Source organism: Leucopleurus acutus (assembly GCF_964270905.1).
Source record: "Leucopleurus acutus genome assembly, chromosome: 7".
In the NCBI taxonomy this organism is placed as follows: Eukaryota; Metazoa; Chordata; class Mammalia; order Artiodactyla; family Delphinidae; genus Leucopleurus; species Leucopleurus acutus.
The window spans coordinates 3,326,079-3,396,098 of record NC_139150.1 but is presented as its reverse complement, the minus strand read 5'-3'; the positions used below and the strand labels follow the sequence as shown (position 1 = coordinate 3,396,098).

The 70,020-nt window shown below is 57.3% G+C and overlaps 1 protein-coding gene across 2 annotated transcripts; it reads right to left on the bottom strand.

The window, feature by feature from the left end:
- Window positions 1-22,743: 22,743 nt before the first annotated feature.
- Window positions 22,744-57,220, bottom strand: OLFM1 (olfactomedin 1; the record flags this gene model as incomplete). 2 transcript variants are annotated; one of them, XM_082842428.1, is made up of 6 exons in its annotated part: window positions 22,744-23,526; window positions 29,897-30,003; window positions 37,505-37,724; window positions 40,230-40,385; window positions 45,074-45,223; window positions 57,134-57,220. In XM_082842428.1, the coding sequence occupies 6 exons, from the start codon at window positions 57,197-57,199 to the stop codon at window positions 22,852-22,854; spliced, it is 1,374 nt and encodes a 457-aa protein (XP_082698554.1). In that variant the 3' UTR covers window positions 22,744-22,851. The 2 variants fall into 2 exon arrangements, with proteins under 2 accessions (XP_082698554.1, XP_082698553.1); XM_082842427.1 differs by lacking the exon at window positions 57,134-57,220 and adding an exon at window positions 47,116-47,265.
- Window positions 57,221-70,020: the final 12,800 nt, after the last annotated feature.

The window sequence follows — 70,020 nt, the reverse complement described above, 5'->3', positions numbered from 1 at the left end:
GTCTGAGAGCTGGGCAGGGCATTCCAGGGGGAGGAGCTTCCCACTGGGGAAGGAGCTTTGAAGGACAAGGCCTGCAGGCAGGAGGGCGCCAGGAGGGGCGCAGGTGCACCAGGTGTTCTAAGAAAGGTGCGGGGACGCCGTGGGAGCAGCAGGTGCAGCCCTGGTGGCTGGGGACAGACGGCAGGGAGCGGAGGAGGTGGTGGGGGACCTCTGGTGGCACTGGCTCGGGCCCAGGAGGTGAAGGTGAGTCCAGTGAAGGTGGGATTAGACAGGATTTGGAAGGTACTTTGGGAGTTGAGTGGACATCACTTGATGTTGTCTGGAGAGAGGAATCTACGAACAGCACCTCCCGGGATTCTGGTCTGAGCATCGGGAGGAATGTGGTGGCCTAGGGGCTTTGGGGACGGAGACCCTGTTAAGTGCAGGCATCAGCGGGCAGCTGAGGTGTAAGTTTGCGGCGAGGAGGAAAGGCCGGGTCGGACCGGGTACGTGGGGCTGCACGCCTGGAAGGGTCTGGCTCACGGTGTGGGCCCAGCGGACGCTGGCCAGTCTGCTGCCAGACTCTCCCCAGCTAGAGAGGATGGGGAAGGATGGGAGGTGGCAGGCGGCAACCCTCAGGAGGAAGCGCAGGGCCTTCTCCAGGGGAGGCTCCAGAGAGGACAGAGGCCTCTGGCCCAGCCCGTGGCTTGGGGAATGTGCCGCTGGGTCCCGGGAGGCCCAGCAGGAGAGCCAGAGGCCGTGCCTGCAGCCTCCACTGAGCATCTCCGGTACCGGCCTCTGGGCCCTGGTCGGAGCCGGGGGACCTGATGTGGATGGGCTACACTGCCAACCCTCCGGGCCCTGGCAGCCCTCCCTCCCCCAGAGACAGAAAATTGCATCAGCCTGGGGCCCGGCCCACACCTGCCGCTGCGACCTGAGGCCCCAGCGCCCTGTCTCCTGCAGGCGTAATTTTGGTGCTGACTGCCTGCCTCCTCGGTAGCAGGAAGGTCGGACTTCCCATGAATGACCTCGGGGAAGCCAAGGGGGAGGTGACGTGATGTGGGCTGGAGAGCCTTCTGGAAACACAAGAGACTTCCTGTCCAAAGAAACAGCCAGCACACCTCATCTGGGAGCTCCCGGGCTGGGCGGGGCTTCTGAGGGACACGGTCCAGGGCGAACTGTCCGCTGTCATCATGCCCTCTGGGCTGGCTCACCCGGGCCCACCTGGCAGTGGGAGGGGTGGGCGATCCTTCTCCTCCCGGGACTCCTGTGGATTCCTTCCTGATCACCAGACAGGATCCTCCCCTCAGCCGGACTAAAGAGGCTTTCACAGGGGCTCTGGCTGGAGTTGGTGGAGTAGAAGATGCCCACGGCACGTCCCAGTCCATTCATAAGCTTCATGTGATGCCCTATGGGTGCCCGAGTCTGTGCCAGACGCGGAGGGCCAAGTGCTGGGGGGGCGAGACAGACCCTGAGCACTTTCGTGGGAGGCAAAGGAGGGTGACTTGGGATGGATTGGAGCAGGGGAATAAGTATGATGTGGGCTGCCATCTTGTAACGGGTTGAATCGTGTCCCCCAACTCCCTCTGTTGACGTCCTCACCCCCAGGACCCCAGAATGTGACCTGATTTGGAAATAGGGTCTTTGCAGCTGTACCCACTAGGTTAAGATGAGGTGACAGTGGAACACGATGGGCCCTTAATCCAGCTGAGGAGGCAGGGGCCCAGGAGGAGCACAGCAAGGGTGCGGTCGGCGAGGGCTAGTCCATGAGCGCGGCGCCCAGGCGGGACGACTCGGTGCGGGGCACGCAGGGAGAGACACGGCCCCGCCCGGGACACCAGAGTGCCTGGGGTCCCCCAGGACGGCCCAACAGGCTGCTCCTCCCAGAGACCGGAGGAGGGAGGGAGGAATCACGGAATAGTAGAAGGGAAGGTTCTCTGACCGCCTGGAGCACCCCCCGCCTCGCGCGTCACTCGGCTTCTGCAAAGTATCACCCGTTGTCATTGCCTGTCCCACCTATTCTTGAGATGAGCGACTTCCGGGGAGGGGACGGGTATTCCAAGGGCCGCCTTCTGTCCCCGGCCTGCGCTGGGCATGCGGGCCATGTGGGAGAGGGGAGGGCGCAGCCGGCGGGCTGACGGGGTGCTGTGGTCCTGCTCCCAAGCTCAAGGCCGCTCAGCTCTTCCAACACTTTCCCCACCTCTCACAGAGCTGAACCCTACAGGTGGGATTGCCGCCAGGCTTCGGAAGCTCTTCCTGAGATGAAAGGATAATTTACTGAAAGATCCAGAAGCTGGGGGGGGCGGTGAGTGTGTGTCTCTTGCCTGTGACATCTTCCTCCGACCCCTTCCCAATTCTGGGCTCTGTTTGCCCACGTGCCCACGTGGACGCCAGCCCCAGCTGAGCTCAGCTTTACAGACTCAGAAACGGTGTCTGCAGGCCAGTACGGCCCTCAGAGCTCCCAGTGATGAAACGCCCTGCTCCAGGCATGGAGACCTGCATTCTAAACTTGACGTCACCAGTGACCAGCCAAGTGACCACAAGCAAGACACCTCGCTCTCCGGTCCTCCGTTTTCTCATCTGCAAAAGGCTCCCTTTCCTCTAGGAGAGGCTGGAGTCTAACCACCAATGAGAGTGAAAACGCTGTCGGCGGCAGTAGGCGGTGCTGTGTTTAAATATAAAATACACAGTACGGCCATTATTAGGAGAGTCTAGGAAGACACACACAAGCACACACACACCCTGCGTTTCGTCCTTACTGTCCCCACCCTTCAGTCCCCTCATTGCCTCAGAGCCGGAGGGGCCCTTGGCAGTGACCCCAAGCTGCACTTGTCAGGCTGGGGCCTGAGCCCACAGAGCTGGGCAGCCCGTGTGAACAGGTAAACACTATGCATTGTCCCACAAAGTCCATTTCACTCAGAGATCTACAGGGAAGAAGGCGGAAACACTGCTTTACTACAAAACAGATACAGAGCCGTTGTGCAATAGAATTTAGAGTACCCTGCCATCTTGAGAAAACGAGATTTCAAAGCACTACGGGTCCAAGTCTGACCACTTTAGGCTACGTCCCTACCTAAAAGCCAGCAGGAGCTGTGGGGGGAAAGCCTGGGAGGCCAAGCCCTCCAGTTTTCAGTGGAGGAAACATTTCCCAACCTCCCTCACGTGACAGATAGTCATGTGACTAAGTACTGACCAGTGGGATAAGCGAATGTGTCCTATGACAGCTCTAAGGACAGTTTGGTGAGTACACTGTGACTCCTTTCTTCTTTGTTCCTGCTCCATCCTGCTGCCTGGAACAGAGATGTGATGGCTTGAGTTCAGGCTGCCATTTTGGGCCATGAAGACAAAGGCTACAGCCTAGGGAAGGCAGAGTGGAGGCTGGAAAGGTCTGGGTCCTGGTAGTTGGGCTGCCAAACCATTCCTGGGCTGCCCAAGTCTAGTCCTAATGGAGAGAGTATCTCTGTAGATGTGACGTTTGGATGATGAGGGAGTTGGCTTGCCTAGAGTGGGGAAAGCATTCCCAGCAGAGGGAACAGCCTGAGCAAAGGTGTGGCAGTCAGAGTAAGGTGTCATGGCTGAGAACGGCTGGAGCGTGGGGAGGAGAGTCTGAGGGCCTGAGGCTGGGAGGCTGCCAGGGGCAGACAGCAGGGGCTGGGGGTCTGTGCACCCAGCATCCTGCTGGTCCCACCCGCCTCCTCCCTGCAAACCCACCTGTCCTCAGGAAAGGATTCCATACCGGTCGCCTGCACCTGCCTGTGAAGTCAGCAGGAGTCTGGGGATGATCTGCCCCCAGACTGAATGCAAGGCTCTGTCCACTGGGGAGGGGCTCCAAAAACCACCGAGGGGAAGTCTTTGATCTGGGGATGTCTTCCTGCCTGAACCCCATCACTGGCAGGACCAGGGGAGCCCCAGGCACAAGAGTCCTGGCGCAGCCCCTCAGGGACTTACACGAGGTCAGCCCCCCGGCGCCCCTCCCTGCCGATGCGGGGAAGCCCCCATGGCTGAAAATCGGCCTTTGTGACCTGCTTCCGGTGAGCTCGGCTGTGCAGGGACTACTTTCCAGGCACAGAGAGGCTGTCAGGTCCCACGATGCTGCAGCTTTCCAGGCCCTCCCCCTGGCAGGTAGACGTGGGGGTCTCCTCCCAGAGGAAGCCTGGTAGACAGGACCTGTGGGATGCGGGCTTGGAGGTGAGGGTCTGGGTGGACTCACTCCGTCTCTGAGCCCCAGTGTGCTGTGCTGATAAGACTGGGGTGGGAGGTGAGCCCCGGAAGACAGGGCAGGTCCAGGGAGCAGAAGACCCAGCTTCACAGTCTCATCCCGTCTGTTACGTGTCTGTTCCAGGTCCCCTTGGACTGGGGCTCCTGAGGGAGGGGCTTGGTGAAACCTGTGCTCAGCTCCACAACAGTTAGTCCCAGATGAGTGTCTGCAAGGGTTTGTTCGGCGAGCCATTCAAAGTCAACGCCATCTCCTTTGCTTGGAGCCGGGCTCCAGCCACCCCCGCCTGCCTCCTGCAATCCGGCCTGGCCCGTGAGCTCACTCCCTTCACGTGACACCTGCAACAGCACCTCCAATACACCCATCGCTGTGTCGCTCGGCTGGCTGCCCCCAGGCCTCGCCCCGGCCAGACTGCAAGCTCCGAAGGGTCAGACTTGCTCAAGGGTGTACCCAGCACCGAGCAGATGCCTGGCTCAGACATGCTCCCCAGACAGGCGCGGGGGCTGGAGGAAGGCGGGGTGGCCTTCAGAGGAGGGACGGTGCTGGAAATCCCAATTCTTCCCCCTCCCCGCACCGCAGGGCCCCCGGGACTCACCAGGCAGACCCCTGAGTCTTCTTCTCATTCTTCCTCTTCCCCCGGGGGAGAGGGGGCCTCGGCTTCTCCCCCCCAGAGGCCTCGCTGCCTATAACGTGAGGGGCTGCCCTGTGCTCCCGGCCCCCTTTGGCGAGCTCTGCCAGGCCTGGGGTCGCCTTGGGGGTCACACTGCCCCGTGGCGACTCGAGTTACAGCGGGTTTTTTCCACTGCTTCCTCTGCTGTGGCCTCCTCTCTGGCAGTAACTTCATTAGCTCTCGCTGTTTTCCAAACAGGCAAGCGTGACTCAGCACTTTTGCATGCGGTCTAAATTTGTCGCTCACGCCCGAGGTGGCTTTTCGCCCAATCCTGCGAGGAATTAGAGCGTGGGGTTAGAAGAGGGATTAGAGGGTGATTTCCAGCAGCTTCTGACTCCCTGGTCTGACAAGGTTGGGTCCCTGTCTGGCAGCCTTTTCTCCTGGCCGGCCCCCTGCTGGGGTGTGGTCACAGGTGCCTGAGCTACTTCCTGGGTTTTCCTTCCCTCTCTGGGGGCAGGGGGGGGCTCAATCCCCCGCAGTTGCTGGAAGTTAAAAAACAAGGTCATCACCCTCTATTGATCCATCATCGAAGGCTCAGGACTGAAAAGCCCTCGGAGCTTTTCTGGGGCTCTTTGGGGGTCAAAGAGCTCTTTCTGCTGTGTCTGCAGCCAGCTGGGGTCGGAGGTCAGGAGCACCCTCCCTCCTGGCCCCCCCCCCCCTCCACCTCTTTCTCCTCTGCCTTCAATCCTGGCCCTCATCCCCGTGCCCCCGCTTCTCCCTCTGTGCCCGGCCTGGGCTGGGGTCTGGGGGATGCTGAGGTGGGGGCTGTGGACGTGGCCCCAGCCCTCGTGGACCTTAGCAGGGGCCCAAGGAGTAAACCAGCTGCCTGCTGGTGTGCTGTGACCCTGGGGTGGAGGGGCTCTGGGGCCCGAGGGGAGGAGCTGGGTCCACCACCCCCAGCGCTGACCGCTGGCCAGAGCCGTGAACACCCTGCACCAGGGGCCCTCACGTTGGCTGTCAAGGGTGATGTAGCCCAGGGTCTGTTGGGATCATGGGCGTCCCCAACCCGCCGGGGCCCCTCCTTGCCCACCTCTCTTCCCCTCCCCAATGCACACCCCCTTTCTCTCTATCTAAAAGCTCCCGCTCCCCCTCCCAGGTGTGGGGGCAGGTGTGGCTCTAACAGGAGAAGCCCAGGCTTCCTTTCTCAGGGAGCAGCCAGAGGCAGGTGTCTGAGCCGGGGGCGTTTTTGTGTCTCTGGACAGAGACCCCCTTCCCTCCACCACCCCTGTAGTCCATCTCTCTCTGCAGTGTCCCCCGGACCTGAGTGGGCAGCAGAGAGGCACTGGGTACACTGAGGGGACCTGTATAAGCTTCCTGGGGCTGCTGTAACAAATTGCACCAACTCAGTGCCTTAAGTAACACAAAGGTGTATAAGCCCTAAAATCAAGGTGTCACGGTTTCTTGTGGAGGCTCCAGGGGAAAGTCCACTGCCCGGCCTGTCCCTGCTCTGGAGCTGCCCGCGTTCCTCAGCTCCCGGCCCTTCCTCCGGCTTCGGGGCCGGCAGCGTCTTCCCTCCTCGACCTCGGCCTCCGTCCTCCCGCCTTCTCTCTGCTCTGACCTCCTCCCCGCTCCAGTAGGGACCCTCGTCCCTACTGGGGATGAGGCACTGGGCCCACCCACTTCTTCCAGGGTAACCTCCCACCTCCAAACCCTTAACTTGGCCGCGTCTGCAGAGTTCCTTTTGACGTGACAGACACCTGTTCACAGGTTCTGGGCATCAGGATGTGGGCCTCTTTGGAAGGCTGTTATTCTGTCTACTGTCGAGTCACAGCCTGACCCCTGTCACCCCAGTTCTGCTCAGCCTGAGAATAGCCCCCGTGGGCCTTGAATAACCCAACGGGCTGAGGCTCCGATCCCCGTTAAGGCCCAAGGCCAACCACCACCGTCCGCTAAGCTGGGGGCACAGTGCTCTGTCATCACTGGCTGCAAAACATAATCACAGAGGTGGAATCAATTACATGTTAACACGCGTGATGAGTCCCTGTTTCTCCCGCCATCGTTAAGCAACTGGACAATATGGCCAGATGCTCGGAAACAGGCTGCCGACGGCGGTGTCAGCAGCGCCAAAGCCGAGCTGGAGGGCCCGGCGGACAGTGAGGGATGCAGAGGGCTCTTTACTGCCCTTGACCGGGGTCCCTGGGCCCCCTCGCCCCATCAGGCCTCTCCTGTTCGACTCTCCGGGTCTTCCCAGGGATGCCAGCAGGAGCGACCGCCTCCCACCAGGGCCTTCTGCCGGGGCCCCGACTTGTCGCCATCCAGGCCTGGGCTCTGGCCCCTCCCCACCTGGTTCCTCCTTTGCCCCGGGTTGGTTTCCTGGAGAAGCGGAGTGGAAGTCTGCTCACTTGTGCTGCTGCTACAGAGGTCCCGGGGTGGGCTCCTGCCTCAGCATGGCCCCTCCAGGCCCGGAGGGGAGCCCCTAGCCCTGGCTCTGGTTTGACTTCCTCTTGTCGGAATTTCAGGAGCCACTGAATTTCCATTTTCTGTGGTGGAAATCGGAGTGGTGATCTCAGGCTGCCTGCTTCACAGCCTCGCCCCACGCCCCCTGGACCCATCTCCTTAAGAACCCGGGTGTGGCCTGTTCCCTGCTCGGCGCCCCGGGGCTGCCCGCTGCCCATGGAGGTCCAGCCCCTTTGCAGGGAGCACCCTTGGAGGCGGGCCGGGAGCTTGTCAGCGTGCTTGCCTGCGCCTGTGGGGAAGTGGAAACACCCAGCTCACGGGGGCGAGGACTGACTGCAGGGGGCACGTAGCCAGGGTCCGGGGACATCACGCTCTGCCTGCCGACAGTGCCCACCGCGGGCCTGGCCCCAGCAAGCTGGCGTGTGTCCTTAGGAAGGCCCTCTTCCTCTCTGGAGGGGGCCACCTTTGGCCATTCATCCACCGTGTGGGTGCTGGGTTGGAGCCGGTCACCCTGGCCCCTCCTTTAGGGATGAAGGGTAAAGGGAAGGTGGTCTGCTAAGGCCACTCATGGGGGCTTGTGCCGCACGTGAAGATGAAATGCAGCAGCGACACACACACACACGTGCACACGGTGGCCAAGCTTGGTGTCTGGTCCTCACAGCCCTGCCAGCCCGGGTGAGCCTCTCCACTGGGGTAATGCAGACATGAGCTCAGAGAGGCTGAGTGACCTCCAAAGATCACCCGGCACTGCACCCCGACCTCTCTGAAGCCAGCACAGTCTTTTCCGAGCGTGGCCCCAGATACAGTTTGATTTCGATAACCGTGGCAAGGACTGGTGCCCGTCAGCAGCCCTGGTGTCCTGCTTCCCCAGAATCCGGGAAACTACAACTCCCAGCCTCCCTTGCACTCGAGCTGGGGCCACAGACTGACTCTGGCCGGTGACAGCCACATGGCATGTGCTCTGGAGGCTCAGGGATGAGAAGACCCTGGAGGCTTAGGGATGGAGGGACGGAGATCCTGGATCCCTGTGGCCCCGCCTGGAAGGGAGAGTGGGGGAGGAAACCCGGGCCCATAGTCCACTGCCCTTCCTCGTAAAGTATCAGAAAGATTAATACAGCCATAGGGCTGTGGGTCGGAGACAACGGTTGCTTCACGTGAGAGGGGTCTCTTCCTTGGAAGTGAGAAGTGTCCAGAGGGTGGGTGGCTTTGACCGAGCTTGGAAGGTCAATGCCAGGCCCCGCTGATTCCCCAAGCCAAGCAAGAATGCTTCCCGATCCCCGAGGCTCGGCTGGCATGGGGCTGTCATCTTCTGCCTTTAAAAGACCCCCGTGTTGGCAGGTGCCTTTTGGAAAACCCCGCCTCCCCTCCCGAGCTCCGTCCTGTGCCCTCTGGCAACCTCGGGGACATCTGGGCCGACCTCCCTCCCAATTTGGAACTCAACCATTTCACATCCAGAAAGGGAGACCAAGGCTGCAGTGCAGCTCACTTCCCTGATTTATAAAGTCAGCGATTCCGCGAAGCTAGGCTGGCCAGTGTTTTATGTCGCCCTTTCATATGCGCTGTCCATTTTACGACTTCAGGAAGAGACAGGAAAGTGTGAACTTCTCCCCACGTTGGAAATCGACCAGCCCAGCATCTCAATCAATACAATCATATTCTGCTGACTTTGAGACCAGGCTGAAATGTCATCTTGGGGTGGGGGAGGGGCGGGGGGGGGCTCTGGCTGCGGGGAGCCTGGTGGGCTTGTCTGGAGCCAGAGAGATTTCTCAGCCGTGATGCTGATGTTATCGAAAAATGATCTGGCGCTGTGCGCAAACAGATGGTCCCAGCGTAGGGCCATGCCTCTTGGAGGAGCAGTGCCGGGGAGGTTACCCCCACCCAGCCAGGCCCTGCAGCCTGCAGGTTCCCCCTTAATCAACTCGGTGGGCGAGGCTGCTGGAGACCCAGATTTACACACCATGGGGGCTGGGAAGGAAATGGAGGTCACCTCCCTTCGCACAGAGGGCACATCTCCCCGACACCCCACCTCTGCTTGCATACCCCCAGTGCCAGGAAGCTCACCACTGGGCTTCCTGAACCCGCTCCCTGAACCTGCCAGGCCCCTTGCTGGCTCCATCTCTTAAGGCTGAAGTGGTCCAATCCTTCCTCATCCAGCAGTGGGGAGGCTCCCGAGACCGGAGGTGGCCAGCCCAGCTCCTGCCCAAGTCACGGGGCTTGTCAGGCCATGGCTCTCTGCTGCTCCCTTTGATTCCACGCCCCCTCCTCCCCCCACCTCTCCCCGTCCTAGCTCTGGGCCTTGGTTCCCTTCGCCACACCTGACGTGGACCCTTTCCCCCCATCTGAACTCACCCCGGCCTCCCTGATCCCGCGGTGAAGCCTTGAACTAGGGCCTGCCGTCCGAAGACGCCTCACTCCACCCTCCTGCTTGGACACCTGCCCGTCCCCGGGGCTGGGGCCTTGCTCCCTGCAGCCTGCTGAGGGGAGGCTGTGTTTCCTGCCCTGCCCCACACCCCCCCCATGGGTGGGCCCTCCTGTCTCCACATTGTCAAACCCTCTCTCCTCCTCTCTGCAAAGACCCTGCCTCTTCCTGCATGGACCATGCTGGGCCGCGCCCTCCCTCGTGGCCCCATTTGGGCTCCACGCACGGTCCCATCCCAGTGGCCCCTCGGCTCCTGACTCCGTGGGCGTGCTCATCCCCCAGCCTGGCCACCCTGGTGCTGGGTCACGCCCTTGACAGCCCGGGGCAGCCCCTCCTCCTGAATCCGGGTTCCAAGCCTCCATCTCAGGCCTCAGGTCCTCGGACGTGGCCACGTTCTCACTCTGAAACACGGCTACTCCCCTGCTCAGCCCGCTGGGTTCTCCGGACTCTGCCATGGCCAGTGCCATCGGGCTGCTCTCCTCACTCTCCCACTCCCTGGCCCCGCCCCCCAGCAAGCCGTGTCTTCGTGGACCAGCTGGGAGTACCTGGAGGAATGGTACCATGGGGCACGGTGCTGTGGCTCTCCTTTGAATTCTGACCGCAGATTCCAAACGGGCACCCAGCACGGCCAGTGCACCAGGTGTCGCCCTGCCTTTCAAGCCAATGTACTTCTGCCTCCTCTTCCGGAGTCAGACCCCATCCTCGTCCGTCTCCTTCCACTGACATTGACCTTGACTCAGTTCATTGAGAAACAGGAACAGACAGGAAGGAACTCCTGTTATCCCCCCAGAAGCCCCTATCTGCCTATAGCCCCTGCTGTTCCCGGCCCCCATCTCGGGCCGGTTTTCCTGTGTCCTCCCCTCTCGACATCCTAAGGGTCCTTCTCCTGACTGCCCTGCCCCCCCCCAACTTCCTGCACCACCGGCTTCTCCGGCTCCCTGATGGTGCCGTGAACATGCCCCACTTCAACAGATCTGCGCTGGGCCCACGCCTTCTCAGCAAAGCCCCTTGGAGGGGTCACCCACGTGGGTCTCTGCCTCTGCTTCTTCACCTGCATCTTCTCACCCTCCCTCCGGGCTCCAGCCACCTGCTGGCTTCCTCTGGCTTTACACTCTCGAGGTCTGTGTCCATCTTGGGGACTTGGATCCAGCTGGGCCGTTGCAGCCTCCTTATCGCCCATCCCGATTCGTCCGGGCCCCTCGACGGCATCTCCCCGTTGCTCCTTCCGCCCCCACCACCATGCCTGGTGTTTGTGGCTGAGTCTATCCCCCCCACCCTGCGGTAGGCCCACGGAGGGGGCTCCTTGCAGTTGCCTTCACCACGGTGTGCCCGGTGCCTGACGCAGCATCAGGCATATAGCAGATGCTCAGGAAACGGTGAAGGGTGGACGGTGTTTGGATAACTGGGCTCAGAAGCAGATACTCACGGCCCTGATCAACCGACACGTCAGAGCAGCCACAGAACAGCCATCGCCCAGGCCCCGAGCTCAAGCCTCTCTGCTCGGACACCTGGGCTGGTGGTTCTTTGTGTTCTCCGTGGCTCTGGGCGGGGCTTCCACGCAGCAGGTGCCCGTGGATGGAGCCCCTGGACGTCAGAGCAGAAGGGCCTTCGATCTTGGAGCTTAGAAAGGGAGTGAGGTTGAGAGAGCCACGGCCTTGCCTGGGCCCAGCAAGCCTGCCTGGACTGGGGAGACACTGACCCACCCCTCCAGGTCCTGGGCACGTCCGTCTCTCCCCTCTCACGCTTGTGTGTCGACCAGGAGTCGTGGAGAGGTTGTCCCAGGTTCGAGGGCATGTGCCACCTTGCCAACTGTGTCCTTGTCTCCTTCCCCAGGGCGGCCAGACCCAGTGTCCCCAGTTCTGGGCCCCTGAGGGCTTTGCCTGGCATATTTGTTAACCGATGGTTTTAACACCTGCACCCTCGCTCTGCTCCCGCTTTCCCACAGGGGATGCCCCCATCTTGGGGCAAATAAGAGCTTTGCAGCTGAGCTAAAATGACCTGTGGGTGGGGCTGGCCCCAAGCATGCTGCAGACCCCGAGCCGGCAGCACCCAGGTTGGGGTGGCTGTGTAATAATAGGGGACTTGCATTCCAGCAAGGCCTCTGTCCCCCTGCTTGAGCGATTTGCCTCAAGGCACGTTGGTGAGATCCCTGGCTAGGCCCCATCAGGCTGGTGGGGGTCACGGCGTGGGCTTTTCTGGGATCAGGGACATAGTCTGGGGTCAGAGTGGGGACGTATGTGAGGGGCTCACAAGAATGGAATGGAAATCTGACTTAATCCATTCCAAGGAGATCTGCGGGGCACCTGTCATGTGCCGGCCTCGGTGTGAGGCCTGGGGACCGGGCGGTGAGTGCGTCGGAAGGGCCTCTGTCCTCCAGGAGCGCATGTGATAAAAATGGGGACCTGGGAGGTGGGTGTCAGCCTGCAGAGCGGAGCTGGCTGAACCTGGTTAGAGGAAAACAATTTACAAATATTCTTCTCGAGACAGCCGGTGGCATCTAATCAAATAACATTTCCCTAACTCACCGCTAATTTGTTCTTAAGATCAACCTTAGGAATCCTTCCGACTCGGGATCTATTTTCTGATTCTGTGCACAGCCCAGGTGGGTCGTTTCACTTGGCTGTTCTGAATAATTCACACCCTCCGAGTTGCTCTGGCTCCTACTGCCGGGCGCCGAGGGAGAGGCTGCATGGGGAGGCGGGGCAGGGTGGAGAGCGGGATGGAGTCCCACCCAACCTCCTCTAGCGGCCCCTGGGGTTCTGGGCGATTTCCAACTAAGCAGGACTGGAAGGGACGTGACTGGCCTCCGCTTCCCCTGGAGGAACTCGGGGCTTTCTGGGTCCTTCTCTTCCTTTTTGTGTCGTGGCCCAACTTGGAGATTTGAGAAGCAGGAAGCTGTGCACAGACCCCACTCTGAGGGTCATGAAGAATCATCTCCGGACGGACGCCCCCAGGTCCCTGAGGCCCCCTGCTCAACCGGACGGGCGCGCCCGAGGCGGGGGAAAACTGCTCATTCCCAGGGACTCAGTACTCAATGTGCATCTCTCTGGAGGTCTGTTCCATTGGAATGGGGAACTGACTCCGGCCAGATTCTGATCTGCATTTGGAAAGCCCGTTCCCGACTGGACCGCCATTGTCCCCTCCTCAATGTTAGCATGTGCTAGGAGCACACCTGTCATTCATGCGTCAGCAAGCGTTCACTGCACACTTACTAGGTGCGGGCCCAGGGCTGGGCCCGGGGGATGCACGCAGGTGGACCTCTCCCACACTGTCATCTATGGGGGACTGGACACACAGACACCACAGCTGGTGTTTGATGGACGCACTCCTGTAGGCAAACTGACCTGCAGGCAGAGAAGCACTTGGCCGTGTGAGCATCGGGGCCAACGTGCCAGGTGGAGGTGACAGCCAGCGAGAGGGCGGGAAGCTTCAGCTGCGTGCCCTGGAGGTGGTCACCTGCAGTCCGACATAGGCAGTGTCCCCTTGAACACGTGGCCTCGTGGCTCTGAGACGGGCTGTGGCTCTGACCATCGCTCTGTGGTCCGGGAGGCTGGTCTGTGAGCACAAGGTGGTCAGCACGCCAACCTGCCTGCAGGAGGTGCCCTGACTCTTCCCACCTGAGCCTCCCAACCTGGGACACAAGGACCGCCGTGATGCTCAGATGAAGTCGTGACCTCAAGGGCCCAGCCTGGAGCCCAGCACCCTGGGCTCCGAGGAACAGGCAGCTAGGCCAGCCAGCCCCAGCGCCCACGTCCAGGGCCCTGCCTAGGTGCTACCTGAGGGCTGGCGGCTCAGATGTCCCTTGTGGTGACCTGAGGGTGGGTCCTATGGGGATCCCGCCCCTCCGGGGTCAGTGGTGTGGCCACCGTCACACCGCTGCCAGCAGTAGAGCAGGGATTTGACCAGGTCACGCTGACCTCCAGCACCTACTACCTTTTTCACTGTCCATAGAATCTCCCTTGGTGTTAAGTTTCCACGTCCCCTTTGGATTCCTTTGTAAAGATGGCTGCCCCGAAAGCCCGTGCTGGGGAGGCGAGCGGGAGAACGTGGGCGCCTAAGAACAGGATGGTTCTTACCCAGAAGATCACCTTTCGGGTGACTTTAAGCCTGTATTTATAGAACCACGGAGGGCTGGAAGAGTCTACCTGAATTTTTCTGTTATTTTATTGCACTGCCATGGGTGAAACCAGCTGCTGGTTTTGTATCCGAGAACTGGGGCCTCGTGACACCTCTGGAACCGTCTTTGTCTCCTCTGCTGGACCGAGAATGCCTTGAGGGCTGGGTGTCAGCATGGAGCTCGGTGCAGTAACTGAACTGCAGGGCTCACCGCCCAGGGCGGCCTTCACGCCAGCCTTCCCAGAACTGGTGCAGACGGACAGCCTCCTGGGAGGAAGGACCTGAGACAATTCTCCTTCTGGGCACATCATGTCTGAAGCTCCGGGATGCACAGGCCAGGCCTGGAGCCGCTGAGCTGCAGGAAAGCTCTAACGGAATGTCTCCTTTCCCGGCCCTTCCTGCGTGAACATCAGCTCCTCTGAAGGACCCGTTGCAGCCGCTGTTTTTCGTCTTTATTACGGCCTGCCACCGCCAATATAACCGGGACGCCGGCGCCCGCGTAAGTGAGATGAGCAGCTGCTAGGAGAGCCTGTCCCGCTCATTGAAGGAGATGATGGCGGGAGCCAGGAGCTGGGTGGAGGCACAGGGTGGGCGATGTCGCGGGAAGGTGGGCACCCACGCGGTCTCTGGCCCCGTGGACAGCCCGGGGGTCTGTGCTCGTGTTGCTGGCAAAGACCATGCTGTTCAGGAGATCCGTGGGCACCACTGACGGGAGAAGCTCTGGGGGCGGGGCAGAGGGGTGGGCAGGCAGCGGGAGGGCCTCCAGGAATAACCCGAGATTCAATAAGCAGAAATGAAACAATGAAGAATGCGCCCAGCAACATCATTCTCGGCGACCTTATTTTCAATCTCATGGTGGGAAGGAAAAGATCAATAAGGAAATTGCTGTTTCTTTTCAGAGTCAGCTGCTGGAGCCACCTGTGTTGTCACAGCCCTCTCTCCAGGGCCCGACAGGGGAAACAAGAAATGGCCTGGGGTGGGGGGCAGCCCGTGTCCCTCCCCTCAATTGTGGGGACTCGGGCCAATTAGCAGACAGTGTATGACATCCCACCGATTTCTCCAAACATGGCTCTTCACTTGGCACGAGCCGAAGGCTGGGTGTCCGGGATGCCTGTCCCAGGTCTGCCACTCACTAGCCATGCTAACTCGTCAAGGTGTTAACTAGTCTCTGTGGGTTAGGTGCCTTTGAAGGGGAGCAAATGGCTGAGGGATCATCTGATGGAAGACACAGGTTTCCCCAGGCAGGAGCAGGAGGTTTGAGAGGCCAAAGGGCTCCTCGTCTCGAGGCTGGAAGCCCTGAAGTCTTCCGGTGTGATGCCCAGTCCTCCCACCAGCCCAGGCGGAGGGTCACAGAAAAGCGGTCGCCGGCCCGGGAGTTAAGTGATGCTCCGTCCACACCCCTCCTCCAAGGCCCCTGACTGCAGCCCATGCCCTGTGATGTCACTCTTCAGCTGTGCCCTCCCTCCATCGACGGCACAGGGCTCGGACCAGGTTCGGAGGCCTGGACCAGAGCAGGCAGGATGCTGTCTCCCGTGGAAGCAGGCAGTAGCCCCGCCCCTTTGCCAAAGTAGAAATTAAACCTTAAAGGGGCAGCCAAGGAGGCTTCCAAGGCCCGCTTGCTGACCTGCAGCTGCTCCGAGGCTGATCAGGTGCTTGGAATTAGCCAGTGTGTGCACACGTGTGCCGGTATGTGCACGTGTGTACAGGTGTGGGCACGTGGGTGCAGGTGTGTGCAGGTGTGTGCACATGGGTGCAGGTATGAGCACGTGTGTGCACTGTGTACAGGTGTGGGCACGTGGGTGCAGGTGTGTGCAGGTGTGTGCACACGTGTGTGCCGGTGTGAGCACATGGGATGCAGTGGGATCTAGGGCACAGAGAGGAGAGGCCCCGTCCCCCACCTGCCGGCCTCCCCCAGCGAGGGAGAAGCAGAGTTGGATGCCAGTCCTCCGCCTCCCTCTGCTGCCCTGCTCAGCGCCCACAGCAGTGACTCACCAGCACCTGGGGCTGGACTGCGGGGTGAGCCCGGATCCTTACGGGCACACCTTTCTGGCACCTTCTGCTGCCTGCTGTGTGATGAGTAAGCATCTCGTGACTCACCAGCTGGAGGACAGGCCACGTGTGCCAACCGCCAGCCGAGGGCAGGGTGAGTGGAACGCAGGGCCCAGTGCAGCCCCAGGCTGACAGCCGAGCTAAGGCGCCCCACGGGGCAGGGGATTTCCCCAGAGATCCTCCAGAGGACGGGACCTCAGCTCGCGTTAGAGTCCTGGCCAAGCCTCTGGATTTAGACATTCTGCTTGGAACAACAAAGAACGGCCTCACAGAGACACAGCATCCCAAAACTACTTTAATCTTTGCTGATCTGACGAAATTGGTGAAGGCAAAAAAAATCCCCCTCAGATTGAATAATTACCCCTGGGGTGAGACTCCACAGTCACAGGGATTAGGCATCCTTGTACACAAACCTTTTAAAGAGAACTTTAAAAAGCAACGGAGGGCTTCCCTGGTGGCGCAGCGGTTGAGAGTCCGCCTGCCAATGCAGGGGACACGGGTTCGTGCCCCTGTCCAGGAAGATTCCACATGCCGCGGAGCAGCTGGGCCCGTGAGCCACGGCCGCTGAGCCTGCGTGTCCGGAGCCTGTGCTCCACAACGGGAGAGGCCACAACGGTGAGAGGCCCGCGTACCGCAAAAAAAAAAAAAAAAAAAAAGGAATGGAATGGGGACTTCCCCTGTGGTCCAGTGGTACAGAATCTGCCTTATAATGCAGGGGACGCAGGTTCCACCCCTGGTCAGGGAACTAAGATCCCACATACCGCGGGGAAGCTAAGCCCGAGCACCACAACTACTGAGTCCTCGCGCCTCAGCTAGAGCCTGCGGGCCGCAAACTACACAGCCCACGTGCTCTGGAACCCGCACGCCACAACTACTGAACCCGCGTGCCCTGGAGCCTGCACGCCACAACTAGAGAAGAGAAGAACCCGCACGCCACACTTAGAGAGAAACCTGCACACCGCAACGAAGAGCCCGACACAGCCAAAGATAAATAAATAATAAAAATAAATCTTAAAAAAAAAACAGTGGAGTAAGTGCCTGTCATGGAGGCCATGAATATTCACCTCTAGGCAAATTTATGGAAATTTATGGAAATGGTAGAATTTCCAGTGACAGAATCGAACACAGACTCAGAAAGAGAAGAGCCCGGAAGTGGAGCCTAAGTACGTGGGACCCTCAGCCTAGGATTCGGGGTGGGGAGCTGGGCCACGTAATCACTCATGTTGGGACAGCTGGGCAGCCTTTTGGAAAAAGGTCAAAGTGGACCCACATGTCACTTTCCATAAACCCCAAAGGCACTGCCAGTCTTAACGGAAGAAGCAAGCCCACGTCAGCACCAGAGAAAAATGAGTCCGTTCATCATGCCGGCCCTTACTGGGTCTCGAGAGCCAAAAGCATTAGAAGGGTGATTGATAATCCTGACTACATTTTAAAAAACCCACCATAACCAGAATCAAGATTGACAAACCACAGGATATTTGCAACTCCCAGAAACACAAAAGCTGACTTCCCGCCTATACAAGGAACGCCTAACATTTATATGGGAGAAAATTCTCGGCAGCCGAGTAGGGAAAAATGGGCAAAAGGTAGGAACTGAGAGTTCCCAGATAAATCTTGTCAATGGCTTTGCAACATACAAGAGATGCTTCCCTAACTCTTCATAAGAGAAGTGAAAATTCAAAGTGCTGGGAGGTACCACGTCTTACCTCCCAGACTGCAAAACTCCCGAAGATTTTCCAAGCACTCCATGGGGAAATCTGCACTCTCGTACACTGCTAGAAGGAAGGTAAAGTGGTGCAACCCTTGTGGAAGGGAATTCAACAATACTGGGCAGAAGAACAGAAGCGTTTACCCTCAGACCGTTTATTCCGAAGACACATACCGTGTGCAATACGTGATGTGATTTTCCACGAGGTTATTCACCGCGGAATGGTTTTTAAGAGCAGGCTATTAGAAACAACCCAAATACCCACCGTGGGGGTGCTGGTGACACACACCATGCCACATCTACACAATGGGATACACACATCAATGAAAAGGATGAGTTCCACGTCCCTAATGTCACCTTCAGGGAAAATTATGTGACAACAGCAAGATGCAGCGTAATTTACAAGCAGGGTTTAGGCACAAATTGATGCCTCTCTTTGCTATTGGGTTCAAAGGACTCTATATCTCATTCTTATAGCCTGTGAAAATAATCTCTAACAATAGATTTATTAAGGCAAAATCCTGCTCCAGGAAACCTTTTCAGAAACCATTCACCCAAAGGAAATCAAATGCAGACGGTTCTCATGAGAGCTGCCTCTCAATACCGAAGATATGGGCCACCAAGAAAGGGATGTCTTACCTGATGGTGAGCAGACCAGCCCATCCACACCTAGAAGGTTCTGCTCTGCCTGGGCCTGATGACGCAGGGCATCAGATGGTTGGTCCGGCTTCGAGCTCCTGAGCCCTGGGGACCCAGCCTCACTCTTCACGGACCAACAGTCCCCGGACCATGCTCCTTTCAGTGAAATGTGTCCCGTCTTCCTGGGCCACGCCTACACAGGTGTCTGGACAAGGATTGGACCCAAGTCCCCCTCCCTCCCAAATGCCCGCTCCAGCTTCTAGGAGCTACCTCTGGGGGTTCATTTCCCTGTGTGCCCCGAGGAAGTACCTGCCACCCACAGTCCCGGCCCAGCTGCTTCCTTCCCCAGGGACCCTCAACGGCCTGAAGGTTTCCGACGTGTCCCCGTGTTGGCCTGGGCTGTCCTGTGGACGTGGACGCTCTTTTGTGGGTTGGAAGCTCAGATGTCCTGAGACAGTTTCCATCTGAGGACGGGGAGCCTGGTGCCTCTTCTACGGGTGGCGTGAGGTCAAAGGGATGCGGGGGAAGCAGGTGTCAACATCGGCTTCTAAGCGGTGACTGTGCCTGACCTCTGCCAATGGGATTACATTAAGTGCTCCGATTAAAGACAACGTTCTACCCCCTACCCTGGCCCGTTCAGCTACCTGAAATCACCATCGCCTTCCTTTCCCTTCTCACGGGTGGAGCCTGGCCCCTGTCTGGAGACCCTGCACTGCCCAAGAACCCAAGAGATGCCTCCTTCCCGGTCACTTGCGAGAGCTCGGCCACCCTCACCGCACGCCTTCCCTAAACGACAAGGGCATCGCGACTCCAGGAGCTAGAGGTGAATTCCACGGGCAGCTGTGTGGGGTCACCCATCACAGGCCTCCTTCAAGAAGAAACCTGCGGAAACTAGAAAAAGTTCCAGGCCTACCCAGCTGCACCCAGGACTGGGCATCTCATGCTCTGGCCTCCGGTACCCACCAAAGAACTGCTGGGTTTTGATTCCAGGCCAAACTTTTAATAAAGAAAATTCATCTACAGATGTTCTGCCATCAGCCAATATATTCAGTTATTGGAATCTGGGAGATTCAGTGGCAAGCCAGTTGTTTTATTTGCTCGCTGGATGGAACCATTTTTCTTGCGTATTTAATATCCTGGAGGATTATTTTCCCCAGCAAATACTCAGTCGGAGACAGCAAATCCATTCTGAACCTATCAGGTCGTTCGTTATCTTGTCTTCTGGTGACTAAGAGCAGGTATTTGTACATTTGCTGTCTCCTAGGCCGTTAAGGGGAAATTATGAAGAGTTTGGCCCGTAATTGCAGCTGTAATTACTTAACAATCCCTGCCTGATCCTGCCTGGACAGACTCCCATCATGGCTTCACACCGGGAATGAAGTCGGTGGCGTCTTAGACTGTCTTATTGAAGCTAGGGCTGTTCTATGAAAAACCAGCTCCTGTCTCTCCCGGGGAGGATTCTGCGTGTGCCGGCTCCCTCCAAGGTAATTTGCAAACGTGAAAGTAGGAAAATGCCTCCCACTTCTAAAAGTTTTAATTGCAGCCTGTCCTGCCGTGGCTGTGGCAGCGGCCTGTGCGAGTCCTCTCGTTCGGGGAGGACTTGCAGCTAATGAGGCTCTAATTGGGGGTCAGGCGTTTCCTACCATCTCCCACCCCGCTTCCTCGTCACAGTTCAGGGTATCTGGCGAAGGAAACCCAGCAGCAACAAGAAAGCAAGAAAGGATTTTTTTGGATTATTTTTGTCTTGGGCTTGGTGAATTAAAAAAAAACCCCAAATCTTAAAGAATGTGTTGGGTCTAAGAGAATCACGGATGCTGGGAAGATGGGGCAGTCCAGAGCATGGGTGATGGAGGAAGGATTTAAAGGAACAGGAAAGAAGCAGTGATTCCTCCTTGGAGATGGGGAAGGGGGAGCTTACAGAAGGTGGGAGCTCTGAGCTGGGAGGGGAGGAAGGACGTGGGGAGAGCACAGTTGAAGGGCCAAGGGGCTCTGGAGCGCCTTGTGCCCGGAGGTGGAGACCTGCTCGGTGAGCCCCACTGCAGCGTGTGGGCAGAGGCGAGAGGCTGAGGGGCGCTGGGGTCAGAGGTGGCCTGGGCCAGGCCCGAGGCGGCACTGTCCCCTCGCCCCTCGCAGTGCAGTGTCTAGGTGGCCCCCAGCGTGCAGTAGAGACGTGGCCCCTGGTGCGGGGGAGGGGGGTGGGGAAGGGTCCCAGGAGTGGCCCTTGACTATGCAAGGCCACCGCCCCTCCCCCAGGCTGCCCTGCTGGCCCACACCCCCAGCATTTTTCCAGGGTCCTCTGGCATCTCCCTCCCTCCCCACCCAGTGGTCCAGGGCCCACCCAATTTCTCATGGGCGAGCTGACTGCGATCCAGGGCTCCCAACAGTGGGCAAGCCCCAGCCAGTGGTCATTCTTTTCTGCTTCCGTGTGTTACTCCACCGGAGGGGTTGGAGAGGACAAGCAGGGCCTCCACCCTACTTCTCATCCCATATCTTCCCAGCAATTGGCCGGATCCCAAGGGCACCCACTGTGACTAGCAGACACGGTCCGCATGCCCCCGTCGCCTCCTTGCCGGACCAGCTTGCTGTCTCAGTGGTTCCAGCCTCCGAGGGGCCCCGGGGACAGAGTCAGATGTTCTCAGATGTTCTCAGACTGACTCCGAGAGTACCAGCGCCATGAATGCCAGCTACACCCCCTCTAAGTGCCACCTACACCCCTGCCTGGGGAACCCCCCAGGTTCTTTCCAGGACAAGTGATGGCAACGGAAGAAGGCTGTTTTGGAAACACATCAGCCCCTCTGCTCTCTGGTTTGGGTGCACTGCCAGCTGGGCTGAGCTCAGGGGGGCTGCTGGCTTCTCCCCAGGCCCACATCACAGCCCTGCTGTCCACCCTGCCAAGGAGGCCAGCCGCCCCAGAGCAGGGGGAAGGGCAGGGGAGGGAGTGGACGGTCACCACATGCCACACCCTGCCTTGGCATCTAGCGCCAAGGCCAGTCCTGAACTGTCCTGTGAAAGGAGAGTTACTTTGAACTGTGCCTTCTCTGGCCATGTGAACCCCCAGGGCACTCCAGAATGGCTCCGTCCTGCAGAGACCTCAGGGCCCACTTAGAGACGGAGCCTGGCTTGGTATCTGCGGGTCTGGCCGTGGTGGCCTGGGCTCCCCCGGTGCACGAGGTTCTCTGTCTCCAAGGCTCAGGGACCCAGACCCCAGACAGGGCTGGCCACTCACCCCCTGGGTCCCCAGTGCTCCCAGTGAGCGGACTGGCCAGAGAGGGCCTGGGTTTACCTTTGCCCACTTTTCGGCAGGGTCTCTGCGGATGCCCCCTGCCACGTCAGAAGCGGGTGCTTGTCCCAGGCTCCTTCCAGCTGTATCTTGGAGGAGCCTGGCGGGGTGTGGTAGGGTGGGACTCCCAGTGGTGTAGCCCTCGGATTCAGATTCACCCAAGGAGTGGGGACCTCCAAGCTGATTCTCGGGCTCCGACCCTTGCGGGGGATGAGTGCCTAGGGACCCAATGGGGCTTGTGTCCAGCCCATGCCCTGTCCTCTTCTGAGAGGGGCACTCGCTCTGGAATACGTCTGCAAGGATCTGGAAGTCTCGGTCATTTTTAAAACCTTCTGAAATGACAAACGAAGCAAAAACATCTCCTAATATTTTTATTGTTCCTTAGATAACCGGAGAGTACAAAGTTTCCCTCTTTTTTACTTAAAAAATGTACTTTCCGCACACTGTTGCCCTCAAGAGCATTTCTTTCCCGTTGGAAACCGAAGTTTCCCTAGATGAGCCCTTCTCATCTGTGGTTACACTTATTTAGATAATTTAACAAGAAGAGGCTATTTCCTTTCATGATTAGCAACATGAACTTGGTCATCTCTCTATAAGGGCGAATATTGATGTGTTTTTTTTTTTATTTCTCTTTAGAAACAAAAACCATCCACTTACTAATCCAAACTACGGCATTGCATTTACGACATTCATGGCATCAACTAAACAGACAAGTCACCACCTCGAGGAAACAACAGACGGACATGGCACGATGTATCTACGGGGTACGCGGATTCAAACGGTGCGGCACTGAGCCTGTCCACGCCACACACGCCGGCCACCGCTCTTGGGGACTAACTCGGGTCCACGGGCTACTTGGGGTCTCAGCACAGTGTATCTAAGACACAACACGTGGTCAAGGACGGCAGCGGCGATGAGATGCGAGTTACACTAGCCTACGTGGCCCCCTCGGCCGCCGAGCAAGGCCCGGGGGAGGGGGGCTTCAATGAGACACGACACTCAGGTCCATCGAGCTGACCATGATCTACGGACAAGTCCATGCGATCCTAACAATGGGTTGTTCTCAGTAAGAACTGGCCAACAGTCAGTGCCTTACTTCTTGAGTATATTGACCAGAAAGGGGACCAGGGCGGGGGAGCCAGGGAGCCCTGGGCTGCAGTTCCAGCCGTGTATACGGGGGCTTCTTCCCACACTGGCCGCCCTCTGGCTGGAGCTGGAGAAACGCGGGGGGCAACGCCATCCCGTGATGCCGGAGTCCATGCTGCTGCTTTTTCCAAATCAGCCTTGTTCGTCTCACTGATATTCACTTGGCAGCCGTCCCACAGGAATTTCCAGGTGGGTGGAGGACGCGGACCCTCGGCTTCCAGGCCGAGGGGACCTACAGCTCATCAGACCGGATGACGTGGAAGAGGGTGACGTTGTAGAGGATCTGGTGGCCGTTGTTCCAGGCGTACAGGGCGCGGTCCTTGGGGTTGTAATCCAGCATGGAGATGTGCGAGTACTTGTTCTGGAAGGGGATGTCGATGTACTCGTAGGTAGAGGCGTTGGTTTGGTAGGCGTAGTGGACCTTGGTGCCCCCCGAGTAGCCGTTGGTGACGTAGAGGGTCCCGCAGATGATGAAGGCCTCGCCGGCGCTGCGCTTGGGGTAGCTGGTGTTCCAGGTCTGCAGCACCTGCAGGGACACGGGGTCCAGCTTGCTGACGACGATGTTGCCGGCGTTCTGGTTGGTGGCGTAGACAGCCCACAGCCCGTTCTCGTCCACCATGAGGTCGATGTCCGAGTGGCCGCCCCACGCGTAGTGGTACATGTTGTTATAGCCGGCATAGTCCAGGCTGCGTGTTTTGAGGATCGTCTCTGTCTTTAGGTCGAACCTGATGACGATGTGACTCTGGAACTTGTTGAAGTAGATGGAGCCGTTGTAGACCACCTGCCCCGTGCCGGACCAGGGGTGCGGGAGGCGGTGGGACGTGAAATTGTCCGTGGTCATGAAGGCCAGCATCGATCTGTACTCGCGGACAAAGCGGTTGTTGTGGTAGCCGTCCATGTACCAGACCTGCGGACACAGCGGACCTGTCAGTGGTGCTGAAGCGGGGGGGGGACCCCTCCCGGGTAGGCATCCCCTCCTGGACTTGGCATTTAGTGATTCAGCACCCAGAGAAGGAGCCGGAAGGACTGGGAGAGAACAGACTAAATAGGGTCACGTCCTTCCTCCAAACCCACGGGGTGCCTTTCACGAGGGGCCAGGGCTGTCTCCCCACCAGGGGAGGAAGCGTCCAGCCTGGAGAAAGGACACCACGCACAGGGGTGTGGGGACCGACAGCCTGGGACCCCGCAGCCGTGCTGTGGGCGTGGCTGGCAGCCACCCTCTGCTGTTCCCGCCAAGCGGGTGTGGGTCATCTGGGAAGGCTGGCCCTCCAGCAGCATGGGGCACCGCCCTCCAGCAGGACGCTGTGGCAGAGGGCACAGCCGCCTGGGCCCGCAGGAGGACAAGTGCCCACAACACCGGGCAGTCTGCAGGGATGGCCGTTATCAAGGTCGCCAGGAAGGGCGATGCCCGATATCCCAGGGGGCGCGTGCGTCAGGCCTCTCTTTTCGTCCAGGCCCTCACAGCAGGCCGGACTGAACCACCAGCCCGGCGGGGGGACGTCACTAATTTGGCACTTGGGATGCTCTGAGCGTAATCACTCTATCACGCCCGGTCCTGGGAAGGTGCCTCTCCCTGAGGAATCCGGGCTTCCAGAAGGCTCTGACTGCTCAAATCAACCAAGATAACAAACCCAGTAGAGGCCCAAGTTTGGGGTCACAAGAAGAAGAGCTTTCCAATGACTGCTTAAATGCCAGTTGACTTGAAAGCTGTCTAGACTTTGCACAAAACGCTTTAGTCATTTTCAACCAACATGGGAGCAAATTAGAAAGCAATGCAGTTAGTCAGAGGAAAGTCTGCCGGGCTAATGCCGTTCCCAGTGCATCTGTCTGGCAAGAAGGCAGCTGCTTTATCCGTCGAGGGCTCTGCCGGCTGCAGGAGGGATTAAGGATGTGGGAGTTTTCAGACACGGTATTGCGCATGCGTTAAAAATTAAAAAAAAAAAACCCAAACCTGTAACCTTGTTCCTGAGACATCCATTCAGATGCTTAGAGGCAGATGTGCTTTTTGTTTTTAACAACATTTTTTTTAAAGGCTGGGTCTCATCTGAGGCTTTTCATTACCCTTAGCCTCCGTCAGAGCAGCCCTCGGCGATGCGGGCCATGTATTAGAACGGGGCAAGCGCAGGGCTGGGCGGAAGGTGTCAGAGGTCCGCAGGGTGGTGTGCGGACGCCCTGACATCTCGCCTCCTCTTGGCTACCTCCCAGACAGGGAGCTCACTGCTTCTCTCAAGACTTAGCTCAAGCGACAGCCCCCCTCTGCACCCTCTCCTGACCGCCCCCATCTCAGCTCGCTCTGCCTCCGCCACGAGTGGGTCTTTGATGGTGGGGACCCGGTTGGGTTGACGCATCCCTGGACCCCCAGGGATCAACGCCTCCTTCCTGTGGGCAGAGCTGCGTGAAGTCAGCATCCAATTTCTAAGGATTTTTAAACTGCCTTTTCCTCCGATAAACTGGCAAATTGGTCACAGTGGGCAACACTTGGAAAAGGCAATTTAGGGTGGGAGAGAAAATCAGCACAGGTGCTAAATGTGTAACAACCAGCTCTCGGCCCGGAGGGTTTAGGCCACCAGGGAGCCCCTCTGTGCAGAAGAGGAGTGCATCATGGGACCCCCAGGGCCTGCGATGAGGGCCCACCTCTGGCAGCGCCTCCCACCCCCACGAGTTCACTCTGATCTCACCTCAAATGCCTTGTCCTGCCCTGCCTGCTCCACGTTCCAAGGCTCAGATGGAATCCCGTCCCCTCCAGGATGCCGCCCAGAACCGCTGCATCTGAACCACGGGGGCCTGGGACCAGGGTCCTCAACCTGGCTGGGTCTCCTGGGAGCTTTCACACCCCAGAACAATGGCACAGACCTTGGGGGTAGAGCCGGGCATCAGTTGGTTAAAGCTTCCAGGGGATTCTAACGTTCGGCAGGGTCCCCGAGACCACCTGCTCCAAGTCCTCAATTCAGAGAGGCCCAGGGGTGAGGGTCTCGCCCAAGGCCACATGGTCTGTTCACCAGAAAGCAGACTGCATCTCGCACAGGACACACCCACTGCCTGTCTTCGCTGGGCCACTTCCTCCCAGACTCCCGAGGCTGTCCTCTGAAATGCCCAACCGACCCCATAAAGCAGGTTCTGTTCACGGGCACAGACAGAAGGGGACGGCGACCTTCCACTCGCTCGCTCCTGGGCTTGACCACAATGCCCGCTTCACCCACCACCGCCTGGCAGGATGCCTCGGGTGGCCCAGGTGGCCATGCGCCTCCTGTTCTCCAAGTGATGGGAACTCGTTCCCTGCCCTCCGGGCGCTGGTGACCTCAGGGCCACGCTCCATGCGGGCTGCAGCTCCCTGTGGCCGTTGTCCTGCGGGAAGGACCGTGGGGCCCCAGGCTGAGGAGGGGGGAGAGCTGAGAACACACCGGGGAACAGAAGCCAGGGAAGCCCAAGGGAGAAAGGGGCCCTTGGGGCATCAGGGCTCAGAGCCCCCGCTGCGGGTGCTTCTGTCAGCAGAAGGAAGGCCCCCCGGGGCGAGTGGCGAGAAGAGTCCCCGCGGCAGGTCTGAGGCCAGTGCGCAAGCTCCCCCACCCACGAGGGTCCCTTTGCCAGAAGAGATAAAACAAAGCCACCTCCAGACTCTTTCTTCGTAAATGCCACGCCTTGAGTGGATGTGGCCTGCCAGCTCACTGGAATCAAAACGCCTCCCCTGTAAGAAAACCTGGGTATTCCCACATCCTGACTGCATTTTGGTTCCACACGGTGGAGTTTACGGAGAACGTGGGGTTTACCTAATTGTCCCTAGTATTTTCATGTGGTTTTTAGTGAAGAAGGCCATCTCGGGGCAGGGCAGGGCAGGGCGATGCTGTCGAGTCTGGCCCCATCTTACGTGATGCAGGGATGTACCCGGGAGGGGCGGAGCGGGGGAGGGAAGCCGCCCAAAGGGCCTCGCTTAGTAACGTGACCATGTCCTCTCCTCCCTTTGGCGGGGCAGGCATCTGTCACATGTCCTCCTGGCAGGACCTGACCTCAAGGAGCCGGCACGGGTGGGAAAGATGCTCTAAAGGGAGCCCTTAGCTGAACAGGTGAGTAGGGAGGTGGGAGGCTTCACTGGGGAGTGAGGCTTGAAAGGGGGGCGAGGTCAGCAGCCCCAAGACCGTCCCCGACCACACGAAACAGTGTGACCGTGCAGTTCGGATAATACGACCTTCAGGAAGACGGATTCTGTAGGAATAAAATACCTGGATGGCTGTGACACTGTTTAGATGACAGGGAAGGACTTTTAAACACTAAACTGAGCTCACTGCTGTTTGGGAAACGAGAGGTGTTCTAGTGACGAGACCACCCCTCTGAACATGAACTTCCTGGGGCCAGAGGCTGGCTGGTTCCCTTACCACTGTCTGATGTGAGCGGGCCTGGGACTTCTACGGTGGAAGCACGGCTGTTAAGAGGGATGGTGGATGCCGGACCTTAGAAGGGTCCACAGTCAGAGGTACTCAGCGTCTTGGTCTCCCGGGGGAGGGACACAGCCTGGGGTGATGAGAGCATGGCTTCTGGAACTCTGGTACCATCAGAAGCTTCTGGACAGGGTGGAGGACCACCGGAGCCCAGCCAGTGCCTACACACAGGTGGTGCTTAACGAACGAGCTAACCTGGTTCTAACAGCTCAGCACAAAGGCAGGGGGACCCGAAAGCCCCTTGGAGGGCTCCCGGACAGGGGTTCCAAGGCAATTCCCCGCCCTGGCTGTTGGCCACACCCCTCTTTCCTCGCCCTCTGTGGCCTCCTGCACTGAAGCTGACACTGATTTTTTTTGGGGGGGGGAGCGAGTTATTGGTCTCCTGTGTGTGATCAAAACTGGACGGAGAATGGAAAAGATCGAAACAAAAGAAACCAGCTCCCTTCTAGATCAATGGCAGGACCTGGGGACGTGTCACTTAGCAGGCTGTGAGCTGGTGGCTGTGCTGATCTCACGGCATGGGGCAGGACTGCCGACTGCCCACAGCTTTGGAGCAGGCCCCCAGGGTCCCCTGCCAGCGAGCTGGTCCCCTCCCTCCCTCCCCACGTGGTCAGCTCCCACAAAGGCCCCCCTTCCGCCTTCCTGCTAGCGCTCTGTCCATCACCAGGGCCCCCTTTCCTGGACGGCGATCAACTCATCAAGCAGAAAAGAGACGTCTAATTCCCCAAAGCACCCATCACCGCCTCAACGGCTTTGCAGATGAACCTACATCCTCACGGTACGGGGGGTTCCAGGAGCCCTGATACGTGATCTCTGAGAAAAGAAAATGTGACGAGCGCTCACTACAACAAAGGAAACTGACACCAACGTGGGGACCCAGAGGCACCTCTGCGGTGTCAGGTGGGGCGCAATCCTCTAGACCGGGGTTCGTCCTCTGCGGCACCAAGGTCATTGGTTCCAGCTCACGGATCCCAAGAGGCCTGCTGGGTCAGTGGGGTGTGTGTGGTGGGGCGGGCAGGGGGCAGGCAGGAGGTGGGGAGGAGGCAACAGAGAGGAGGGTGACTCAGGAGACTCAACCTGGAACATCGCGGTAAATAAATGGTTAATAAACCCACCGGCCAGCCTTTCCTGAGACCTTGGGCAAGTCACGTGACCCTCCTGGCCCTGCGTTTTCTCATCAACACAGCGGAGACAACTATGATCTCCGGCTGGAGGGCAGCCGTGGGACCAAACCAGGACAGGCACAGGTGCGCTCAGCGGAGGGCTGGGCACACGTGTCGCTGCGTCCTAGAAACCAATACTTCCGCTTGTATTTCAGTATAAACCTCATGCGCTCAGGGTCTGCGTCACCATCTTGTTTTCACGTCTGCGTTACTGTTATCATCACTGACGTCTGCAGCAAGAGCACACTCCTCACCAAACTCAGAACCAAAGTGGTGTTTTCCAGGGGGATGCAGATGAAACTGAAGAGTAGTCAGGGTTAACAACTGGCCAATCAAATGGTTCATTGGCAATTAACTGGTAATTAATTGGCCAATTAAATTCTTAGAAAACTTCCAAGGACCAGCTAGCCATCACCATTCAGAAAATAAAACACAAAGAAACTTCACCCCCAAAATACCGGACCTGGTCATTTCCCGGGTTTGCAGCCTGTAGCCGGCCCCCTCCTTCCAGAACTCTCTGCCTGCAGACCCGGGGATGAGGTCTGGGAAGAGGCTGCTGGCCTGCCGGGGGGGTGGGTAAGGAAGGGGAGAGACGGGGGTTCCTCCCACTGGAGGTTGTGGGATAAAAAGACAGACGCCCAGATTGCTGGAAAGCCCATCATGGTCCCCCAGGCGTCTTCCCCAGAAGGAGAATGTGCCGCTTCCTGAGCTGAACAGAAGCGATCACACTGTCTAAAGGGTGGGAATGGGGCTGGGGGAGGAGCAGGCGTCAGAAGTCTCAAGACCCCTCCCCACTGAAAATCCTCCAGACAAGGCTCAGAGGTTCTGCAATTCCTAAGCTCCTGTCTCAGTCCGCCCAGAGGAAGAGTTGAAGTTTTTTTTAAGTGTTTATTTTCTAAACGTCCTGCAGGCAAGGGGCTGGGTAAGAGAGGCCCTAGACTGTTGTGACAGTTCTCTCCGGGTGCCAGCGGTCAGGCTGGTGGACCACCAAGGGACAGGGATGCCCACAGCTCCTTTCCTCCAACCGAGAGCCAGAACCCTGGGCGTTCGGAACCTCCCTTCGCTGAAACGCTCCCAAAGGACACTGTGGTGATGGACGGATGTTACCCGGGCCCAGTGGGCCAGGTGCCACCCTCCCAGCCAGCCAGCCCTCTGCTCCCCACGCCCCGAAGGGACTCCAACGACAACGCAACGCAGCCCCCACCCCATCCCGATCAAGACAGACGTGCCGCTCGGTCGTCTCTCTCTCCTTTTATGAGGTCTTTACCCAGGGAGGGAGAGTCTAGAAAAAAAAGAACATGGCTTTTCTCCTAAATCAAAAAAGAACATGAGTTTCCATCAGCCATGAAAGGAATGGCAAATGAAACGCAAATGAGAAGTCATTAAAACAAGAAGGCCTGACCGTGCTGTTCCCCAGCGGAGCGGGGGCAGGGCTGTGAGCATGGGAAGCTTTCAGCCCGGAGGCAGCCCCTCCGCTCCCAGGGGCAGAGCCGCGCGGGGAGGGGGTCGCAGGCGTCCTCGGACCCGCCTCGCGGTCTGCGACTCTGCCTTAGTACAGGGACCTCGGCAAGGGACCTGGACCTCTCCCCAAAGTCCCCGGAACCCCACCCCGGGGGCACCAAGTTTCGCTCGTCCACACCCCCCCTGCCCCAGACCCAGATCCAATGAAGGAAGCACTTACCCTGTTATCACCTTCTGGGGCCAGAGGGTCCGTCATCCAGGACCCAAACCTCGAGCCGGAGGTCTTGATGGTCACGGGGTCACTTATGCCCGTCAGCTTGCCACACGCTGTAAGAGAGAACACGGAGCAGGGGAGTGAGTGCCTGGGCCCAGCCCCAAAGGCGAGAGAGGCCACCACCCCCTCCCCCAAGCAGAGAGCAACGGAGGCCAGGGCGGGTGGGGAGAGGGAGGTGCAGTCCCCTGGGCCTCGGGCCAGGGGTGCCAGGGCCGCACCTCCCGATGGGGCGGCCAGCCTCGCCCAGACGCAGTTTTCTCCTCTGGGAAGCAGGGGCGGCAGCCGCTGGACCTCCTAAGGAGAAAGTGCATCCGCGGTCCAGCACAGGAGGAAGGGCGCTCCTTCCCCCTGGAGGGCCTGTGAGCTTCCCTGCAGGGTGACGGCAGGCTCCCTACTGCCTGGAGGAGGTGCCCAGGGGCCGGAGGGCTGGGATTTAAGTCACTGACGGAGCAGAGAGCACGGGGGTGACGGAGCCCTCCCGTCGCACAGATGGAGGCGGGAGACGGGCTGGGATGCACTCGGGGCCACACCGACACTCGGGCATTCCCGACAGCCCAGCGCCCTTCCCACTGCCCCTGATAGCCCCGGGCAGCCACCGTGCCCAGCAGAAATCCCCCTCCTGCCACCTGGATGCCACCCTGTGTGCGTAGCCCTGAAGCCTTCCGGAATAAGTCAACTCAGCCAGCCTCAGAAGGGCAAAAGGTTCCTGGCCCTCAGAAGCCGACTGGCCCCTCGACGTAGGCAGTGGGCCCTGCCCTGCGGGGACATGTGCCGACTGGGACGCCCTCCCTTTCTTCCAGGCCAGGCCTGCGTGTGACTCCCCAGCTCTGCCTGCTCTGCTAAACTGCCACTGTATTAGCAGACGTAGAGGTCAGTCTGCAAAGTTTAGAGGAGACCTGCGCGTTTTCAGAAGATTGCCAGTGACTTAACCCAGGGACCGTGGTTTAGCCGGGGGTCGTCCCGCCAAGTGAGGTGGCCCGGCCTCGGGGAGGGGCCCATGGCCACCTCTGCACTGTCTGGGGTGCCTCCCACTCTCTCCCCAAACTTAAAGTGGGGCAAGCAGATCCATCAGCATCATTGAACAAGACTGCAGAAGTGGACGCCCTGGACCCCCAGCCCAGTGCCTGGGGCCTCTGTCTCTTTGTGTTGTCAGGAGACCTTGTATCTGGGCAACGCGGAGGCTTTGGACCGGGATTAAGAGCTGACTGCAAAGCAGAAGAAAGGCGGCTTTACAGCCAAATTCCCATCAAGTCACGCTGCCCCGCTCCTAAGCCCCAGCGGTGCCGCTCCCCAGGCTGCTGCCTCTGGCCCAGATTCGAAAAAGGAACTCAACTATTTTTACTCGCCCATCCCTTCCCAGTGTATATTTGCCTGTTCCCCTTTCAGGAGGAATTGCATACTTTTTCCCACTGAAATACTGTCCCCTCAAGACCGGCCCTGTCCACACCCCCCATCTGAGGGAGGACAGACAGAGGACAAAGGGACTGGACATTACGTGCAGGTCAGCCAACATCTACAGCAACCAGAAGTAAGAAAAAAGTGGGTCCTTGGAAATCTCGCGAGAGCGTGCACGCCCACGAGAGCCCCAGACCAGGTTCTCATCCCACGAGGGTTTTGAGAATTTGGGGTGGGGTTCCCTGAGGGTTCCGTCTGGAGGAGGGAGGGCAGGGGAGAAGCAGGACACTAGGCTGGTCTCCCCCCAGCACCCTCTTTGTTTCTGTGACCCTGGGGGGTTCTGGGCTGCCCCCGGGAGACAGCAGACCCTCCGAACTGGGTGGGAAATGCTAACAGGGGCCATCGAACACCAGAGACAGCCCATCTCCCTGCTGCCCAGAGGCCAGCAAAGTGCCCCGTGTGAATGTCCCGTGCAGGGCCTCCCCACCGCTGAGTCAGGGACAGTGGTCCTGTCTGCCGCCCGGAAGGAGAAGTCCCAAGGCACCGTGGCCCCAAGGGTGTCACGGATCGGGGGCCCCGGGTGGGATGCCTGCTGGTGCCCCATCGTGGGCACACTTCCCAGTGAGACGTCCACTCACGCCAAAGCCCTGCCCAGCCTTCAGCGGCCACACCCGGCCTGGGAAGACCGCCCCCGAAGGAGACAGACATCCATCCTTTACATCACGTTCAGAAGGTGACGCTGGCGGGTGAGGCCCGGCTCGGCCGCCTGCCCAGCTCTACTCGCCTCCCTACCTTTGCTCAGGCCCACCCGCATCGGGACAGCCAGACCCCCACCCCGCTCCTGCCCTCCTGTCTTCTGTGGCTGGACCCACACTGACGCCTCTGCAGAGCCCGCTCCCTTCTGGACGGCACCCACCCTGCCTCCCCGACCCAGGCTGGGCCTGCACACCCCCTGGGCGTGGCCCCGGGCGTCAGGGTCTCACGACCCCAGGCAGGACGCCCCTCCCCCTGCAAGGCTCAGCCTGGGGGAGCTGTCCAAAACGAATGAATGAACGAACAAATGACTGAACAAATGACTCACCTCTCAGGAACTGAGAGGTATAAGTATCCATCTCCCAGAAAATTGTCAGCCCACTGCTTTGCCACGTAACCCGCCAGAGGGGACGGGGCGGGGGAGGGGGGAAGGTGGGCCGCCTCTTCTGAGGGCGGCTTCCTTATCTGCCAGAAGGATACCCACCCCTGAGGCGGTGGTGGGAATTAAAGCAGTTAACCAGTGGGGAGCTTCTAGAAGGATGCCCAGTGAGGCCAGCGGCCATGGATTCACACCGAGACTGTGGCCAAGTCCAGGCTCGGGGCTGCCCCGGATGGTCCCACTGCGTTCGGCCCACACGTGGCTGCAGAGAAGGGGAGACCGTCTGCGGGGGGGCCGGGGGGCGGGAGGAGGGTGTCTGCACCAGCTCCAGCCCCGCCCTGCCCTGGGCTGAGGTCTCCCCCAGTGCACCCTGGCCCGACGGGCTGAGCCCACCCTCCCCCAGCCTCTCGGAGGGAGCCTTACAATCACGGATGAGGCAGCAGAGAAGGGCCCAGCTGGCCCGTGAGGCCTGCTCGGCCAACTCCTGGCTGTGGGCTCGGCTCTCCACTGGGGATGGAGGCTGCCCGCCCTGCTTGAGTCACGGAGTTATTTTTGGTTCTCCATCCAGACTGGCTGTGCCAAGACCTCGGGAACTGTCAGGATCTAAAAAAGCCCCACGGCAGAGCCGCGAGGCAGAGTCTTGGCACGTTCCGTTCACGAAAGTGGCCCTCTCTTGTCACGAGCGCTTGGGCTTCGTGGATGGGGAGGGAAGGGAAGCCGAGCAGGTCCATCTCAGAGGAGGCTGGGCTCCAGGCACAGCACCCTCAGCTGGGAGGGCCCTGAGAGCCCAGGCCGGGTCTCAGGAGGGGGGCCGCCTTGCAAAGCTGGGAGCCTGGACAGAGCAGCCTCCGCAGATGAAATCCTCTGGTTCCCGCTATTCCTAGAAGGAGGCCACTTCTGAACAACAGCCCGAGTGACCTCTGACAGGAGCCTGAGCGGGCCCCAGGGCGACGTGCCTGCCAAGGAACCGGGCCAGAGACCAGATTGAGGGGGCTGACTGCTCCACAGCAGGCAGACGGGTCCCGGGACCGCCCGTCCCAGCTTGTATCCCTAAAGACTGGAGAGTTAAGCTGGAAGAGCTGGCAGAGCTGGGAGCTCAGACAGACACATGTCCTTGCAGAAGAGCTAACCGGGGACGGAGCAGCCTCCCTGCAAGCCCAGGCCCAGAGGCCCGAGGGCCACCCTGGACGCCCATCTCCCCTCCGCACCTGGGCAGGGACGGGGACGCTGAGAGACCTCTTGTGATCCCGAGCACTTCCCGGAAGGAACCTGGGGGGACACCTGCCTGCCTGCTGGGACCACTGAGGTCACTGCCGTGGGCGGCACCTGGATTCAGGTCCCCTCCCTCCTCGCTGTCCTAGTCGGTCCCCTGCAGACTGAGACACCCTAAACTTCCCTCTCAATCCTGAGTGTAAATCCGCGTGGGCTAACTTATCCACCGTCCTTGGGAGCAGCTCACTCACCCGGCTCCATCCCGGCCTCTGGGGAGGAGCTAAGGGCCCCTCTCTCTGTCTCCTCGACCTTCCCTACAGAGGCCTTTAGCACCGGAGAACCAGGACGGTCCAGCTGGGGGAAGCCCCGAAGTCAGCCAGTTCCCCTCATTTTACAGACAGGACTGAGGCCTGACACTGACGGGCATGTGCCATGCCCGGGACACGCGCATGAGTACCAACGACGTTCCGCATCGGATCTTAAGTCTCTGCTTTTGGCTGGTCTAGCTGCTGGGGCCTCTGACTCTGCAGGCTCTCCACGGAGTGGCAGCAAAAGCTCAGGGGACAGGGTCGCCGGGCAGCTCTGCCTCTCCCTCGCCTTGCCCGGGAACCAGAGGAACTGCAGGGGAGCTGTGGACACCCGCCTCCCTTCCGGATGACGCCCGAGAGGTGCTGAGCCCCATGTCCAGTTCCAGAAATCAGACTTTCAGATTCCCGTTCTGGCTGGGAACGTGAGGAACACATGAGGAAAAACACACAACGCCATTTAAATGGATTTAAAATGGAAACAGAAAACCAATGGGACCTGCCGTCCTTGTTTTTGTTTTTCCCTGTGTATGGAACTGTCAGCAACATCACTTTGAAGAGAATAGAGACCTAATTAAGAGCACTTTGGGGAAACTGCAGGGAGACCCTCTTCCCCATCATTACACCAGGAAGGTAACCGAGATGCTGTTCACCAGAGCAAAAGGAACCTACAGTCAGACTTCAGACCCAGGAGGCAAGAGGCGGAGGTGGCGGGGGGCCGGGGGTGGGCGGGGGAGGCCGAGGAAGGAACTGCCGGCCTCTGAGACACTGCATCATCAGGAGTCCTAACCGCCCAGGACAGCATCAGTACCGGCTTCCCCTGTTCTATGCTCACCGGCAGCCTCCCAGCAAAGAAACAGGCTGCTAAGATGGTACCTGTTTGCAGGGTTAAAATAAAGACTAAAATAAGCAGCCGCAGGTATTGGTTGGGTCTTTAAGTTACCGAGCTTGAATGAAAATGGAAACCTAGGAAGCGGGAGAAGTGACAGCAGCTGTATCTACGTATTACCTGTTGTCTGTCTACCTATCTACCTACCTACTTATTATCTGTTGTCTGTCTACCTACCTACCTACCTACTGACTTACCTACTTACCTATCTACCTATTTTCTGTTGTCTATCCAACTACCGACCTACTGACTTACCTACCTATTTACCTATCATCTGTTGTCTATCTATCTACCTACCTACCTATGTATTATCTGTTTACCTACCTACTTATCTATCATCTGACTGTCTAACTACCTACTGACCTACCTGCCTACCTATCGGTCTAGCTGTCTCTTTACCTAGCAATCATGTCTAGCTATCGGGTACTACGTACCCACCTGCCTACGTGTCCTATCACCACCTACTCTATGCTGGGCACAGTGCGCAGCCCGTGACGTGAATGGGTCTGTGGACTCACACAGTGACCCCAGGGCGCAGGGACTCCTACGCCTTCAACTTACAGACGAAGAGGCGGCTGAAATGCAAAGTGGTCAGTGCCTTGGGTGAACCACAGGGCCATTGAGTGGCACCTACCACTTTAGGACACTGCCTCCCCCAGATGGGGCTTCTCAGTTCGGTGTTCACCCACATCACCCACCCGAGTGCTGGTGAAAGACAGACCCCCACCCACCTGCCCGAAGACTCAGCAGGTCCATCTACAGGTCAAGGTCTTTGTGAGTGCAGAAGTGACTGCACTCAGTGGTGGAGAACAGGGCTCCGGGGGCCTCTTCATCCTCTCTCCTTATTTTAGCGGCCCAAGGGGACCCATGTGAAAGTCCCAAGATCCCAAACCCTAAAGTGAATTCACCCAGCTTCTAAAAATAGGCCGAGTTCGGGCACGAAGGCTGCTTGTCCGGGAAGGGCAGCATCCTCCCGGAAAGACCCTTAGCTTCTCATCAGTTGTACCTTTGCCCCCTCTGAATTTCCACTTGGCTCCTTCATCCGTTAATCGGAAAACGTGAAGGTTTAATCTTGGTTTCCCACTGGTTTCTACACGGTCTGTCTACCGGGGAATAAAAATGCTACTGTGGAGAAATAAGTAACAAAGAAACCCCCAGGGGCCGAGAGCCCCCGGGGGAGCGTTGGAGGGTCTGGAGAGAGGTGACGGGAGCTTAGGGTAGAGCGAGCTTTATGGGTAGAAACCCAAAGACAGTGCCCACCAGAAGTATTCATTAGTCCCATAACCACGGATAAGCCTGATAACCAGTAGCATTTCAAACATTCCCGCTGACTCCTGAATGCTGAAATGGGAAGAGCTGGTAGAGACCGTCCAGCCCAGACCCTCTCCCCGGGACTGTCCCAGGTCACCCAGTCCCGGACACACCAGGACGTGGGTGCCGTGAAGCACATCTGAAGAAACGCAGCAGATAATCCCTCACGTGATGCAAGTGTACAGATCACAACGGATTCGTCCTAATGCTCTGAACAGCGCTCACCGCCCTCTCCCGGACCGGGGAGCGTTACTAGGGCACCTAGAACGGCATAAAAATAAACTAGACGTGGGAACCTGTTCAAACAAAAAGGTTGGCTGACTCGACCTTCTTGCCCTTTGAACGTTCTCTCTCTCCCACTTAATAGCAATGGGGATTTTTTTTTAAAGTATTTGTTCTTTGGGGATGTTTTAAGTTTAAAATAAGGCATTTGTAGTGCGTGTGGGGTGGGGGATGAAAAGGGAATCAAGTGAAAACATCAGATAAAACCTAAAGGAAACTTTTTCATAAAGCAGAATTACCCTAAAAGCTACCCTAAGTTACTCTAAAAAGTAAACCATATGAAAAGGAACAACCTCTGTGTTAGAGAACAGTGGGTGGAAGGGCCAGCCAATCTTTCCTAAGAAAACCTGAAAATGGAATTGGGATTTAAAATGTGCTACTTAAAAGTGGACTCCGACGCTGACACGTTAAGATTTGCTAAAGCAATTAACACGAAAGTGGATAAGGCGAGTGGGTATCAACCACAAATAAGATTCCGAAGGAGCCCAGGGGCCGCTGGCTCCAGTCCCACCCCTTCCAGGCACCAGGAGGGACTCCCTGGCTTGTTGTGAATGGCAAGTCTTCCACTGTGATGTGATGGATTTTTCTGCATGATTCAGTATCTCAGGGAGCTCCATCAGCCCTCGTTTGCAAGCTGGAGGGAATCTTAATATGTACGTTTCCCGCTCTATGAAAACCTGTGTCTTAAAAAGTCACCCAACACACACATACACACGCGCGTGCACGCGCGCACACACACACACACGTTCTTCAGATGGTAGGTAACATCTAACGTCATTTTTCCAGATGTGCAGCTCAATGGGCTCTGTGAGCTGGCCTCTGCACAGGATTGGACAAGGCCCTAGGACAGGTGGTGCCTACTTCCCTCGGCTATCTGTCAAGGTAGCCCTACCCAGGAGCCCTAATCCAGCCATTGCTCCCTGACGCCAGGCGGGCGCTGTCCACTTCAGCACCACTCCCTAAGCCTGAGCGAGCTGAGTGGGGAGGTGGGCGGTGCAGTGCCCCGCCCCGCAGGGTTCTGGGCCTACCTAGTTTTTGCATGCATGCACGGAGCCTTTCTTCAAGATTGGACACTCTGCTCTGAAGTTCATCGTAGTCATAGGCGCCAATTTCTTCTTGCAGCTCGTTAAGCACTGACGTCAGATTCTGGACCTCCTCTTTAAACTGCAATACCAATTTGGCATCGGCCTTGTACTCTTCCAACACAGGTATCAAAGGCCTAAGTTCATCCATTTTCGCTTTTATCGCCTGCAAGGTTAAAATAAGCTGGGTTCAGTGCGATGCATGCAAAAACTTGTAACACCCTGCCTTGGCCTGGCTTCTCCCTAGGTGAGGGAAAATGTCCACACTCCCGCTTTATTTATAGATTGATTCATTCTGGTCCACAGGAGTTAGAAGAGCATATTAAACAGTCTTCAGAACACCAACATATTTGGGAAAGGTCTTTATTGTCAGTTTAGAATGCAACATCTGAAGGTTACATGCTTTAAGTCACATACACAAAGTTTCTTTTTTTGTTGTTTTTTGTTTTTCAAAAAATGCATTGACAAGGGTTCAAACTGTTCATGAAATGCATCTACAGTCGCATGCAAAAGAGATCCTGGTTGTATTCAAGGTTCCTTAGGGGTATGGTGCTAAGTAACGGGAAATAATAGTAAAAATGCAGGGTGCAAAAAAGCTCTCTGGCCCTCTGTCATGGTTACATGGGAGTGGACTGCTTCTTCAGTCACTGCAGCATTGAAAAAACTCTTTTAAGTTAGCCCTGCAAGCAAGAAAATGAAAACTGTTGAAGAACTAGCTCACTAGCCTGCCTTAAACAGATAGCCATTAACAGACAAATATCTTCACGGTCACTTAAAAGGAAAAATCACACTTCAAGGCTAGAGTCAGTCCAGACAAACTGCTTTAACAGCTATGTAGATGCCCTCACAGCAATTTCTGCCGAAAGTGTTTAGGGCAATTAAAGTGTGGTCAAAGGCAGGGGCTGCTTTTCCTCCCTCAGAGCCATAGTGCCCCAGATTTGGGAAGTGGGACAGAGCGCTTGCAGAGAGGATGTAGCCCACAGATGCTGAGGACACCCTTAGAGGAATGTGAGGCCACCCCAGAGAAGGGAGTGCGGGCCTTACGAGGAGGGACACAAGCTCTCTGGGGTCGGGCAGGTCAAAATCTCTTGCCGAGATAATTCTTGATGACACGTCTGAAGCGAGGACATGTCCACCTGCGATAGGCTCATTTCTCCTCAACAGGTTCAACCTGCTATTATTTTATTTATAATATAGGTTTATAACTTCATTAGCTTGCCATCTCATCTATATAACATATTGCTTTTAAAAGCGAACTAGTTCTTGCTGCAAGCCGGGAGCACACATCAAAGGAAAACATTAGCATAGAAAGGGCAGGAAGACCTAGAAGCATCAGCAGTTTCCAGTCCAGCGGGGCTGTGTGATTTGACCCGTTCATTTACATCTGAGCTAGGTTTCTAATTAACATGCATGTATACCTCAATTAAGGGGCATATAATTTGTCAATTGAACCATGCTGAAGCTGAGTAAACTCTAGGTGTATATATACATATTTGTACATCTGTATATATAAATTTAGGTCAAACCAACTCCGGCTTTAATGTCCAGAGTTACATGGAGAAAAGGAACACATACGGGGAAGTGAGAAAGATGTTGGCATCTCTCTTCCTTCCCTGCAAATCTACAGTGAGACTTGTCGCAGCTAAATTAGGTCAGATGTGAAGAATTGCCTTGAGTGATCCCTGCTCAGAAATGGCTGTAATCAATTAAGCTAATCCTTGGCTAATGTGATTCACCTGCAGCAGCTGTTGAGTCGGGAAGGACCAATCACGTGCCTTCCCGGCTAATCTGCAGCTTGGCTGGAGATGCTGGGAGCTGGGGCCCTGGCCTCAGAAGCTAATAGGTGTGAAAACCGCACCTCAACTCTGCCCCTTTCAAGGTGAGTTTTGCCAAACCAGGGTGAGGGCAGGTGGCCTCTCTGTTTCCAAGGAGTGCTGCCCTTTGCAAGGAAAAGAGCATCCTTGCTGGGTTCCTTCCTGGCCTCAAATTGCTATTCTGGAGGGAGAGTGGGAGCATGAAGGGGAATCATGCAGTCTCAGAGGAGGGGGAGGGGGAGGGGAGGGGAGGGAGGGGAGGGGAGGGGAGGGAGGGGAGGGGAGGGGAGGGGGAGGAGAGGGGAGGAGAGGGGAGGGGGAGGGGAGGGGAGGGGAGGGGAGGGAGGAGGGGGAGGGAGGGAGGAGGGGGAGGGAGGGAGGAGGGGGAGGGGAGGGAGGAGGGGGAGGGGAGGGAGGAGGGGGAGGGAGGGAGGAGGGGGAGGGGAGGGAGGAGGGGAGGGGAGGGAGAGGGGGAGAGGGAGGAGGGGGAGGGGAGGGAGAGGGGGAGAGGGAGGGAGGGGAGGGGAGGGAGAGGAGGAGGGCAGGGAGGAGGGGAGGGGAGGGAGAGGGGGAGGGGGAGGGGAGGGGGAGGGGAGGGGAGGGGGAGGGGGAGGGGAGGGGAGGGGAGGGGGAGGGGAGGGGAGGGGGACGGGGAGGGGAGGGGAGGGGAGGGGAGGAGGGGAGGAGGAGGGGAGGGAGGGGAGGAGGAGGGGAGGGAGGGGAGGGGGGTGGAGAGGAGGGAAGGGGATGGGAGGGGAAGGGGAGGGGGAGGGGAAGGGGAGGGGAGGGAGGGGAGGGAGGAGGGGGAGGGGGAGGGGAGGGGAGGGGGAGGAGGCGAGGAGGCACAGCACACGTACCTTGAACTGCCTGGCCAGGTGTTGCTTATGACTCTCCTCCACCTGTTTGAACTTGGACTCCAGTCCTTTCATTTGGCTCTCCATCTTCTCCACGTACTGCAAGTCCCTCTGAGTCCGCCTGTCCAGGACCTCTATGGATTGAGACATGTTTTGCACCTGTCAAAAAGGCAACAGATTCAAGGACGGAGCTGCGGCAGGTGCCTGCAGACCTCATTTGCCTCCTAACGAACGACAGTGACCTTTTCCACATGGCCAGCCCACTGGGAGCCAGAAGCGGCTGGTGCGTGACTTACTAGTTAATCACCAGCAGCAGGGATTGTTATGACCAAGAACCCCCCAAACAGAGCAAATTGGTTCGGTCAACATTTCTTCTGCCATCTTTCAGGACGTGTTCTTACAACCAGGGGTGCAGGGACCTCTGGTTCCCTGTTGGTCATAGCTCCAGGCATATGGCTTTGGGTGATTTTTTTCTTCTTTTTTTGGGGTGCGTGGGCAGGGGATTGTTTCTAGTCTCTTTATTCTGCAGGATGAAATCAGTCAGGCAGGCATAAACACCAACAAAGATGAACAGCATAGCTGGGCTTCCCCCACCTCTAGGCACAGACCTCTTTCCCCCTAAATCTCACTGGGTGTCTCGCTGAGAGGGCTGATTGCATAAGCGCAGCGCTCGGGAAGCAGGGGACTGGGCTCCCAGATTCTGCACCTTGCACGCCATCCATCACATCCCACAGTATCATAGGTAGATGACTGTTCTGAAAACATGTACATTCAGAACAGAGATTCAGGAATCAATCACCCAGCAAATGAAGAATCTCTGTTCTATACCTTTACAGGCAGATCGGAATTGAGTCTAGCCTCAAGATGAAACTTTAATATTCAACAGGGTTCCAGAGAGCTTCAAAGAAAAACAGTTTTAGTGCAGCCACCTGCCAGTGCATTTTATTTTCAGGAAACTGGCTTGCGCTTCTGTGCCAATGCATTTGGGGTAGCAGGGAGGTGGAAAGGCTCAGGGTGGCCAAAGTGCTGTTTGGGTCATTTTCTCAGAATCGAATCCAATTACCAGTGGATTCCATAACTCCATAACCGCAAATCTTCATTTCTGTTTTCTTTTCTGCTGAATTTGCAAATACCCTCCCTTTTTTGGAACTAAATCATTTGGGTACGAGGCTTAGCTTTGCCTGGTCAGTAAAAGAAGAGATGATAGTGTGGTTTGCACTTCTTAAGGTATGTCCTTCACCCCCCGCAAATAAAATAAATCAGAAAGAGAAACCCGAAGGAGGAAAAACTGATACCACTCAGCTCAGCGCTTAAAAATGCCTGGGATTCTCTGGCTTGTTATTTGAAAGTAATGCACACGTATTCAGTTTAAAAATTCAGGTTTGTAAAATACAGTATGTGGGTGACTCTGACTCGCTCTGATCCTTTCTGTTTCGATGTTTTAGGGGAAACTGAAATATACTTGCTCTGTTACCTCAGGTCTTCCTGTCCCCCTCAACAGTTTGTTCTGTCACTTTAAATAACTGAGGACTTCTTTTGAGAAAAGCTGTATTTCCCTTTATCCCTCCAGGCCCAGCCCAAATGCCACCTCCTCCAGGGAGGCTTCCCTGATGAGCCAAGCCAGAAGTGGCCGCACACCACTTGGAAACACCATCACCTTGTTGGCACCATGCCTGCATGGCAGTGACCCACACCCCTGTCTCAACCGCCTTTCTGGACAACGGGGGGAAGTGGACAGGCCTCATTGCAAGCGCAAGGCCCAGCACCTAATGCACAGCCGTAGGGCGGGAGGAAGGAACAAAAATGACAGCTCCAGTCAAGACCCCTCCTCCTCCTCCTCCTCCTAGGGGGATTCTTGATGGACAGCAAAACCCACAAGGCTGCCGCTAAAACCTGCCGAGCAGACGCTGCGGGACCCTCCGGGCTTCAGCCTGGTTCTCCTGCTGGGGCCACACACAGCCCTCTGGGCTGTTCAGCTGCCAGAGAAGGATGCTTTTAACACATTTAAAAGTTTTTAAATTAAATTTGAAATTTAGAAAACATATTTTCAAGATGCTAAGTCACTCAGTCGCTTTAATACGCCCCTCCTATAGTCCTTTCCCGGCGGGATGAGCACCTCCCTCTCCGGCTGACCGGAAAGCAGGTAGTCAAGCCCCAGGCGGCCATCACACTCCTGCATCTTCTCTGAGCTCCCGGTCTAGAGGCCCCGCCTCTGGGCACGTCCATTCTCTCACCTGTAGGATGTGTCCCCGAGGAGCCAACTGAGGAGTTCAAGGTCACACAGCTACCAAAGGCACAATCCCCCACCCCGCCCAAGGTGGCTGCAGGTGCCGAGGGGGGAGGGGCGGCAGCAACCTGCCCGCGCAGCAGACACAGCTGGCCTGGAGGCGACCACTGATCGCTAATACTTATGGGACGTTTTCTACGTTCCAGGCACTGCTGAGCCCACTGCGTTATGGATCTCATCCGATCCTTACAAAACTCTGGGAGGTGGGCGCTATTTCAAGTCTCATTTGACACAGAAGGAGACCAAAGGCTCAGAGAAGTTAAGTGCCTTGGCTACTGTCACACAGCAGACAGCCACCATGCAAAGCCCGGACCGACTCCAGAGCCCACACTTTGAAGCTCTGGGCCATGAGCTTCTTCAAAGAGAAGAGGGCCTGAGGCCCCTGCCCGCCCTTTGCCATGGGTCCTCAGCCCTAACGCGGGGTGAGGGCCTGGCTTTCACGAGACACTGATGCTAGGCTCCTCTCAAGACCCCAGGCCAGTTCAAAGCAGCACCTCTGGGCTTGGGACCGAAGGCTCCACCTTTGGAAGCTCCTCAGGTGGGTTGGAACAGGATGCCAGGCTGGAGACACAGGCACAGCTGGGACCACAGGCCCACGGACAGAACAGATGCTCAGATGGTGCCCACCGAGAAGGAAAGAGGAGAAGGAGGCTGGGGAAGGAGTGAGGGACGCACAGCCCTGCCCTTCTCACACGGCAGCCAGGCCCTCTATACAACAAACGGCTTCTGCCCCGAGAAGTGGTGGCAACACAGTGCCCACAGTGCCCACGAGTGTAAATGCGGGCTTTAAATGTTTAAGCAGTAACGCTGTGCTGTACACAGGCAGGAAGGAGGCCTCCAAGGCCTGTGTTCCCAGGGGCTCACAGAGCTTTCTGGAACTGACCACGGCCTCCCAAGGGCTTGAGGGGCCACCCCCCAGCCCCGAGGCCCCTCCGAGCTCCACCCCCTCCTCTGCAATAATGAATAATTAAAGGCCCAATTAGGCTTCAGTCTAGTCTGGTGTCAATGAATGTTTGTGGAACCTGTTACATACATTTTTCTTTAATTCTTTTAAAGTGATTTACTGGGGTGACCAAAGACGGCAGCACAAAAACGCACAGGTCCTCAGAGGGGAGCCAGGCGGCAGCTGCCCCAAGCCCTCCTCCTGCCCGGGCCCCGTCCACACAGCAGAGCCGCGACAGCCTCAGGGACGCCCCTCTTTCCCCACTGACTTCAAGAAAGGGACCTGCTTTGCCAGAACCCGTGTGAGGGTCTGTGCATGAGCCGGGCTTGAACCGAACTAGACAGACTCCGCGGCTGCCGGGCCTCCCCCCGGGGTGGTGGCTCTCCTCCCGGCACAGGCCCCCCAGCGCTCCTCAGCTGATGGAGAAGTCTCGGCTTTACTGAGGGGGTGTGTGTGTGTGTGTGAGTGTGTGTATGCACATGCAAATTTGTGTGTGGTGTATGTGTGTCTGTGTAAGTGAGCGTTTACGTGTAACATGTGTGGTGTGTAAGGTGTGTGTGTACGTGTGAGGTGTGTGTGGTGACTGTGCATACGTATTTGTGTGTGTGGCCTGTGTGTATCTGTGTGTTCTGTTATATGTGCTGTGTGTGTCGCGTGTGCGTACGTGAGCACGTGTGTGTGGCGTGGGAGGTGTGACCCCTCTCCCGCAGGGCGTGAAGGCGCCTGATGTGAAACGCACCCTCTCCCTGGGGAGGGCGGTAAGTGGAGTACTAGGGCCGCCGTTTCTCCTTCTCCCCTCAGTAGCTCCCAGGACAACCGGCGCTCAGGCTACCTGAGACCCCAGGGTTCCCAGGAGGAATGTTGCAGGCAGCGGGTTGCCAAGATCCATGGGGAGTGCCAGCCTCCGTGGGGGGCAGAGGTCGCGGGCCAGGTGGGAGGCCGGCCCCGGGTTTGAGAGCCAACCCGGCTCCCTGCTCACTGGCTGTTTGCCTTGGGAGAGTCAGCCCACCTGCCTGGACCCAGATTTCCACTTCTTAAAACGGGGTGAAAACCTCGCCACCTTCACCTGGCTCTTGTGAAGATCAAGTGAAATAACGGATTCAAACCGCAAGTGCTGTGCCCAGGTGGGTCACAAAGGTGACGATTTAATCTGCTTTTGCACCGGGAAGGCAGCCACGGGCGTGAACGCCTGGCCTGGCTGTCGCCGGGTCCAACCACTCAGCAGCAGGGGGCGAAGATGCCACCCAGCGGCCCCACTTCCGGGCTCCGAGGGAGCTCTCCCAGGTTCTGCTGGGCAACAGCTCTGAGCCCTCTGGACCACAGGCTGTGGGCGTGACCCGGAGACGGCGGTGTGGGAGAGGAGCCCCAAGTGCTCCCTCGCTAAAGCCCACGTGACTCCCATTGGAGCTTTTCGCCTCCTCCTGGGCAGCCCTGGGGGAGTCTCCGTTCCTCCCTCCCTCCCTCCCTCCCTCCATTCATCCGTCCGTTTCATTCATTCACCAGTATTCCCAGTGGGCCATGCCAGGGAAGAGTGAGGTCTTGGAGCTGGGACGGACCTGGCTGCTAGCGTGGGCACACAAATGCACACACACGCGCACACACCCTGCACGGACTCACCTTCTCCAGTAGCTGCCTCAGCTGTTTCGTGCGGGCATCCCGTGAACACATGGTCTGCTGGGGGGCGACCACCGTGCAGATGCACCTGCCCTCACTGTCCTGGGCAGAGCTGTACACCTGCCAGCTCTCCTCAGGGTTGGTGGGCAGCACCTGGAGAGCACGTGGGGCGAGGGAGAGGGAGGGAGAAAGGTAAGACCAGAAAGCAGCGCACCGGGATGACCGTCCACGTCCAGCCCCTGGGAAAGGGCAGAAAGAAGTGGTCCAAAGACATGTGCCGACCGTGGGGAGGTACAAACAGGGAGGAACACAGACGGTCTCCCATCAGGATCCCCAGGGCTGGAAGGGAGTCAAACAGGCATGACTCTTTAAAACATTCTTTTTAATTCAAGGGATTTTTAAATTTCGGGGATGTTTGGAGTTTTGGCATCTGACCCAACTGATAGGCTAGGTGGAAGGGAAGGGGGACCGGAGACTGCATGCTGGTCGACTCACAACGGCACGTAACTGAGAGATAGGATCTCCTCCCGTAAGGTGAGCACGGGAGGCTGGCGCAGCCTCTCTCTGCTGCTCCCTGGTACTGGAGAAGCAGAACCAGTGGTACTAGCCGGGATCCAGCAGCCTCTTAGCCCAGAGCTGCGATGACCCCGAGCCCCAGCAGTGTTCCCGCTGGCGGTCTGCTCGAGGCTGCCCGCAAAGATGCTGGACTTCAACTCTGCACAGGCTGCCACCCACTAGCCATTGGGCAGATGTCACCAAGTTGCTGGTGACATGTTGGGCAGGGGTCACACCCAACCTCAAACCTGAGGTGTGCCCAAGGACGGTCACGAAACCAGAGCTGCACATGGCTGCTGACATGGTGACATGGCTGGTGTCACCTTGCAACCCAGCTCAGGTGGTCCCGCCCATGTACACGGGGCAGACAGACACCACTGTCCGAAAACACCCCGGGTACCGACCCTGCAGCCTGCCCGGTGGCCTCAGGTAGTCACCTCCCTGCTATTTTTAGCGTTGGTATGGGGAGAAGTTGGGTGGAGGGAATCCACAGTAGATACATACATTTCATTTGATTCATTTCCAACCCCAGGAGCTCAGGACCCAGAGGTAGGAACAAAGTCATCAGGAAGAAAATGCTGCCTGCAGTTCTCGAAAGAGCAGGTGAGGTGAACGGATGACCATCTCAGAAGGGGTCACCAGGAGACCTCCTCCCCGAGCACTGCGCCCTTGACAGCCCAGAGGGAGCGCGAGAGGAAGCCGCGTGTCCTTCACCTCTCCTTTCGGCTTAGAGGGAGCGAGCCTGAGGCGCGCCCCTTCCTCCGCCGGCCCCGCCAGCGGCCGTTCCCCGGTGGTTCCGGCTCAGCCTCCGCTCCCGCTACCACCTAAGTCAGTCCAGTCCAGAGGCGGCCCTGGCCGCTCACCCCCTCCCCCAAGGCATCGCGCGGAAGGCAAGGGTCGAGCCCCGCAGCTGTGGCTCCCCGGGCCCCGCCCGGCCCCTCTACACCCTCCGCCGGCGGGGACCTTCTGGATCTCCGCATGGGGATGGGGAGAGAAAGACGCCTTGGGACTTTGAGGGCAAGAGCTCCGGAGCCCGCCCGCCCGGGCCCCACTCCGGCCGGTCCAGTCCGGCTTTTGCAAAGTGGGGCGGGCTCAGTTCCCAGCCCCGGCTGGACCCAGCCAGACTGGGGTCCACCGCGTCTCCACCCCTTACTTGCTGAGTGACCTTGGACAAGTCCCCAGGACCCCTGCTTCAGTTCCCTAACCTTATCAACAAGGGACTTACTAGTTGAACGAGGACTCCAAGCCTCTGAGTCCCTGGGCAGGCTCCCCGGCCCCGCGAGGGGACCGGGCAGAGACAGCAAGCGCCACACAGAGGGGACCGCGGGCGGAGGAGTGGCCGAGGCTGGGGTGTGGGGAGCAGGGTGGCCCCCGCGCGTGCCCTTGCCCCTGCGCCCGGCTCCCCCGCGCGGCGCCCTCCCGCCCGGGGCTGGGGACCGGGAGGGAGCGGGCGAGGAGGCCCCGCCAGGGCGGGCGGCGGGCGCACTTACGCCGGTGCTGCGGTCGAGCGTCCCGCCGCTGGCCGCTGAGAGCTTGGTGGTGTTGAGGCCCACCAGCGAGGGCAGCGTCTGGGACATCCAGTTGGTGATCATGGCCATGGTGCTGAGCACAACCCCGATCTTGAGCAGCGGCACCGACATCGCGCCTGGAATGCCTCCTGCGCCCGCGCCGCGCCGGCGCCGGCTCCGCGCCCCGGGCAGCCTTCAGGCGGCGGGCTCCGCGGCGGGCAGGGGCGCCCGGCCGTGTCCCCGCGCCCCCTCGGCCCGCCGCCGCCCGCCCGCCGCCGCCGCCGCCGCCGCCCCGCGAGCCCCGGCCATGGCCGCGCCGCCCCGGGCGCCCGGGAGAGTGGCCGCTCCGCCGCTGCCCACCGTCCTCTGCCACCCGCCCGCCGCCGGGAAGAGCCGCCGGCTCGGGCTCTGAGCGCCGCGCGGGCTGCGCGCGGGGGCCGCGGCCGGGAGGCGGGGACACGTCCGGGCGGCGGCCGACGCAATCTGCCCAGGAAACGGGTGGATTTTTCCTCTCCACTCCGGCTCCCCGCCGCCCCCTGGCTGCTGGCAGCGAGGCCTGCAGAGCCCCGTCACCAAGGAGTAGGGAGGGGGTGGCCCGGGAGGAAAGACAGACCACCTCCTCCCAAGTCGTCAAAATCCGCCCGCGCAGACGGCGACGTCCCTAGCGCATGGGCTGGCCGCTGCCCTTCCACCCTCAAGGTCGCCGGCCAGCGAGCCCCAGGCAACCCCCTGAGACCCACCCCATCCATGCCCAAGGCCTCCGCCCCGCTGCCGGGGACTTGCTTGGCGGTGGCTCCAGGCTTCCTCCAGCCCGGCAGCCCCCCCCCGAAACCCAGCCAGGAGGGCGAACTCTTGGCGGGCTCCGAAAGCAGCCCCTGGTGGGGGGTCTCCAGCCCCAGTGCTGGGGGAGGGGGCTAGGGGAAAGGCCCTTCTGGGAGCCCGGGACAGCCAGGAGCCCTAAGGCCTTTGCTGGCAGCTGTGGCACCACCCAGTGTGGGCTCCTGGGTCCAGGTGGGCATGCAGCAGGGGTGCAGAAGCTGGGTGTGGGTTTGGGGCTCAGGCCTCCACGCAGGGTTGCTAAAGCGGCCCCACCCGTGGTGAGTGTGGTGCAGGTGGAGTCCTGGTCAGGGGCCTGGGGTCTGTGGCTGGGGGGCGGGGGGGTGTCCTCACTGGCTCTCCGGATGTGTAGGGGATCCTGATGCCCAGGGAGAGGGGCAGGGCAGGCTGGCACAAGTCCCCAGCCCTCGGCAGCATGGGTGTCAAGACACACGTAAGTCTCCTTGGAAGCACAGGCCTGACTGGGTCAAACATCTTAATAGTGCTTCAGAATTTGCAGAAGGCTTCTAACGGGAGATGAAAGGCACTTCCACCAGGCCTCCCATGAAGCTTTCCTCTGCTGCGTCCCCCTATGTAGCAGGGACTGTTACAGCCAGGATGGTCCTCGCCTGAGCACTGGTGTGAGACCCATGAGCTGAAGACGCTCCTTTGGTTTGTTAACCTGGTTAATGCACGGATCTGTGGCAGCCTCTGGGTTGGAAGCAGCAAATTTCACCAGTTGGGGAAGGGCGCCATCTCCCAGCTCCAGCGGGTACTGCATGCTCTGCTCCGCGACCGCGGTGCTCTGAGTCCCGCCAGCTGGGTCTGGGGGTGGGCAGCAGTCCCCCACTCTCTGCCTTTCTCCTTCAATGAACGTTTAACACCGATTTAGGGCCGCAGGCTGTGCCGACCAAGTCACTCACAGCCGCTTCCCACTGCGGAAGGACATGGACCACTTATTTTTTCGGAACAACTTCCAATCCAATCTCCAAAACCTCACGCCGTCCATTGCGGAAGCTGCAGGTATTTACTTATCACCTACTATGTGCAAGATGTGGGGTGCAGTGTGCTGCAGACCCCAGATCAAAACCACGACACGAGGTACAGCCCGCTGTAAACCCCAGGACAGAAGCAACAGCAACGCGACAGATCAGACTCCGGGCATGGTGCGTGAACGGAAACTTCCCTACGACCAACCGAGCACACGCATCGCCAAGAGAAGCATCTCGGAGTGGACACTCCGTGTACAGACTCTGGGACCAGACAGCCTGGGCTTGAGCCCTGGTTCTGCCCCTTACTGGTTGTGAGACCCTGGCCGAGGTAATTAGCCCTTCTGTGCCTCGGTTTCCCCATCTGTAAAACGGGTTTAATAATAGCAGGATGTGTAAGGATCCAGTGAGTCAGTGCAGGAACAGACACGGCAGCCAGTAGGGGTGCCCATCCTCGCCATCCCCGCTTTGCAGAAGACCAGAGTGGCTCCGAGGGGACGCTCAGCTGAGCTGAGCGACTGGTGCGAGAGCCTGTGACAGATGCCCCTGGACACCTCCGCCCCCTCTCCAAAGAGCTGCTTTTGGCTAACGACCACCCACAAGAGATGCTGTTGATGCAGACATACAAATGCAGAAGAGGTATTCCTGGACGGGAAAACAGCTCCCAACACCCAGAGCTACGTTCTAGGAAGGTGAGCTCCAATCACAGCCGATACAGAGAATTCGAATAAACCTCTCCTGATCTGAAGAACTTCCGATCTGATTTCACGGCAGTGATGTCCCGCGGGATTTACAGTGGGTGCTCTAAATTAGAAGAGCGCCAACCTGGCTGGGCTGTTCAGGGGAGGAAATGAAATCCAGGTCATTTACACCCATGAAGCCAAGTCCTGCTCCAAAGACCTGCTGGAGTCTAGACCACCCAAGCGTTGAGGAATGCCTTCAGCTCCCCTGGCCCGGGACTCTCCCAGACTCTCCAGGGGACAGGCAATTACGGGCAGCCTGGAGATCTGAAACCCCCTCATCGTATTTCTCCTGAGCCTGCAGTCCTGATAGGGAGCCTGAAAGGGTTTACGGCATCCCCTGAGGCATGGCTGAGAAGCAGTCTTTTGAAAAGATTTGGGTTAGTCGCACTGGGCTGCCAAACGTGGGCTGCACCCTGGAGTTCCTACAGCTCCGTGGGAACTAAGCTGACCCCAGGAGGTCAAGGCATTGAGAGGGATGGGAGAGAAAGCTGACTCACCCCCCCACCCCCATGCCTTTAAATCCTAGTCGGAATTGAATAGCTGCACTGTTTTCGCCCCTCCCACCCACCAGCTGACTGCCCGAGGCCCACCCTGGCCTCCTCCCACACCCTCTGCTCCCGCTCTAGAAAGTTCCATGCTCCTTTCATAAACGTTGCCTCAGACCGTCACACCCAGACAGTGGGAGGGAGGCCGCAGCCCCACCTTGTCTTAGTTGCCCCAACAGAAATGGGGTCCAGTTCGGGAGAGGCACTTCGAAGGACAGGGACAGGAGAGTTCGGCGGGCACCTGCCCTCCAGGCTGAACGCATGGCTCCTGGGGCCCCACAAACATTACCATCTCCTATTTTTTGGGTAAGGGAACTCATCAGAACTAGTGGAGGATGGTCTGGTTTCTATTGAGTAAGTAATTGATCTTGACATGAATTAGAAGGTGGTGTCATTATGAAAACATCTAAGAGTCAGCTCTGGGGTCCAGCTGGGTTAGGGTTAGGGAACAGCCCAGCATGTAACAGTTGCTCAGAGCAGAGGACTTGGTGCTGCTGGATTTTAGACGCTTCCACCCGTGGCCACTCCCCGGAGCACACACTCCGCCCTCAACACATCACCAGCATCTCAGACCAGTGAGGACCGTCTGCCTGTGGACCCCAGACGTGGCCTCAGAAACCTCAGCCCCTCTACCAACGGCTGGTATTGACTCTGGAGCAATCCCTCGAGTTGCTTATGGGGTGACTCAGCCAATGCCCTCTCCCCAGAGGCCACGCACCACTGATTCCACCTGTGCAGAGTCACCTGGACAAGATTTGGGGGCTGGACTGCCCGGGTGGGGCACAGGCACCCACCCATCGGAGAGCAGAAGTGTTTACAACCCCGAGAGCTCTCCTCTGAGTCCTGCTATGCTGTCAGATTTACCAGCAGCATTCTGGGGTGATGAGTAAAGTTATTTATGATATTTATGAATACACCTCTGTTCTTCCTTTGACCCTCACACCCCCAAAGCACCACTTGAAGCAAGTGGGAGTGACTTTCCTTCCAGAGCCACCCGTGAGAGCCATGTGCACCCTGGGGACATCTGTGCTGGGAGGTTTAAGCTCCTGGAGCGTGTCCTGTGTGCTCACTACACTGTTGCAAGGAACCGAACTGCCCTAGATGAGCGTCTCCAGGTGAGGGCTTCTGAGGAGACAAGGCCCGGGGCTTCAGCACCTTGCACCCCTTCTCTCCGCTGGACTCTTCAATCCACACTCTTTCCAGTCACTCGCCCTCTTACTGACCATCCGATTTTAAATGCCATTGAACCGTACATCAGAGACACCCAGGCCAGGTCCCCACTGCCCAGACTAGAGCGAGGAGACGGGGAAGCCCATGTCTTCTAAACACCGCCCGAGGGTGAGGGAGCCACTGTTGCCCACTGTCATCTATGTGTTCGTCGTGGGACTTAACCTGGGTGCAGAAGAAGGGGAGACCCTCTGAGCAAGGAGGAGCCTTCTTCGCCGCGGCCGCCCCATAATTATAAACTACACCAAATGTAACAAACAGCGTAACCAGGACCGCAGGCGTGTGGGGCGATTTGGAGATTTAGATGTTAACATCAGCTAAGAAGGTCTGTGTCTTTTTTCTTAATTCCTGGATCTCAGTCGTCAAGCAGATGCTGGGAGATTTGAGGGGCGCGGGGCTCCCTGCATGAACCTTTAGGCTGGAGAGAACCGAGGCGGGGCACCCAGTGCACCCTCGAAGGCGCCCTCCACCTCCTGGGGTGAAAGGGCTTGTCCGGTTCACCCAGCCTCAGTGGCAGGAAGCAGACCACCCCCAAGGGGTCTGACACACCCGCCCCCCGCAGGCTCTTCCCCTTCGAAAAGCCAAGCTCCAAGTTCAGAGCAGGCCGAGCAACGGGCCACACAGTTAGAGACACGGCTCTCACCCTCTTCCAAAGGCCCTATGAGCTGCCGTGACGGCACCAGGTGCCCCCTTTCTTACTGGTTCTCAGTGGTGTTGAGCCGTTTCTCTACTTTTTATTCTTCTCTCTCCATCTTAACAAGAACATGAACTCGGGTGTCAGACAGACCGCGGAGCTGCGTCTGGGGTCTGTCACCTCCCTGCTGGGCCACTGGGCAGGTTACTGACCCCCCGCGCCCCCCTCTACCCCTTGAGCCTCGGTTTCCTCATTTCGAGACCGACAACACAGGGTCACCGGGGCGGCTTCTGCCCGACCCAGATTAAGCTCCTGGTGTGTGTGGGGGGGATGCGTGACACTTGATGACACTCCAAAAATATGAACCCTCGTGACTGGTTTTCTCCCTAGTGCTTTAAGCTCCTGGCCAGTTTCTGATATGTAATAACCTGAAAACATGAAGAGATGTGGATTTTCCTGTTCCATTCTCTCCCCCTTACCTGAGCCATGGGAATGACCTCACGCTGCTGCTTCCGGCGGGGGAGAGCATCTACTGGGCCCCTCTCAGCGCCGGAAGCAGCTCCTGTCCCCAGCAGCACCTGTCACAGCTGGCGTGTGTCTAATTCAGTTTAGCCAGTAATTAGCTGTGGATTACTTTACATGGGATGTTAAATATTGATTACAGGGCCCGATAACTTTAGGAATAAATACGACCCAGGGCAGAAAATTACCTTCCTTTTTAGTGCGGGGAGCTAAAGTGCGTGGGACAAGGGGCAAATTGCTTCCGGAGATGAAGCGGCCGCCTGGCGCTGCGGAGTTACAGCTCCCGCCCCCCGCTGGCACAGAGCCTTCTCCCTGCAAACGGGAGCAACTCTCTCGTGCGGGCTGTTTGCGTGTCTGGAGATGGTCTCTGGCCAGCCCCCGAGGCAGCGGCCAACCTCAGTGCAAAGACGGGATCAATCCCATGCTTGCTGAACTAACCGGTTTAGGAAAAGACCCCCATGGTCCTGAACCCCCCAACTCCCTGGACCACTAACACCCCAGCATCCAGGGCACACGTGGGCCTAAAATCTGAGGGACACGAGGGGCTGGGGCACATGAACAGGACGTCAGTGGGATCATTGGGCCTAAGTTTTGATTCAAGCAGGTGACAAAATTCACGCTTCCGTCTGAATGGACGGTTTTATTCTTGTTCAGTTTGTTCAGGGCGATGGGTTGGGGTCTTCCACTCTGGCTGAATCTGAGGAGGAGCGAACAGATTTGCAGTGATGGGATTCTGAGGGGCTAACTCCACGCCAGCCCCTCCGTGACACCTGCCTGTCCAGACACAGCACCCATCACCCACCCCCACCTGCCCGCCGCCGAGTCCACTCCCATCTCTTCTCAGGTGCTGAGACCTGCACACAGCTAACCAAGCTCCGGAAGAGCCCACAGCAGTCGGCCCATAAAGCCTGAGGGCACTCGACAGCCCCGGTAACAGCTGGCGCTCGAGGGTGCCCTGTGCTCCTTCACAGCTGGAGCCCCGCCCTATCCCAAGGGGTCGGGGTCGTCATGTCGTTAAGAAAGACCACTTCTGGCTTGGGGACTAATGAGAAGAGATCCACTGCACCCCTGAGATAAAGCAAATCCCTCAACACTCCTTTGTCGAACTCCAGATACAAGAGCCAAGGTTCTGGGCCCTTCTGCATGCCGCGGCGTCTGTGTGCAGCCCCGCTGCTGCCCACCTGTTCCTTCCCGTCTTCCTGCCCCGCTCACCCAGGTGCGACCTTGGACCCCGCGCACACGGCACCCCTTCTCCAAAGCGTTCTCAGCTCCCTCCACTCTGACCCCAGAGCCCTCATGGCTCTTAAACGAATAGATATGGCAGAGCCTCAGGTCTCCCCACTAAGCACCGTGGCCCGGATGACAGACAGTTGTACTCAGCATCGCCAGCCCGGCTTTGACCGCGTCAAGCCCGACCAGCTGGCCTCTGAGAGCTGCCTGTGGCAGGAGAGGAGGACAGAACGAGAGTGCGGGTTTGTAGGGGGAGCCACCTTCGAGCATCAGCTAGCTTCATCCTCCTTGTTTCAAAAGGGTAGACGTTCAGGCCGAGGCTCAGAGCCTTTCTCAAGGCAACCAGACAGTGGCTGGCGGGACGGGGAAGGGGAAGGGCAGCCGGGTCCAAGGTCATTGTCACAGAGCTGCCCACCCCTTTCATGCCATCACACACGGGGGATGACGTGCTTCTCTCAAGGGAAGGCGAGCTGGGCTGCGGTGGGCGGGGCTCAGGCAGCCCCAGCGCTGCCCCACCCCCCCCAAGATGAGAGGTCAACTCCGAGGACACTTCTCAAGGAGCTTGAAACACCAGCCTTTTATTGAAAATCACAGAACAGGACCCAGTCAAGCATCTTTCCACCTGAGGACAGAGTTCATCTGGGCCCACAAGCCTGGCGCGTAGTAGGCCATCCATCAGTAGTTGGCATTTGACTGAGTGGCTCATAAGCGCGCTGTCGGGAGAACAGATGGCCCCGCCATGTGCTCTACACTCCCCCCTCCCCCTGCCCGGCTGCCTGAATCCTTCAAGCAGCGCCTGTGAAGTGCAGGTAAAACCCATACGTTTCTGACTTGTTCCCATCTGGACGGGTCCTAACCCATAAACATGGTGGCCCTGGAACCTTGTGTCCACGTCCCTTGGAAGGGCCCTAAGACTGAGGGTGCCGCCGTGGGAGCAATTTACCTAAAGTGGAAGAGGGAAAGGGTGGAGGGGAGACAGACACAGCTCAGTCACCGCTGCTCTGCTCTCCTTTTCCTGACGCCCAGAGGTATTTCACTCATCACCCAGGTAGGCGGCATTTCTCCTGACACCGTGCAATGTGGCTTCCTAGGATCGAATTACTTCGGGATCAAGAAAGCAAGGTTCTTAGGTAGGGGTGTCCCCAAGGAGCTCTCAGATTATTCAGAGCAGCCCAGCCCTGGACCCACACCCACTCCCAATTCCAGTTCCTGCCTTAGACGTGACTGGTAAAAGTGAGAGGCACCTGGCCTGACCCCAAAGAAGCCCACCTGGGCAGGACCGGGGTAGCCGGGATCCCTGGGGCTGGTGGCTGAGCCAGCCACTCTCTGACCCCTTCACAGATTTGAGCTGGCTGGAGAGATTTTCGCCAGGTGAGCCTTTGCTCCAAAATGCCACCACAATTAGGGATACTGGGCTCCCAATGGAAGATTCTGAAAGCACAGCCTCAGAGGCAGGCGCGGGGAGGGCAGGGCCTGCCTCCGGGCTGTGTTGAGGAAGGCATTTCCCTGAGAGATGCCACAGCTCAGCTTCAGAAAGAGGAGACTTCCAAAAAAACAACATCGTTTGCCTTCCTGGCCCCTGGAGGGCCTGGGCTGGGGAGCTGACCAGGGTCCTGAACGGGATGGTGTGGCTGTAGCCGCGTGGGCAGGGGCGGGCCACGTTCAGATGGCTGGCGCCGCCAGCGTGGACAGGAGGGAGCTCTCACCACCGAGACAAAGCTTCCAATTGAAGCTGAACCCAAAGTTTCTTCCAAGACCGGGGGATCTTTAAAAAGGCTGAGAAGTGAACCTCTGCAGGAGGGCGGGGAACGAGAGCTCAGGGAGCCTGCAGGTGAAGAGGCCAGTAGGGCTTGGAGGGCCCAAGGGCAGCCACTTCCAGGGCCACCCAGACCAGCCATCTCTTTCCTGAGGTGTCTAAGTAAGGCACACGCTGCCCGGCTCCATGTCTGTGGGGTGCGCGCTTGTGGAAGCGTGTGTGTGAGTGTGTGTGTGCACATGCGTACATACAGGGTCCGTTCACAGGGCACGAGTGTGCCCCTTGGCCAGGCTTTCCCTGCAGCCAAGAAGACTTCACTCCCAGAGACCGTGCAGAGCCTCTCCAGGGGCCTGGCCGGTTGTCTGCCTGGCACCAGCAGGGCCTCCGAGGTTAGGTGGGACAATAAACCCTTCCGACGCTGGGGCCGAGGCTGCACTTCCCGGGAGAGCTAGGGAGCCGGCAAGGGCTTCAAGGCAAAACGGGAAGCTTATTCCAGAGCCTTCTCTCCTGTGATCTACCTCTCACCCTCGCGTCTCTCCTTTGTTTCCTCTTTTATTCTGAGAGGGAGGGAGGCACGGAGGGAGAGAGGGAAGGAGGGTCGGGGCAGCTGGCTCTTGGGGCCAAGGTGCTGGCAGCCCATCCACTTCCTGGACTTGCAGCCTCTCCCAGCTCAGACCGTGGCACAGTGGCACCATCCAAAGGGCATTTTAATGTCACTCTGAGCAGCCTGGCTCCCGAAGCTGGCAGGCTCTTCCCAGCACCCCGGTGCCAAAGCAACACCTCCAGTCCGGCGCTCCCAGACAGCCCTTCTCCTCCCAGACGTGCCAGCTCCGAAATGCATTTTTAAAATGGAGAATACCAGCCGGAGACAGGCTCTCTAACGGTACATTGTTCAGGGATGGCGAGCCCACTTAAAATGCCCAGCGGTCCCCACACACGCTTGCCACTCACACTTCATGCCGCGAATGTGGCCACAACCGCCCCCCACCCCTCCACATGGAGCCCACAAGGCACCCCAGCCCCAGACACGCCGCCTGCCCTCCCCGCTCTGGTCTCCGCGGCACCATTCCCACCGCCAGCCCAGGGAGCCCCAAGGGCAGCATTATAGCCAATGCAGGAGGCTCCAGAAGAGGGATGCAGGGGGTGGGAGTTAGGTCAGATCCACCTCTGCAAATGCCAGGGGCTCGGCGGACATCCTGCTCTGTCTTCCTCCCAGGTGACAGTAGCAGCCAAATGGCGACCCCCACCCCCAATGCTGCCCTTTGAACTTCTCAGCAGGGAGTGGTCAGCCCGGGAGTCCAGGAGGGAGGGTTCAGGGCTGAGGGTCCTGGGGGACGCGGCAGCACTCTCGGGTCAGCCTTCACCCCTTCCTCCACCCCAGGCGCGGCTGGCACTCTGGCCCTCTCCCCAAGCCCTTGGCTGGGCGCCCGGGCAGGGGTGCCGGGCCGCGCGGTAGCTGCTCCCCGACTTTGCCGGGCTCCCCGGGGCCGGGCGGGCGCCTCGCAGGCAGGGAGGAAAATGGCGTTGCATGCACGTACTTGAGTGAGTTCCGTGCCCATGAGGATGAGGAAGAGGAGGCTGAGGAGGTTCCGGGCCGGTCGCATGTCTCGCGAACACCTCCCACGTCCTGGCGTGCGGGGAGCCCTGGGCGGCCGGCGACTGCGTGGACGCGGACGCGCTCCCGGCTCTGCTGGCTCCGCGGCGGCGCCCGGCGGTGTCCCCGCGCCTTCAGCACCCGGAGCAGGCGGCGCGCGGGGTCTGCTGCGCGGAGCCTCTGCTCTGCATCTCGAGCGCGTCGAGCGGCTCCGCGGTCGCCCTGCTGGGCGTGCGGCGGCGGCGGCGGCGGCGGCGGGCGGCGGGCTGCGGGCGGGCCGCCCCTAGGCCCCTCCTCGGCCCCTCCTCGGCCCCTCCTCCTAGCGGCCCCGTGCCCGCAAAGCTGGGGCGAGCAGCTGGGCGGCCCGGGTGCCAAAAGTTTGCTGGGGAAGGGGAGGGGCGGGGGGGCGCAGAGGGCCCCGCGCGCCACGCTCACGCGCGGGAGTGGGGAGGGCGGCGGCGGGGAAGCAGACCGGGACAGGATGTGACATCAAAAAGGCGGGGGAAATTTAATCGGAGAGAAAACTCCACCCTGGCTGGCCGCGGCGGCGGCGGCGGCGGCGGCGGCGCTCCAGGGCCCTGGCAGCTGGGATGGGGACGCAGGCGGACGGCGCTGGAGACCCGGGCCCCCCTGGACTCAACGAGTGGACGCGGAGTGGGGATGGGGAATGGCAGCTGCGGGAGGTGACCTTAGAGGCCACCCTTTAATGAGATAAACTGAGGCTGAGACCCAGGAAGGATGATTGGCGGTGGGCGGGGGGGTTAAAGGGGGGTGTTCAGAGCTAGAAAGTGGGTCATCTGGCACTGACAGGTCTCCTTCTTCTCCTTCTGCGGTGGCTAGCAGAGGGCGAAGAGAGAACGGACATTGCGTGCTGGGGGTTCTGTCCCCAGGTGGGGCGTGTGCGTGAAGGTCTGTCCTTGTTTTCGCGGTTCGCGTGCATACACGGAGGTGGGCACGCACAGGCCCGTGGGTCTGCCCTGGGGTGTGTGCACATGGGTTCAGATGGAAGCCAGACACAACTCTGCATACCCAAGATGCCTTCGCTGACCAGGTGCCTAGGAGAGGGCGGTGGGCTTCCAGACCACCGAGCCCCGTCCGTTGTTGTACCCCCAGGCCTGGAGATCACCCTCCAGCTGGTGAGATGTGCTTTCTCCCTTCCCCCCTCTCTGCGTCACCCCCAGGCTCTCCTTTCACATGTACTCCCAGCCCAGATCCAAGTCTTAGACCCCAGGGAGCTTATCCTGGGGGCCACATTTTCCATTTAAATCCCACATTTGGGGGGAGAAGTCCCTAAGCACCTCTGTTTTCTGAGAAGCTAAGACGGCAATTGGTATTTAGAAGCACGTTTCTTATCTCTTTTCCAGTGTTTAGCGTTTACTCTTTGAAAAATAAACTCTATAAAAGAAATATGTAGCAACAAGAGGCTCCAGACCTGGTAATTACAGAATGCAGAGCAGCAGGGGGTGATGCGGCCCAGCCCTCTTCTATCACAGATGGGGAAGCGGGAGCCTGGGGGCGTAACTCACATGGGGTCACCAGAAGAGACGATCTCAGAGCAAGGATGGGATGCCAACCCCTGCCCTGTCAGCGTCCACCCTGGCCTTGAGGGGGCTCTGCCTTGAAGGAATCTGTCCTCTGAGCCAGGGGACAGAGTTACAACCAGGGAAGCCTGGTTGGACTTTCTGGTCCAGGGCTGGCCTTCCTGGTAAGGAGTGAACTTCCCAGCCCTGGAGGTGTTTAAGCAGAGAGAGTTCCTGTGGGATGCCCCCAGACTGAGTGGACCCTGTGGGCCTGAGATGAGATGGGAGGAAAGGCGAGGTACAGCTGCGGGGGGCTCTTTTCTCTCTGCCCTTCCTCTGTCTGACTTACCTGCGTGTTCTCCTTCTCCTCAGTGAGAGAAAGCTGTTTGTCAGCCCCGTGGCCTCTGGGCTTCTGGTGACCCATGAGAGACGCTGCATTTGGAGCTGGAGGGGCTGGTGCCTGGTCCTGGCCCTTCCTGGGAGTGGCTCTCTGAGCCGCATTTCCACTCCCGTAGAATGGGGTTGAATGATGCGGTGCTGCGTGTCTCACAGGCTGTTGACAAGATCAAGGGCAGGAATGGGTAAAAGTGTTTTATAAGCCTGAGAGAAGGATGAGGAAGGAGCTGACTGAGCCTTGCAGCGCCCCAGACTCCACCCAGTCTCTCCCTCAGCAGCCGCCAGCGGCGCAGAAAGGGACAGAGGCTCAGAAGCGTGGGCGGCATGGTCACGGAGATGGGATGTGACCCAGTCTTGGGATTTTGTTTTATGGACGGGGGACGAAGGCTGTGTTGATTTCCTCAGGTGGGCTGAGAGCTAAGACGTAAGAGTAGCAAGAATTGCTTTTTGTTTTAAAAATCATACAACTACAGCAAGTCCCCTACATACGAACGAGTTCCGTTCCCAGAGCGCGTTTGTCAGTCTAATTTGTTTATAAGTCCAACAAAGTTAGCCTAGGTCCCCAACTAACACAGTCGGCTAGATAGGACTGTACTGTAATAGGTTTATAATACTTTTCACACAAACAATACATAACAAACACAAAGAATAAAGAAAACATTTTTAATCTTACTGTACAGTCCCTTGAAAAGTAAAGTACTACACAGTACAACAGCTGGCATCCAGGGGCTGGCATCGAGGGAACAGGCAAGAAGAATTACTGACCAGAGTGGGGAGAGGAGGTGGGAGATGGTAGAGCTGAAGGATCGACAGCAGTAGGAGATGGAGGGCAAGCTGCAGTTTCACTCACGCCTGACGTTGATGGAATGCACGTTCGCGTCTTTGAAAGTTCGCAACTTGAAGGTTCGTATATAGGGGACTGACTGTATGGGAAGCAGTAATTCCATGTCTGGGCAGATACCCAAAGGAGTTGACAGCGGATTCTCACAGAGATATTTGCACACCCATGCTCATAGCAGCGTTACCCACAACAGCAAAGAAATGGAAGCCCGTGTCTGTTGATAGATGAATGAATAAACAAAATGTAGTATTTATAGAATGGAATATTATTCAGCCTTAAAAAGGAAGAGGATTCTGACACAGGCTTCAAGGATAAACCTTGAGGACATTACACTGTGTAAAATGAGTCAGTCCCGAAAGGACAAGTGTTGTATCGTTCCACGTACATGAGGTATCTAGAATAGGCAAATTTTAGTTCGACAGATCTGAAAGTCGATTAGAAGTTACCAGGGACCGAGGGAGGGGGGGATGGATAGGGAGTAATTACCTGATGGTACAGAATTTCTGTTTGGGGTGATGAAAAATTTGGAAATAGCAGTGACATTTGCACAAGATGGGAAATGTCATTAATGCCACTGAATTATACTTAACATTTTACTAAGTATATTTATGTATTTTACTATATTTAATTTTTACCACAATTAAAATAATAATGTGATATACCAAAACGATTAAATTGTATACTTTACGTGGGTGAATTGTATGGTCCGTGAATTATATCTTAAGAAAGTTGGGGGTTTTTTTTAATTTTTTTAAATTTTATTTTATTTTTATTATTTTATTTTTTGCTGTACGTGGGCTTTTCACTGTTGTGGCCTCTCCCGTAGCGGAGCACAGGCTCCGGACGCGCAGGCTCAGCGGCCATGGCTCACGGGCCCAGCCGCTCCGCGGCACGTGGGATCCTCCCAGACCGGGGCACGAACCCGCGTCCCCTGCATCGGCAGGCGGACTCTCAACCCCTGCGCCACCAGGGAAGCCCAAGAAAGTTGTTTTAAACAGTTACACAGACTCATTATTTTATTGCTTTAAAAATTAACATACAAAGAAGAATGTAGCAGCAGCAGCAAAAGCCCACTGCCCAGGATAAGCGGTGCTGTGGCTGGGTGGTCGTGATAAGACATTTTCTCCGTGCGTAGGTGCAGAGGAAATACCAGAAAGAAGTGTCAGATCATGTCCCCTAAAAGCAAACCTGACCCCTGCTGTGGGGGGTCACCCTCCCATGCCCGGCCCTTCTGCGGGATGAGGCAGCCCCTACCTGCCAGCTGTGAGCAGTGTGTGGGGGGGTCGCAGCCCCAGGAAATGCCCAGGACGTGCCAGGGTCACAGGCTGGAGGCAGAGGACAGATGAGCAGGCGCTAATGGGAGGGCCTGTCACCCCCACACGCAAGGAAATCCTAGCTTGCCCTTGAACTTGACAGAGGATGGGAAAACGAAGTCAAACTGAAGATGGTGCTACCTGAAAGCTCGTTTATCTTCAGGGCACAAGCTACAATCTCCTGGAAGAACCCTGTAATACGGAGGAAGAAAAGTCTGCATGGACCCTTCCCCACCTGGTGGTGGACGCGCCTCTGCGCCGGGCTTCCATCCCGCCCACGTTGGCCACACCTGCTTTGACAGAGGGCCATGTTCCCTTCCTCTTCCTCTGGCCTCCCCTCTCCCTTCTCTGCATTTTCAGGGCGTGTATTATTTTACATGATCGGAGTTTATCATATTCATATCCACTCCTGCCACCCAAGTCCCCTCGTGTTGTGGTCCTTGTTCTGGGTCCAGTGCCCACCCCCGTGCCCCCAGCAGCCCTTCCTGAGTCCTTTGCTCCCGTTCACTGCTTTGGGGGTGGCTGAAGTCGGTGTGCAAGGGGGGGCCGCGGCCCCCCATGCGGCCACACCTCTCTGCTGACCAGGTGAGGCTCCTGTCTTTCTTCTCACCCTCTGGTTCTCCCACCTGGGAGTCTATGAAGCCCCCAGAGCAATGGCTCCAGGTAGAACTGGGCTTGGGGCTTGGTTTAAGGCCTCTCGTCCTTTCATGCCAGCCCTGAGCCCCTTCAGCCGGTACAGCAGGTCCCGGTCACCCCAGCGCCTCTACTGCTGTCCTCAGGAACTCAGGCGAGAGCTCAGAAGGAGCTGAGCTCCTGCCGAGACGCCTCAGGACGCCACCACATCTATGTGCTTCCTTCTCCTTTAAGACGGGCCTCCTTCCTCTGTCAGCCTCATTAGAATGTGACAGAGAAGTTGCCAAGGCAACGGCACTCACTCTCCCCTCTCCTCCCTGCAAATTTCCTAGCAAGTGGGCCCCAACCCACGTGAGTTGAGTCGTCCGGGCCTCCAGTGCTCAGAGCCGGCGGGCTACGCGCTGCGCATTCCTCCAGGCGCTGTGCCCAGCCCCCATCTCCCAGGCCTCCACCCTCCCTTCTCAGCCTCCCTGGGTGCCCACTGTCCTTGTTGAACTGAATGGCAGGGGTTGACTGAGACCCACTATGTGACAGGCCTGGCCAGACAGAAGCCGTCTCCGGGCTGCGGGCACCGGCCTGGCGACGGCCATGAGCTCAGACCCAGGACCCCAGCTGCCTGCCCTCATCAGCGTGCGGGCTGGTGCAGCCGGGCGGAGGCTTCTGACCTTGGGAAGTCGTCTGGGGAGGAAAGGTGGCCGGTTCTGGGTGCAATGCACTGTCACGGTGGAAGTGGCGAGCAGGGCAGCAGAGACCACAGCGCTGCAGCAGAGACCACGGTGCTGGTACCTTTCTCATCCCTGTTGTGTGCCCGGCCTGTGCTGAGGGCTTACAGGTCTTCTCTCACGACCCCCCCCAGGCCTGGTGGGAGGTGACGTCCACTTTGCGAGTATTCCTCCAGGAGCCAGCGGCACCGAGACCCCCTCCTTTGGTTGCAGCCCCCGGAAGCCTCTCCGGCAGCCTCCCCTCCTACCTGTCCAGCTGGGCTCCTTGGAGCCGCTCTCGGGCCTCAGCCCCCTGGCCTTCCCCAGCCTCCCTGCCCCCAGATGACTCTTGTGACGGCTCCGGCTCCGTCAGTCCCTGTGAAATAGTGACTTCCCCCCAAGGGCGCCCTGTGCTCCCAGGAGTCCGGCCTCGGCCCCCTCCCCAGCTCCGACTCCCCAGCTGCTCTTACACACGTGGTCCCCTCCCCACACACGGCACTGAGCACACCGGGGCTCCCACCAGGAGATCCGCAGTCCCGGCCGCTGTGCCTGCTCTGTCCCGGGGGACTGTCTGCCCCGTTCGCACGGCCCTTCCCCGACACGAGTCTGCTCCTCCCTGTGGGGCCATTCCCACGAAAGTGGCCGTTTTCTCCCCTCTTATTAAGGACATCTCTTTCCCTTTCTTCCCTACGCCATCGCCACACCTCTCTGCTCCCCTTCCCGGAAATCAAGGTCTCCACTCACTGTGTCCACAGGCTCTCCGCCTGGTCTCTCCTGAGCCCACAGCTCAGAGCTGCTGTGGTCCAGCTCAAATTGCCAAACCCAGCTATCAAAAATGAGTCTTTATCTCACTTGAAAAAATCAGCGGCACCCCAGCGGGTTAACGTCCCCTCCTCCCTGGAGCCCTTCCTTCCTCTGGACCCGGCAGGCCACACCCCGTGGCCTCCACCAGGCCCTCTGTGGACCTCACCACCTTCCCGCCTTCTGAAGGTCTCTGCCAGGTGCTTCCTCCAGGCCCTGACACCAGCCACATATCTATGCTGTCGCGCATTTGCACCTGGTGCCGACTCTTCCCTGAACCCCACACTGGTAGCCGAGTTCCAGCCCGACCGCTGCCCGGCTGGTACACAGCTCTGTGCACCCCACCCAAGCCAGGCCAGCTCCCGCCACATTGCTCCCCGTTCTGGTGCACAGCGATCCCATCCTTCCTATTGCTCAGACTAACTCCCCAGGAGTCATGCCGGCGTCTCTCTGGAGGCTCCAGGGAGGTGTTTCCTGCCTTTCCACTGCTGGTGGCCGCCGGTGCTCCTGGGCTGGCGGCTGCATCGCTCCAGCCTTCCAGGCCGGCATCTTCAAACTCTCTGCTCCATCTTCCCCTCGCTTCTCCTCTGTGGCCGTCAGTCTCCTCTGGCACCCTCTCATAAGGACGCTTGAGGTTGTCTTAGGGCCGCCTGGATAATCCAGAATGATCTCCCCACGTCGAGGTCCTCAGCCTGATCCCAGCTGCAGAGGCACCTTTTCCGTAAGAGGTAACGTTCGCAGGCACCAGGGAGCAGGATGTGGACATCTTCTGGAGAATCGTTTTCCAACCGAGATCAGGGACAGGAAACAAACAAGCAAGCACGTAAAAAGGCTGGGGAACTACTGCGCGTGGTAGGTGTGTGAGGGTAAGGATACTGGGCCGGGACGGCTTTGGGGAGAAGGTGGCCAGGCAAGCCGTCTGAGGGGTCCGTGTGGAGGGTGGGCAGCATCCCTCTGGAGGCTGGAGCAGGCAGAGACTTGGTGACTTTGGGGAGGGGGACAGAGAGGGCCAGCGTGGCTGGCGTGGGCAGAGGGGGCGGGGACTGGAGATGGGAGGGTGGAGCTGGACCTCGGCAGCCACAGAGAGGCTTTTAGAGTCTGTTCTCGGGAGCTTCCCTGGTGGTCCAGTGGCTAAGACTCTGTGCCCCCAGTGCAGGGGGCCTGGGTTCGATCCCTGGTCGGGGAACTAGATCCTGTATGCATGCCGCAGCTAAAGGTCCCGCGTGCGGCAGCTAAGACCCGTGCAGCCAAATAAATAAATATTTAAAAAAAACCGATTCTGTTCTAACGACAAAGCAGCCATGGGGCTTGGAGAAGGGAGGTGACGGGGTGTGACTTGCACTTTGGGAACTCTGCCTCTCTGTGAAGAAGGGAGCTGTGGGTGGTCGGAGTGGGACCACCGGAGGCTGTTGCCCTGGGGCAGCTGAAAGGGTCCCAAGAGGGATGACTGGACTTGGCGGGGAGCGAAAGCCTGTGGAGACGTTAAGGAGCGCTGATGCAGTGTTTTGTCCTGAGACTGGGGATGGGGCGTGCTGAGGGCTGGGTGTGGGGCTTGGGAGTTGAGGATGGCCTAGAAGCTGGCTTGGGGCTCTGGGTGGGGAAACAGGCTGCCCCTGCAGGGGGAGATGCAGAGAGGAGGGGGTGCGGGGAGTCAGGAGCTCTGGGTGGGGCCTGGTCGTGGGTGAGTAGCCTGGGAGGAGATGCCGTGTCCAGGGGCCGAGGGGGAGGCCGTCTGCCGTCCGGGGCGTGACCACAGGTGGAGATGGGCTACTGGGAGTGGGCAGCCCCCAGGGGTCCGATGGGCTCTGCGAGCTGGGTTGTCGGAGGAGACAGGACTGCAGGGGCAGGCGGAATGACCCAGCGTGAGCCCGGGTGGGAGGCCCCTGACCCGGAGGCCAGGGCTCGCCAACCTTTGCTGCTGTGGGGTTGGGTCCACTCAGTGTCCCCTACTTCTCACCTGAGGGCCCAGCCCAGCTTCTCAGCCCGGGCCTGGATGGTTCCCGTGGAGGGGTTTCCATCCTGGTAGCCCACCCAGCCCCTGGCTTGCCTCCTGGTGGGGGGAGAGGGAGGGACGGTGCAATTGTTAAACCCGCTGTGCTTCACGGCGCTGGGGACCGCGTGCGTGTGAAGTCTATTCTCACTGCATCTCTATTTAAGCCTCACTGCTTCCACTTTTTCAGAGTGAGGAAATGGAGCCCCCCATATGCAGCAGAGCTGCACAGCTGCGGCGTCCAGCAGTGATCTTCTCGCCCCACCACATTGCCCTGCTGGGATGAGAGTCAGAGCCACCCTGCACCCCATCCCAGGGCTGGAGACCTCCTTCCAAATTCCACGCTTGCAGCCGAGAGCCATCAGGGGACACAAACAGGCCAGAGATCTGCCGCTTGCTAAACAAGGAGCCTCAGCCAGGCCCAGGCTAGAAGCCGTCGTCTGTCTCCTGCTGTTGCCTCATTTTACATGTGGAGAGACTGAGGCAGTGACGGGGGAGTCACTGCCTCAAACCCAGGCCCCTCAGGATCCAGAGCCAGGCTTTCCCCTGCCCGGCTGCCCCTCCTCCACGCGAGGCCCCACTCAGCCCCGCGTCCACATCTGCAGAGACACACTCTGGAGTCTGCAGATTCACCTGATTGTCTGGTTCCCCCGGGTGCAATTTGAGAACAAAGACAACAAGGAAAGCAAAGGCCGTGAAATGCGCTAGGGAAGGTCGTGGTTTAGGAAAAAGGAAAGATAAAATAAGGCACATCGCCTTCCATGGGCTCTCCCGCTAGCGTTTTGTCAGCAATGACAAAAGGATTGGAGCCAGTCTGAAATTCTGCAGCCACTCTGCTATTTAGGGAAGATCCCCCCCGAGGGCATTCCGGGCCATCCCGACGCACGGAGATGAAGCGCGGAACCACTTCTGGGTTACTTCTGAAAGTCTTTGTTTTGGTTAAGAAACGAGGGGCTGCTGCAGGTCCTGGTGGGAACTAAGACCCAACAGGGGGCACTTTCGGGGCTTGTGAGGCGATGGCCCCAGCAGAGGGTTCATCAGAGGCTTCCACAGAGCTTCTGTCTCCTAAGTAATGGATCCACAGCACCAGCATCATGCTTCCTTTTGGGGTTTGCTCAGAGGGCACAGATTTGGGAGAAGTGCAGGAGGGGCTGGCACAACCTAGGTCCCAGAGGTGAAGGTCCCTGGTCCTTGTTCCTATGGAGACAGTACAATTATTTCAACCCCAAAGAGAGACTGGATTACTTCTTTTCAGATCTGTATGCCTTTACGTCTTTGTTTTCCTTCTGCAATGACTAGACTCTTCAGGACCCATGAGAGCAGGAATCCCTGCCTGTTCCCAATCTTACGGGGAAAACCTTCGCCACCATTAAGTATGATGTTAGCTTAGATTTCACGTACCTACCCTGAATAGCTCTATCCTGAGGTCCCTGAGAGTTTTATCAAATTTTGTCAAATGTCTTTTTTCTGTATCTAATTTTGTCAAATGCTTTTTTTCTGTATGTATTACAGAAGAACATTTTGTCAAATGCTTTTTTTCTGTATCTATTACAGAAAAACATTTTGTCAAATGATTTTTTCTATACCTATTACCATGATCATGTGGGTTTTCTTCTTTATTCTGTTAATATGGTAAATTATGTTGATTGATTTTCGAATGTTAAACCATCCTTGTATTCTGAGATAAACCCTACCTAATTGTAATGCGTTATCCTTTCTAAACGTTGCCAGATTTCCTGAGTCGCTAGTATTTTGTTAAGGACTTTCTTGTCTACAATCATAAGAAATATTGGTTCATAGTTGTTCTTTTCTTTGTTCTTTTCTTGCAATGCCTTTGTCTGTTTTCATATTAGAATTACGCTGGCCTCATGAAACAAGTTGAGAAATTTCCCCTGCTCTTCTGTTATCTGAAAGGGTTTGTGTAAATTTGATGTTACATCTTTTTGAATGTTTGATAGAATTCACCCGGGAAACCATCTAGGCCTGGAATTTTCTTGGAGGGAAGGTTGGTTCGTTTTTATTTCTAAAAAGCTCATTTTAAAGAATAGCTGTAGAAATATTCAGCTTTTCTCCTTCATCTAGTGTAAATTTGGGTATTTTTTGAGGAAGTTTTCCTTTTAACCAAAGTTGTCAGATTTTTTAGCGTAAAGTTACTCATGATATTCTTTTATTAATTTTTAATGTTAGTGAATTTATCAGCACTAAGTTACTCACACTGTCTTCCTCTTATCTTGTTACGGTCTGAAATGGCGGCCATTCTTTTGTTCCTGACATTGGCGATTGGTGTTTTGGCTCATTTGGGGGGTGGTTAGTCTTATGAAGGTTTTGCCAATCGTTTGAGCTTTTTGACAAATCAGCTTTTGGCTTTGTTTATTGTCTCTATTTTTTTGTTGGTTTCTTATTTCTTTGATTTCGTTCCTTATCTTTATCTTTTCTCCCTTCTATTTACTCTGGGTTGATTTTGCTCTTCTTTTAGTTTTGAGGTAGAACCTTAAGTTATTGATTGTAGACCTTTATTCGTCTCTGATACAAGCCATTTAGAGCTATACATTTTCCTCAAAGCACTGCTTTAACTGCATCCCATAAACTGTCATAAGTTGTCCTTTCATTACCATTCAGTCTGAAGTATTTTCTACTTTTCATTGTGATTTCTTCCCTGAGCATGGATTGTTTGGATGTTGTTGATGTCCATATGTTTGAGAGTTTCCTACATATCTTACTGTCCTTGATTTCTAAGTCAATTCCACTGTGGTCAGGAAACATACTCTGTCTGACATCAGTTCTTTTAAATTTATTTTACTTGCTGTGTGGCTCAGAATAGGGTCTGTCTTGGTGAGCGGACCATATGCACTTAGAAAAAACATGCATTTTCCTTTGTTGGGTGTAGAGTTTGATACATATCGACTATGTCATGGTGATAGATAGTGTTGTTCAGGTCCTCCAAGTTTTGGTCTCCAGTTCTTCTGTCCATTGTCAGGAGAGGGGCATTAAAATATTTTACTACAATCTTGTATCTCTTCCTTCAGCTCTGTTGATGTTTGTTCCATGTACTTTGAGGCTCTGTTATTAGGTGCACACACTTTCATGATTGTTTTGTCTTCCTGATGAATTGGCCCTTTTATCTTTATGAAATGTCCATCTCTGCCTTTGACAACGTTCCTTGTCTTGGTGTCTATTTTATCTGATATTAATAAAGCTACTGCAACTTCTTACTTGTATTCTTTACATGGTATATATATTTTCATCCACTTACTTTCAACCGGTTTTGTCCTACTAAAGTGCTTCTCTTGGAGACGGTATGGAGTTGGGTCTTGCTTTTCAAAAAAATCCATTCTGATACTTCTAATAGGAGTACTTATTCTATTAATATTTAGGTGTATTATTTTATATTTCTTTTCTGGTTTTTCCTCTGTTTTTTGTTGTTTGTTATTGTTGTTCCTTTCCTACTTTATTTTGGATTATTTGACTGTTTTAAAAATAATTCCATTATAATTTACCTTTGGACTTTTGAGTTGTATATCTTTGCATTGTTATGATAGTGATTATTTAGCAATTACAATATACACTCCCTAATTTTCCACAGTCTGTGTGGGTTAATATTGTGCCACTTTACAACTCCATAGATCCAGTCACACCTTCATCCTCCATGCTATCATTGTCAAATGTATTACTTCACATGCATTATGAACCGCAGAGACAGTGTCTACATTTTCCTTTAAACAGTCACGTGTATTTTAAAGAAATTAAGGGGAAAGTGGTCACTTTCTATTGACCTCGATACTTGCCATTTCTGATACCCTTCATTCATTCCTGAAGGTCCACATTTTCACCTGGCATCGTTACATTCTGCCCGAGGAACAGCCCAGCATTCCATGTAGTGTGGTGTCTGGAGAAGGGTGCTCTTTGCTGTCTTATAACAAAAAATGTCTTTATTCTTCATTGTTGAAGTTGCTGTAATTGGATGTAAACGTCTTGGCTGAGAGAGTCTTCTTTAAGGATGCCCTCTAAGATGCCGTTCATCTTCTTAGTGGTTTTCTTTCTCTTCTTCACGTTGGGTGATTTCTTTCAATATATTCAAGTTCACTGGTTCTTTCATCCGTCATCTCCAATCTGCTAATTAAGCCCATCTGGAAAATGTTTAAATTTGTGATGTTTTATTTTTCCATTCTAAAATTTCCATTTGGATATTTTTACATTTTCTATTTCTCTGCTTGATTTTCTGTCTCTCCATTCACTGTGAGGGTATTTTCCTTCCCTCATTGACATAGTTAAAAATGGCTGCCCTTGTCCACTGATTTCACATTTGGTCCATCTCTGGATCTCTTCCTTGTAAACATACCACATTTTCCTGACTCTCCAATCGTTGAATACCCTTGGAAGCTATTACTGCTTTATTCTGAGACTTTGGATTCTGTTGTATGGTTCCAAAAGGTTGGTATTTTTAAGGCAGTTTACTTGGTTAGACCCAAACTGTGAACTCTGTCCCATCTGTGGATGACGGAGCCTAAATCCAATTCACCTGCTCTTCGTCTGCTCCATGGGCATGTGCTTCAGGGTCCAGCCACAGTCCCAGATCGAGCCTCTGTATAGAATATGGGCTCCCCTTCCTAGCTCTCTCCTTTTCTGGGTTCCCCTC